The sequence below is a fragment of the Ictalurus punctatus genome, unplaced genomic scaffold (assembly GCF_001660625.3).
Source record: "Ictalurus punctatus breed USDA103 unplaced genomic scaffold, Coco_2.0 tig00004240, whole genome shotgun sequence".
Lineage (NCBI taxonomy): Eukaryota > Metazoa > Chordata > Actinopteri > Siluriformes > Ictaluridae > Ictalurus > Ictalurus punctatus.
This window is the reverse complement of record NW_026521099.1, coordinates 27641-91120: the sequence shown is the minus strand read 5'-3', so window position 1 is coordinate 91120 and position 63480 is coordinate 27641. Positions and strand designations below refer to the sequence as shown.

General features: G+C 41.0%; 1 protein-coding gene and 1 long non-coding RNA gene across 28 annotated transcripts; both read right to left on the bottom strand.

Annotated features, from left to right (window-relative positions):
- Positions 1-8846: 8846 nt before the first annotated feature.
- Positions 8847-34949, bottom strand: LOC128631122 (TBC1 domain family member 10A-like). Of its 17 annotated transcripts, none has more exons than XR_008395276.1 (13): positions 34849-34949; positions 34619-34753; positions 33688-33741; positions 33469-33584; positions 30409-30487; positions 30208-30308; positions 29388-30098; positions 28945-29104; positions 23844-23993; positions 19313-20123; positions 18859-18910; positions 17667-18731; positions 15660-16688 (listed from the first exon to the last, which is right to left on the bottom strand). XR_008395276.1 is itself a non-coding variant. In XM_053679236.1 (8 exons), exons 6-8 carry the CDS (start codon positions 12286-12288, stop codon positions 11089-11091), a joined length of 855 nt encoding a protein of 284 aa, XP_053535211.1. In that variant the 5' UTR covers positions 12289-12344; positions 17667-18731; positions 18859-18910; positions 19313-20123; positions 23844-23993; positions 28425-28937; the 3' UTR covers positions 8847-11088. The 17 variants fall into 17 exon arrangements, 4 of the variants coding, with proteins under 4 accessions (XP_053535211.1, XP_053535210.1, XP_053535212.1 ...); XR_008395277.1 differs by lacking the exon at positions 15660-16688 and adding an exon at positions 16696-17189; XR_008395275.1 differs by lacking the exon at positions 15660-16688 and adding an exon at positions 17196-17399.
- A 792-nt stretch (positions 34950-35741) lies between these two features.
- LOC128631123 (uncharacterized) lies at positions 35742-52210 on the bottom strand. 11 transcript variants are annotated; one of them, XR_008395282.1, is made up of 6 exons: positions 47071-47410; positions 42983-43045; positions 42126-42339; positions 37690-39032; positions 36270-37566; positions 35742-36129 (listed from the first exon to the last, which is right to left on the bottom strand). It is a non-coding gene; the product is annotated as an uncharacterized LOC128631123 (long non-coding RNA). The 11 variants fall into 11 exon arrangements; XR_008395285.1 differs by lacking the exon at positions 35742-36129 and having other exon boundaries at positions 36154-37566; positions 37690-37836; positions 38724-39032; positions 47071-47424; XR_008395283.1 differs by lacking the exon at positions 35742-36129 and having other exon boundaries at positions 36154-37566; positions 37690-38788; positions 38984-39032; positions 47071-47419.
- Between the last annotated feature and the right edge of the window lie 11270 nt (positions 52211-63480).

The window sequence follows — 63480 nt, the reverse complement described above, 5'->3', positions numbered from 1 at the left end:
CAGCAATTTGGTTTCGATTTGAAAAGGAGAATCCTAATTAACTTCCTATTTCAGCAGCAGTCACACCACTATATTTCCAGATACTGTATAATAGTATAATATCTCCTCTTGCTCAACCGCATGTATACCAGTCTACATACCGTAGAGCAGTGTTTTCAACCACTGTGCGTGGCACACTAGTGTGTCGTGAGAGAGCGTCAGGCGTGCCTTGAGAAAATTGTCCAATTTCACGTAGTCTTAAATTCTTATTTTTATTAAAAATTTATTCACTTATTATCTGCAAATAATAAGCCACGGTTGAGGTGTCTGTGCTGTAATATAGTGACTGAGAGTAATGTAAATATTCGTCTAGGTGGCAGTAGGTAATTGCCTCCTACCTTCTTAGAGACATGAGAATGTAGTGACGCAGCAACAGGTCGTCGACCTAGGTGGCAGCTGATGAGGAGAAGTTTTTAAAAAGGAAAACATGCAAACTCCAAACTGGGCCCCTGGACAGATTGGACCCAGGTGAAGGGCTCTAGTATGAGTGGTGGTAAAAGAAAGAAAGATGGTGAGCTCCCGAGCAAAAGTTATCTTTCGTTAGTTAGAAGTTTTTACGTTCACCAGCGATGAGATGACCCCGGACTCCATTATGTTTGGTGGTGGCGAGAAGCTGTCCAATAGCGCCATGGTGCCAAGCAAGCTTAAAACGCTATCTCCAAGCGAAACACCCGTCGCTTCAAAAACAAGACGATGGACTATATTTGTTGCCTGCGTGAAAACACCGAAACAGGCAACATTAATGAGAAAAACCACAAAGGTAAATTAGAAAGCCCTCAAAGTAGTTGCTGAACTTGTAGCTAATGAAAAAAGTCCCACACTGTGGCAGAGACGTTAATACTACCTGCCTGCAAAGACACTGTCAACAAGATGCTCGGCCCTGACGCAGTTAAAGACGCATATCTAAACTCCCGCTTGCAGATAACACAATCGCCAGACTATTGATGACATGTCTACAGACATCGAAAGCCATGTTTTGGAAAGATACGCATCAGTAGGAAATTTGTGTTGCAAATTGATGAGTCTACGGATATTCTCAGCTCTTGGCCAATGTGCGTTTTTGTGGATGGAGATGCCATTAGAGAAAACTTCCTATTTTGTAAGGCACTGCAGAAAAAAACAACAGGAGAGGAAAATTTTTTGGGTCACATCAGAATATCTTGACCAGGGAGGAACTACGTGGGAAAATTGCACAAGTGTTTGCACTGATGGAGCTGCAGCCATGGTCGGGCACACCTAAGGCTTCATTAGCAGAGTGAAGGAAAGAAACCCAGATCTTATTGTTACACAAGTTTTCTGCACCGTTGACACCTTCGTTGCAAAGACTTTACCAGCAGAACTAGTTCCTGTGGTGGATGATGTTGTGCACATAGGGAACTTTGTAAAGACACGACCTTTGAAAAAGTCGTATATTTGCACAACTTTATGTGAGGAAATGTGAGCGAAGCATAAAGCCTTATTGCTCCATACGGAGATCCCGATGGTTGTAGCATGACAAGTTGCTGGCCCGTGTGTATGAGCTTAAATTGTTAAAAGTTGGAGGAACTTAAAGTGTTTCTGACAAATGAGAGGTCTGATTACTCAATCTGTTTGCAAGTGATGAGTGGTGTGCAAAGCTGGCATACCTGGCAGATATATTTCATCATCTGAATGAACCGAACACACGGATGCAAGGCCGAAATGAGAACTGCTTTACAAGCATGGATAAATAAATGGATTCCATTTAAAGGTGCACCTCTGGCAAAACATGTGGCAAAGTGCCAACCTTGAGATGTTCCCACTCACACAGAGGAACGGCAAGATCACCCTGCTGCACTGTGCGAGGTAATAGGTAAACATCTGAAAACTCTTGAGGAGAAGTTGTCATTTTATTTCTATTCAGCCTCCACTGAATGCCTTGACTGCTATTGGAAAGGACATGACTTTACAGGAGCAGGAGGAACTAACTGAACTGAAACAAGATCGTGGTTAAAGCTAAGATTTGCTGAACTTCCTTTGGACAGTTTTTGGTTGATGCTCCCAAGGAGTTCCCCATTCCGCCAACAAAGTTTTGACATTGCTCCCTTTTCCACAACATATGTGTGTGAGCTGAGCTTTTCAAGCCTAACTGCTATAAAACTAAAAACAGAGAGAGACTGAGAGCTGTTGAAGAGCTTCGTGTATGCCTTTCTTCAAATTCCTGCCAGATATCGGCTTGTGTTCATCTAAACAGGCCCAGGTTTCACACTGAGTGAGTATAAATAAATTGAGAAACTATATTGTAATTATATATACTGTATTAGGCTACAGAATGTCATTCTGTAACATTTCTGGTTGGTGGTGTGGCCACAAGATTTTTCCAATGTAAAAAATGTGCCATGGCTCAAAAAAGATTGAAAAACACTGTGTTACACTACACAATTTAAGAAGCTACACTTACTTCTGCTTCCATTTTAACACTTTTCAGTTTTGGAGCAATAATAACAGCAACAACAACAAACAACAAAAAAGTGTTGGAACAAAATAAATCTTATTTTCCATTCCAGGTTGCAGGTATTCGCGGGTGCATTGCAACACTGTTCCACACACAGATAACTCTTTTGAATGGTTAAATGACTAAAATCAGAAAGCGCCACCAGCATATCTGACAAAGATGACTCATGAACCAATTCTTTAATCACTAGCTGAAAACGACGTATTGAATTTACACAAACGCCAAATAACAAATACAAAATTCTACTTTCTCATGAATATGTATATAGTGCATTGCTTAATCAGCAGTTTTTCTTAGAAAGACAAGATATTTAAATCGAATGAATTTAATGAAACCACACATCAAGCTGTCTTTTCTAACAGAACATTAAATTTAGCATTAGCTCCCAGTTCCAGAAAGTTCTAGCCAGACATTCAGGGGGAAAGAATCAGAACAAAATGTAAAATAAAAAAAGTAGTGAAAGATGAAAGTGAAGGAATAAACGAGGGTTTGTGTCTTAAAAGTTGTGTCTTAAATGTTGAGTAATTAAAAACTAAAAAAAAAGCTGTGAGATTCAGCGTTTGTCACAACGATGCCAAACGCTCTCCCGACTATTCTTTGGGATTGTTCCCAAACTGAGAAATCAAGGTTCTTCAGTCATGCTTCCCCCACAATCAAGCTTTGGAGTTGACTCCATATTCACAACGACTATAGAGTCGACTCCAAAGCTTGATTCCTTTGAATCGACTCTATTCTCATTACCTGGTATCTACGAATTGACACCAGGTATTAGGAATCGCCCTGTTAATCATGATAATGATCCTATGTACTTAATACTGTGGGTCGTTCCCCTAACCTTTAATTCGAGATTTGTGCTGAATCGATTCTTGGAACAGACTCACTCAGTGTTGCAATCGATTTCAGAATATTAGCAAGGGTTTGAATCGTTATCATTTCCCCTGCTTCCATTTGTAGGAAGCTGCCTTAATCACGATGAACCCAGGCTACGCAGGCAGGACCGAGCTCCGGGACAACCTGGAGGCTGCTTCAGATCCGTCTCCATGATTGTGCCCGACCACGCCGTCATCGCAGAGGTGTGCTCGGGTGCCGTCATTCATTACGTTATGTAATGAACGCAATAACGGATGTATTCTGGCGTGTTACAGAACCGTTTCACGTTGTCTTTTTTGCTGTAGGTGGACTTGTGAGCTGAGGGCTTCAAGTCCAGTGAGACTCTGGCGAAGAAGATGATTCAGCTGTATAAGCTGTGCAGCAAGCAGCTTTCCCGGCAGGACCACTACGACTTCAGCATGAGAGTCGTCAACTCTGTTATCGTCATGGCCGGGTATGTCCGTCTACGAACAGGGTGAACATATTAGGTTAGATTAGATTCATACGCTGTTTTTTCTAAATTGTTAATTAAAACTATCTATAAATGTAACAGATGTCTTGCTGGAATAAATCGAGCGTGTGTGTGTGTGTGTTCCAGGTCTCTGATGCGAGAGAACCCACACCTGAGTGAGAATGTGGTGTTGATTAGAGCGCTACGATACTCCAACCTGCCCAAGTTACTCAAGGATGATGCAGAACTTAAAATAAAATAAATTGATAAATAGTAAAGAACGCCAAAGCTTACATATGGAGTATCAAAGGTCATTATCACAGGATCACTGGAATCAGGCACTAGGAGGAAATTCCAGGACAAATTAGGAAATACAATTAACTGACATTTGCAAATTCTTTGCAACTAAAAGCTGTAATTATATACTATATAACTTTTTTTAAAGCATTTAAAGTATATAACATTAGCACCTTGTAATGTTATACCAGATGAAAAGTAAAGAATCCTGGAACATCTGAACATCCATAATCTGAAAATCTTGAACCTAGTGTCAATCGAGTCAATCCAATCCTTCTTGTGTGCGTTTAGCGGTATTCTGTCGGACCTCTTTCCTGGTGTGGGCGTCCCCGAGCATGACTACGGCGCGCTTCAGTCGAACATCGAGGCAGCTCTATGCGCCCGCTCCCTGCAGCCCGTCTCCAGCATGACCGCCAAGGTGATCCAGCTGTACGAGACCACGCTGGTGCACCAGGGCGTCTTGCTGGGGGCCCTACAAGAGGCGGTAAGACCACAGCGTACCGTGCCCTCGCTGACGCACTGCGCACCCTCCACGAGACAGAGGGCTGCGAGGTGAATCCCTTCTACAAGCCCATCGAGACCGACGTGCTCAACCCACAGTCAGTAAGTTTGGACGAGCTGTATGGTGAAGACGACCCTCTCACACTGGAGTGTAGTGCCATCAAACCGTCCCTCGGCAGTGACATCGCCGACACGCACAAGTGGGTGGTGAGTGACGTACCTGTGGACGTGCCTGTGGATTGAGAAAATCACCGCCGTGTTGGACAACAACAAGACACTCTGTCTGGCTAACGGTGAAAGGATCAAGCTCACACCTTCTACACACATGTTATTCGAGGTGTTACCCATCAGACACAGATAGCATCGGTCCTAAAAACCATCACAAACAAGCACAAGCATGTCATTTCCAAGAAGATTTTTTTTTTTTTTTTACATTAAACATGTTCCTGATGGAAAGGTCACACACAAACGTATCTTTAAGACTTCACTCTTTCACACGCCTATAATGAGCGATAAACGCATTCGAAGCATGTTATAAAGCCTCCGTAATGCATTACGCATAGTATTTAAATAAATATTATTATAATAACATGCATACACTACATGCACTACACTTATGCATTATGAATTCTTAACGTATTGTTAACACGTCTTTACTGTGAGCGGGATGATGACCAGACGCAGGCAGGCTCCCGGGTACTCATATCCGTAGACGTACTGATACAGAGCCATTCTGGCCACGCACTTATCCAGATCCACGTCCCAGTATTAGCACAGCTGCTTCTGCCACTCAAAGTTACTGCTCGAGTCCACCTACGTGAACACATACACAAAGACATGTGATATATATACGATCTCATTGTATACGAATTGGGCATTCTCACTGATGATATAGCGTGGATAGTTTATAATGAGTGTGTTCATACTGTATAAACCTGGGAACTGATTTGCATATGCACTGCTGTTAGAGCTGCAGTTATTTTTAAAAGATTTATTAACAGCTTCTGACCAATCAGATCTGACCACATCCATGATTCCCTTCGCTCTGAAGAGAAGGTGTGTAGCTGTCTGTACCCTTTCATTGACGAGCTCCGTGACGATGTCTCTGGCGTGGACATCCACAGTAATGAGAGCTGTGATGATGCTCTGATGTATTTTGGGTAAGTTACCCTGAAACAGAGTGGCCAACACATTCAGCCTCTGTATAAACACACACACACACACACGCACAGAGTAATACCCGTACATTACCACATATTACACCATTCACCATTATGTCATGTAATCAGAGAAGGAAATCTGAACTACAGTTCCCAGCAGCCACTGCATCACAATCACATGACCACCTGCACCTGGATCACATTCCTGTAAGCACTTGTGTATTTAGCCACAGTTTTCACTGCACTCTTTGTCTCACGTTTGTCTTTCTTTACCTTTGTCCCTGGTGCTGTGTTTTTCTCTTTGTTTTATGTTTAGTCTTTGCCACAGTATTTTGCCCCAATGTCAGTGTCTTTTGTATTTTGTTTAGTTCTTTATAAAACTTGAAAAAAATCTGCACTTGTATCCATCTCAATCTCCATATCGTGACACAAAAATATAAATATAATATAATATTATATATAAAATGTGTGTGGGGGTATATATTAATAGAGAGAAAGGCATTTCTTCTCAGGGGAGAGGGGAGTAATCAATAGGAAGAAGGATCTGAGAGGGAACATGGACAAAATTAATGGAACTTTTTCCTGGTTCTGCCCTAAATTTGGGCCAGATTAAATTTCATCTGTACAAGTTGGACAATAGGGATGGGGAACATAGATCCAGTACCTTTAAACCCAATTAAAACTTCTATTCCAACCATTAAAACCATTTTTTATCTTGAAATCTAGGAGCTTACCCAAACAATAAACTCTAATCACCTAATTTTTAACCAATAAAAACTCCTTTTTCCAATGTTGAAACTTAGGGGCCAACCCTAACCCTGAACTTAACCATCAGAAACAAATATGTTCTCTAAACTGATCCTCCAACCCCCAATAGTTAACCTCACCTAGAACGTCTTACATTTAGACAGATTTTTTTTTAAAGTCTTTAATTTATTTATTCATTTTCATATGGTTCATTTACATGTGATTCATTTACGTTGATTCATTTTCATGTGATTCATTTTCATGAGATTCATGAAAATTATTTTTTTTTAAAGTGGCAGAATTCATTTTTAACACAATATATAGATTAAAAAAATGATATAATTTATTTTCCATTTTTTTATACAACTGATATTTTCTCATAGAATGTTAAATACATATAGAGGAATATATACAGAATGAAGGACAAGGTTTTGTGCCTGTGCCACCTCCCACACCAATGAGTGTTGGGTTGAGTCATCCCCTAACCTAACCCTGCCTGAGCCTTTTTATTAAAGGTGTTTAATTTAGTTTGATGTGGTTTAGTTTGTTAGAATGTGAATTTATCCGTTATATGTAGGCTAGCTAACTGCGTAGTTAACTAACGTTAGTCAGCTGACAAGAAAAATATCAGACTTTTCCTCATCCCCTGCCTGTCCAAACCCTGCCTCCTCTACATCAGATGCCCACGATGTTGAGACCAACTCGACCAGTGAAAGTTCCCAAGTGACATTTGAGTCATCCCAGCCCGTTTCAATCGGTGTGCAATCTTTTACAGATGATGACAGCCAAGCGCAGCGAGTTGAGTCTTCTCCCGTCCCTGCGGCTCTCATCCCGACAAGACAGTTTAAATCAGCTTGGCTACAAGAGTTCGCCTGGTTACGTTATGACAAAGGGAAAATGTACTGCACCTTTTGTGCTAAAGCAGGACAAGATTTTTTTATTGCTGGTAAAACAGAGTTCATTACCAGTTCGAGTCATTTTAAAAAAGAAACCGTAAAGAAGCATGGAGACAGTACAAAACATGAGACCGCCAGGGATTGTGTCATTGCTAGGTCTGCCCCTCGTGCCACCCCAATCGTGAAAGCAGTGCAACGTGCTAGTGATAAAGTCACTGAAAAAGAGATGAGGGAATTGAAAATAAAATTCAATGCAGCCTACATGACTCTGAGCCTGAATAAGTAGGAATTGAATAAAAAAGTGGAAAAAAAGAAACAAATGACTGCACATTTAAGTATTTACGATAATATGATTCAAGATGGGGGCAGCACTGCTACTGTTGGGCCCTTGAGCAAGCCCCTTAACCCTCTCTACTCCAGGGGCGCTGTATCATGGCTGACCCTGTGCTCTGACCCCAACTTCCTAACAACCTGGGATATGCAAAGAAAAGAATTTCATTGTGCTGTAATGTATATGTGATCAATAAAGACTCATTATTATTATTATTATTATTATTATTATTATTATTATTATAATATGACGTACTGAACATTGCACATATTGCACACTGTGTCTACTACTTTTATCTACTATCCACAGTCCAAAGGCTGTGGAGCTGGAAGGCTACGTGTGGGAATGACAAAAGATTTTTAAAAATAAAATAAAAAATGTATCAATACATGAAATTAGATTACACAATGTAGTTGAGGTTTACATGAATAAGCAGAAATGTAATCATGCTTATCTTTCCTATAGCACAAATGAAAAGCCCTCTCTAGAAGAGCAGATTTGTCAAATGAAACTTTTTACTTCTTATCCACTGCTACAGTAAACTAAAGAGTAGATATTCAAATTACACTGCTAAATATGACTAGCGGTAGCTACGTGTACTAGTGCAAAATAGTCCATCAAATGTATTAGCAGGTGTAGCCTATACACGAGTCCACTATTGGTCATATCACTATTGAGAACATGCCCCAAATTCATTGCTTTAGTAGAATTTAATGGTAAGTGAAATGATAATCACATTGTAATGTCCTTAGTATTTGTTCAGTCTACAGGTCCTCTAACACTCTGTTAAATGAATAAATGTAAATGTACTATGACGTAAATTTTGTTTTAAATCAATTAATTCAGAAATTACACACAATGTTAAGTTGATGTAATTATCAACATTATTATGTCAACACAACTCATCAAAATAATGTGTACAACTTTAAATATTTAATTAATTCAATAAATTAGAATTTTTATCTTGCAACCACACATTAAATTTAGATTGTGGGGGTTTGTTTTGTATAGCTCCTCTGTTAGAAAATACACAATGGTTGAATGTGAACATAAATGAGCAGAATGTAAGCTTGTGAAATAAATTAAACTTTATTGATTGCACTTTTGAGAAATTGGCATGACTTTGAATGAAAATTTACTGAAATAAATACTCTAAAACATTGATATACCCGAAGAAATGTTCCAAAAAAAAAAAAAGTTTTTACATACCTTCTAAATAGGTCCCTTTAGGAGGTAAACGTTTTAAAGACGGTGTTTTATAAGAAACGCGCGTATTACATGCCTTCTAAACCTAACCATTTAGGATGATAAAATAAAAATTTCTACAGTCCTTCAAGGCTGTATGATGTCGTTGTTCTCTTTTACTGAAAGAAAGCTCAAAACCATCGGTGTTATTTGTTGTGGAGACTGAAGTGACAATATGCCTGAAGAAAATGAAAATATGTATTACATATCCTACCTTCTAACCAGGTTAATTTAAGGGTGAAAAACCTTTTTTAAAGACGGTGTTTTAAAAGAGTCGTGCATTTTGTTTAAACTATAAACGAGATTTCAGAAAATGGTCCGCCAACGAGGATACTTACACAGAACTGTCGCTAAATACATAAGCTTTCGTCTATGCTTTGACATCCCGTGTCCCAGCAGTACATTTATGACCTCTGGTGACCATGTGGGTGTGCGGGGGTGTGTGTGTGTGAGAGAGAGACACACAGGTGTTCTTTTGGGGGTTTTGCTGACCAGAATTCTTACAAATGTGTTTGTTAACGAATTAAAGGGAGTCGTGTGTCTCAGTGTTAAAATAATGGTTAAGACGTTGTGGTTAAAACACAGAAGAAACTCTGCAACTATCTGCTACAATGTCTGCTCCGAGAAATCCTAATACCCTTAGAAGATTGCTGTGTATTCACCAACAAGAGGACCTGTTGAAATGAGAGAGGACCTGACTTTTGCTACAAAAAAAAAATAAAAAAACCAAGAGGATAGATTGACAAATTATTAATGAAGGTAATGTAAAGACGTTGTTGTTTAACCCTGAGCAGGGCGTCAACAACTCCAAAGATCCTGTCTTAAGTCCGAGGGTTTAGTTAGGAGGTAGAAAAACATTTAAAGACGGTGTTTTAAAAGAAACAAGTGTTTCATCCTTAATGGTAAAAAAGAAAAATGGTTGTACTCCAATATGAAATAAAACGGCGGAGACACACTGAGTACACTTCTGTTCCACAGTCTATAAGAATCCCAAAACTTCATGTAGTGTGGAAAAATATATACACCCTCTGTGACCCTGTTACTTAAGGTTTAAACATTATTATTTTGTGATGGCAGCAAGACAAAATGGTTGTGCATTTTGTATGTGGTGATTTTAGAATTAGGCCCCAAATGTCAATTATGATTTGTGTATGGCTTCGTCAGGCAAAGATCACGATGGTATGGAAAGAGTATACAAGAGTAATTGGGGTGATCTAATGCTTAGGACTTGTACAGTACTTCAACTCGGGAACGTCCCACCATGGCGTTCAGAGAGGCGTTATCTAAGGTACACGTATATATAATATAGATCAGATCTATATTAGAAGGCGGTGTGGTATAAAGTGAATCAGCAATAAAGTTCTCAGCTTGAGTTGTTTTGTTTGCGTGTAAAGTATACAGACAGAGGATATTTCACTGAGGTTATGTTAATGAAAAGGCTGTGCCTATTGTACAGGATTGTTGTGATTGTCGTGCAGCTCTTGTAAGATGCGGTAAGGAAATTTGTGAAATACAAACACAAAGAAGTGGTGGTTGCTTCGGATTAAGAAGAAAAAAATCTGCCAAATTGATACGAGTGTAATATAAACAAATGTTTGTGATGCCTGTGAAAGTCTTTCAAAAGTGAATCTGTAGGTAGTTTCCCTTCTGAAGACTGGAGCGAGTAAACAGTCCTCAGCAACTGCAGAGTTTTTGTGGAGTGTGTGTACATTTTTGGACCAAGTGTGGTCCTCTCTCAGATTGTTTGCAGTTCCTCCGGTGTAAACTATAACACGTATAGTTTATAACAAGTATAGTTTACACACGTTAAAGACTTAACGATCCTTGCTATTCAGTAGACGTGTGCCAATAATCAATTCCTCAACGTATCACACTGTTTAACACGCACAACAAAAAAAAAAAAAATCAATGAGTGTTCTTTTTGTACTCGGGAGCAGCAGGCGAGTCGTGGGTGGCAGGTGCGTTGTGCGTTAGCAGAGGGCTTGAGTGTGTAGATGGATCCAAAATGGTGGCTGAGTTTTCTGTATTATTAGGGAGCTCATCATGGTCAGGTTGTCCGGATTGGACAGGAGCACATTTCAGCAGGTGAGGACGCCACGCTGAAGGTGATCCGTGTACAGGAGCAGTAAGGAGGGATAGATGTTGCAGAGGGATAGATTCCGCCAGTTTCTTATCGATGGAGGAATTCGAGGACGCTGCACGAGTCGCTCTGTAGAAGTGCTCGTCTCTTTGACCTGATTTTCCTGCATTGTAGGGAGCCGTGGTGGATGTGATGGTGTATTTGGAAGTACAAGATTGAGATTTTCCTGGTTCAGAAGCTGTATGTCCAATATCTGACTAGGTTTAGACTCGCCAGGTAGCGCATAGGGGTTCGGAATGAGGGCTTGGTTTTTCTTCAGGCTCCCTCTCTTCTTCCTGAGGTTCGGCTCGGACTTCTCCTCAGGGACCGATGGGTACTGGACCATAATGGTGGGTTTCTGGCGGAGGTCTTGGTGTGTATGAGGCTCGGTGGCCATGATGGTGCGAGCACTGTGCATTCTCTGAGGGAGTTTGGGGCCGGGCTCGCCGTGCTCCTTCTTCCAGCGCTTCAGCTGCGTGCGTTGCTCACGTTCCACGTCCTGTGCCGATACCTGCAACTCCAGAACCTACAGCAAAAATCAGTCACAAAAATGAACTGGAATAGAATGTCATTCTACTGTACTTAATGTGTTAGAATGGGCTTCATTACAACGTCATGTAAAAGACGATGATAAATATTTATGAACGCTAATTTTGTAGAAATACGAAGGTGATGATGGATAAAACATGCTTGATCACCATGGCATGGACTCGCATAGTTACAGTAATGACAGGAAATGTTACAGTAGTGAGAGACCCATCATCATCATCCTCCTCCTCCTTCTCTCTGTTGTGTTACCTGGAGCACGAAGAAGCCCTCCTGCATGTATCTAGGCTCAATCGCTCTGAGGACCTCCATGGTCTCATACTGACCCGGACAGGCCTTGAGCTTATCCCGAGTACCCAGCATGGACGTCAACACCACCAAACCCACACAGAATATCATTTTCACTCCTACACAAAGAAAGAATGAGAGAGAGAATCAACACAGAAAGAAAAGAAGGACAAGTGTGTGTTTGTGTCTGACCGTCACACAGGAACATGTCCCACACTCTGAGGACCGAGGCCCAGGGCAGAGTTCTGGAGAAGGCGCACATGAACCACTCCATCATGTAGAGCACCGGCTCGATCTTGTGCTTGTCCAGGTGCCGATACGCCATAGAACACACTCGCTTCACAGCGCATGCAGGATCTCTCCGTCCAGCTGAACCGCCTCCTGCACACATAACGGTTCACAATAAGCGATATAACTTGCTGTTAATAACACAAAACAACTGTTCTCCTACACAGAGAAGCCCTGTTTCTAATAATACACTGTGCAGTGCAGAAATCTGGGAGGAAGAAATAAAACACGTAAAATTACAAAACAAAACTACAGCTCACACTAAAATACATAAACACACACTCACAATAATATAGAACATTAAACCTTAAAGAAAACACTAAGCAAAACTGCCTCATGAACACAGCAACACATACACACAAACACAAGATGGCGGTGTTGAGTCGCCTCGTACAGCGGAGCAGGGTGGGGTTTGTAGCTCCGATATATAATTTCTAACAGAGCTTATGACCTGTGTGGCGTTACAAAACTAGATTACCGAGTGCGAATGTTTCCTCTACAACTTCAGACTGAACTGAACTACATTCGCTTCAGTCAGATTTCAGTTTTTCACTTTTTCACGCCTGCAATCCACGGATACACAACTATAGCCGTTTTAAAAACGTGCATTCAGTCCGGTTTCTCGTTTCTACTGTACTTCTATATTCCAATTTATTTAACTAGGCCTGTAAAAAGAAAAAAAAAACCCAAACACATGGCAAATGGTACTTCTCAGCTTAATTTGATTGGTGAACAAATACAGTGATCTCAGTTGATCCTAAATGTTTCTTTCCCAACAAAATAGAAGGTTTAACAAATAAAAAAATGTAATTTCTCAGGAAGTTATTCAGTGAAGTAACAATGAACTATTTTGGCCCTTCAAAGCTATTCAGTGATGAATGTAGCCACCCTTCTTTTCAATAACCGCCGTGAGCCTTCCATTGAATGTCAGTTTCTTGATCTGTTCATGATCCATTTTAGCTGAATGGAGCATTGTCCTGCATAAAGATCATGGTCTTCTTGAACGTTGCTGACTTCTTCCTGTACCATTGTTGAAGAAAGGATCTTCTACAAACTGGAGATTTGGGAGTTCATTTTCAGTCCATCTTTAACCAGACGGAAAAGGTCCATCTGCTCCATCTATAGTCACTCTTATTTCATTGGTCCATGAAACCTATAAGGAACGGTCTTCAGGTATTTCTTGGCCCAGTCATGATGCTTCAGCTTGTAAGTCTTATGCAGTGGCGGTTGTATTTCAGCCTTCCTTACTGTAGCCATGTCTCTGAGCACTTGCCACCTTGTATTTCTGGACACTCGTGGAAGGTTGCAGTTCTGAAACATGGTGGCAGTGCTGGCTAATGGGTTCTCTCACGTTTTATTCTTCTTAGTCTTTTGCAGTCAACTAGCGCCTTTTCTTCTCCGCGTTTTTTTGCCTCCTGTCGAGTATTCATCACAAAGCATTTTTGTTGGGAGGTCACACCTCCATAATTTTGCGATCGTCAGTGTGCTGCAGCCCCCTGATAGGCATTTTACAATTTCTGACCTTTTTTTTTTTGACCCATTTTCCTGAATTGGAGAAGCTAATAATTATGCAAACCTTATATAGGATGTTAGTCACTTTAAGGTGTAGTGTTTATATGTGGTGTTCTCCCAACAGGTTATTTTGTAGACCTTGATTTTGTTTGATAACGAGCTTTGCTTTCATTGGTTGGCTTAAAGGAGGGCGGGGTCACGAGTACTCTACTTTTTTCCCCTTCTTCGCACTCTTTTTGATTATACTGTTCTATCTGCTTTTCATGCACAAGTATGTCCCTGTACTATTAAGGGGAAAAAGTGCATGTGCAAGGAGATGTACTACAAATATAATCTAGAATATAAACTTACATTTTTAACCAGACAACACCACAGGCTGTCAAAATGGCTGACATGGCCAGTTTTATCCATGTTGGGCAGAAGGATAGACTGTTATCGTAACCATAGTGCAAAGTGTGAATGAGCGAGCAAAAAAACACTGATAAGACCGATTTGAAAACTTTCCAGGCTGATATTCTAATGAGCACGCTTGACCTTTGTTGATGTGAGACTCTCAGCCTGCTATGGTACTATTTGATGATATCTTTTCATGTGACAACACTGAAGAAATGACACTGTGCTACAATGTAAAGTAGTGAGTGTACAGCTTGTGGAACAGTGTAAATTTGCTGTCCCCTCAAAATAACTCAACACACAGCCATTAATGTCTAAACCGTTGGCAACAAAAGTGAGTACACCCCTAAGTGAAAATGTCATTTTACAGTTCAACAAACTCTCCTCCAGCCCCCCAACGCTGAGCCGCCCACAGAAGACAACGTGGTGTAACCTGTGATACATCTCCCAGCCTGAAGAGGGAGCACTGCTCAATGCATACATGCTCTCAGTGGGGGGTGGGGGAGGGACATCTGCTTTGTGACTAAGTCAAACTTTCTGTGAATATTTAACCATTTGTCCTCATTCTCACTAATACGACTGTTTACAATATTATTCATATGAAGATGGAAACTGTGCAGAGGTTTAATGTGTTTCTAATTGAAAGTACAAACTCTGAGACAAACTATTCATGCATTAGTGCTGCTCCAGCTTTTTAGTGTCCATCACACTTTTGTGTGAAAGCATTGCTGTGTGCACCGTTAATCCAGAGTCTGTGATTAGATTATCCACATCATGTTCAAATAAATATTTCTGTAGGAAACGCTTTAGAGCAGGGAAGCCTTACTGTGGTCCTGTAAGATTACAGTCCAGTACAGTTTGGGAATTTTCCTGAATCACACCCGATTTAAGTCCTCGGGTCATTAGGTAGGAGTGTTAGATGAGAAATCATCACACTGTGCATGATCACAGGAATTCAGGACCAGAGCCAGGCTCCCCTGATTTATAAATTAATTGTTGATGACCTTAAAGTAATTCCCAGTGAAGATTTATCATCTTTTTACAAGCATCCTTTTCACATGTAAGAAAAATAGAAATCACAGTGATTTGTACATTTGTGCTCTGCATTTCTTTCAGAGACGTGGGACTGAATTGTTGTGTATATAGGCAGTTTTTTTGTGCTCTGAAATTGACCGGACTTTTGAGAAGATAGCTGCTCATGGTTTAATTCACTTTTAAAAAGGGACTGACAATATGAAGTGAGCGTACGTGTATCAAAAGGTGGTTGTGTTGAAGAAACCTTGTTGACCGATCTTTGCTAACTTGCTCTGTCTGTGTGTGTGTGTTTACTGGTACAATAGTGGTAGTAGATTTGCAGAGCCGAGCTTGCAGTAAGGAAGACGCTGAAGTGTACTTGTTTGGAAGATGTGGAAACTCAAGTCTTACATGTTAGCACAAACATGTCTTTTTCCTTTATTAGGGAATTTGTACTTTTGGACATTTTTGAAAGATATGCTTGTGAAATGTGCTTTGCGTGTTATTCATGTTCAACTGGTTGTACTGGGCTTAGATTTGTGTCTTTTTGAATCATTTACGCTCTATGGCACCTTTTACGGTTTTGCTGTATGGGCTGTGTTCCAATTGATCTGTGTTTGATCATTTCCTCCCTTCGCTCAAACATTGTGTTTGAGAAGGCCTTCTTAGTTGAACGGTTGTTTTCCTCAGCTTTGGATTTAGCTGTAGGGCCCAGAGGTTTTTGGAGTTTGAAGAGGAGGCGATAAAAGATTTGGAACACAGCCCTGTTTTCCTTTCCGAGGTTCCCCGGCTTTTTTCCGTCACCCGTCACCTCCTAACCGAGCTCAATTCTGCTGCAGTTTTTTAGCCACAAGCTGCTGGTGCTTGACTTCTGAGGCCTTATCCTGTTAAGCGGCCGCACTATGGCAAAAAGGAGAGTTCAGTATGCCGACTGTATGAGCTTCAGTTGAATGTGTTGTGGTCGAACTCTTGGTAGGACAGTCCAGTATATTACAGACGAACACAGACGAAAACATCCACAAGGCTTCTACTAAATATTGTTGAATGTCCGCTCGTATGCGACTCTCCAACAGTGTCACGTCCTATCGAGAGTTTCAGTCGATGTTTATAATCTAACACAATGGGATTTTTTTTTACTCTGGTGTAATTTTCTTGACCATTTTAACGCAGCATCTCTGGTGTTACTTTCGTCAAAAATGTAGAACACCAGAGACGAGGCAATGACGACGTGATCTCGTTCCTTCGTGTGTTTTTGCCTCAGATTCTGGCGACTGTTCAGACTCGGTTTGCAGCGAAATTTCAAATCCACAAATGCCTTGAACAACATACATTTTCAACAATCCGTTTAAATCGACTGGTCCATTTCCGCTGCACGGTGGATTTGAAGGGTGCACTGTGATCAGTGTGGCGACGTCTGGGAATCGAGTTTCTGAAAAGGCCACGAGTTGGAGGTTACATTTAGTTTCTAAGGACATCTGGGCTCTTGGTGTCTTTTGGATAGGAACTGCAAAACTTTTTCTATAAGGGTGAAAACAGATGCATGCTTAGATTCTTTATCTGTAGACAGTTTATCTTGCTTACTACATTGACATATGAAGTTTGGACGGGTTCTGTAGAAAGAGATTAACATTAAGGGGGAAAAAAACTATGTAAAAATAAAATACTGAAAGTGAATTTGTCCTGGATTGTTTTATTTATTATTTTCCATTGGGATGTCAAAAGCTTCTTCAACTTGGCCACAAATCTAACAAAGTCAGGTACATTGTCAAGTATTGCCCCAAAATACCTCTATGGTAGATAGATGTGCTCACTGATCACTTGTACATGTGCTCATTCATACAATTATCCAATCAGCCAATCATATGGCAACACCACAGTGTACAACATCAAGCAGGATCAGATGAAGAGCTTCAGTCAATATTCACATCAAACACCAGAATGTAATCCAGTGATTTTATCCGTGGCATGGTTGTAGATTCTAAATGGTCTGGTTTGAGTATTCCAGAAACTTCGGCTCTCCTAGGATTTCCACACACACACACACACACACACACACTTGTGTGAAAAACATCCGGTAAGTGACAGTTCTCGGGGTGGAAACACGTTGTTGGCGAAAGGAGAATGGCCAGACTGGGTCAAGTTAATAGGACGGCCATGGTAACATCAAATAAGCTCTCTTTACATACATGGTGAGCAGAAAAGCATCTCAGGATGCACAGCATGCCAAACCTTGAGAACAGTAGAAAACCTCATTGATCCAAGATCCATTTTTAAGTATTAAAGATTTATAAAATGTGACACTAGGTTACTTCTCTATAGTTAAAAAAATTGCAAACAGGAATGTGTGTGTGTGTGTGTGTGTGTGCCCGCTTCATACTCATCCACTCCCTACTTGTGCCTGAGTGTATTCATTGAGTAAAGACAGTGTGTGCTCTTAAATGTATGTATGTGTGTGTGTGCGCGTGTGTATTTAGACGGCAGTGTGAAGTGGTGTACCACTATGTGAGGAGGGAGAAGTATGCTCTGAGGATGAGGAGATGGAGCAGGATGACGTGGCCTCTCTCTGGAGCTCCTCCACGTTCTTCACGCAAAAACAATAACTCTCAAATTCTGATGGAGCGGCGTCTACATAAGAAATCAACAAAGCACACAAACATCAGTTTCGTTCTGGGACACCGATTTTCTAAATCATTCCATTCGCTTTCTATTTATTTATGTAGCATTATTAAAAGATCAATCATCAAGCCGGTGTAACCTTAATCTTTATCGCTAGCTGCTCCTGAAGTGTTTTGGAAATCGTTTCAGCCACGTCATGTTCACTCACCGTCCACTTTATTAGGAACACCTGTACGTTCATGTAGTTTTCTAACCAGCCAATCATGAAATATACAGGAATATAGAGGAATCACAAGAAAACTACATTTCAACACACTTAAAAAAAAATAATCTCACAATGTTGGATTTGAGTTTGTAATGCAGTGAGCACAACCAAGGAGTGCATTTTAAAAAGAAAACTACAATGTTGTTGAAGACTGAAACCTGTACCTACAAACTAGAACTGAAAATGGAACCACTGAAGGGTCAACAGTGTCAGAGATCCTCGTGTGTCCAGTTCCACTGTGTACGGCACTTTTTATGCTTACCGACCCATTACTCCAGCTTTTGTGTTTTTTTTAGCTTTGTGCTGATAGAAATGGTTTTGTTTTTTTAAAGCAAACTTGGTGTTAAAACCCAGAAACATCTAGAAATAAAAAGAGACATTCATCATGTGTCTGAAGTGACACTGTTCAGTTATACAAGTAACTGGGTATTTTGGTATATATTGGAAACACTATTTTTGAGCATTTCCCCAGAATTTCATAGAGTGTGGTTTGCAGTATAAGCACCTGTGGTCTCATGCGTGGGTTCCAGCGCACATAATAACCCACCCAGAGCTCCAGATGTGTGACACTGGCCAGTGGATACAGCACCTGGTTTTTACAGTCCACATAGAACGGGTTAGTGAAGTCCTCCGGCTGACTGTTAACGTAGGACCACAGTGACCGTTTTACCCTGTACTTCCTAAAAACAAAAGAGAGAGAGAGACAGAGAGAGAAGTCATAAGACACTTAGACAAATTCATTTCCATTCAGAAAAATCAGACAGGCTGGAAAGCCTCCGCCCATTAGTGGAGAAACGTGGAGCGTACCTTTTCCATTCTCTCCTGCTCACTGCTGTAGAGGAATGTACCAAACAGGCAGCTGTAGGGGCGATCCAGGATGGGGATGAGAAAAAGCTCTTTGAACTCAGTGTATAGTAAGATGCTTAAATGTGGATCTGCACAATAGTGCCTGAACAGATAATCAGTCTTTTGTTCAGTACGGAAATTATATTTAATTCTTACAATTAGAGTCCTCTTCAAAAGTATTGGAACATCAAGGCCAATTCACTTGCTTTTGCTGTATACTGAAGACATTTGGGTTTGAGATAAAAGACGAATATGAGACGATAGATCAGAATTTCAGCTTTCATTTCCTCATATTTACATCTAGACGTGTTACACAGCTTAAAATATGGCAGCTTTTTTGAAGCCATCCTATTCATTAACTGTTCAAAAATACTGGAACGAGTGACTGATGGTTTTTCTTGCTGGCCAGGTGTACCTCGTTAAATGGACTTTAAAGAATGAATAGCTCTGAATGTCTTCTCTTGGTTTGAGCCCTGGGTTTCACCTGTGGAGACAGCATTTGTTGTTAAAAAGAATAAACCGACATGAAGACCAGAGACCTGTCTATGGGAGAAAAGCAAGCCATTTTGAAGCTGCGAAAAGAGGAAAAACCGGTCTGAACCATTGCACAAACATGGGGCATAGCCAAAGAACAATTTGGAATGTCCTGGAAAAGAGAGTTAGTTCTCATTATGATCTCTTACTTTATAACATTAAAATAAAACAATAGTTCCCTCACAAGCCTCTCTTTTTTCCCCCTAACTCTTGAAATTAATAAGACTTGCAATGTTACTGAGAAACTGGAAAGTGCAATGTCCTCTCTGCCGTGACACTGGAGACTACTTCCATAAAACTTCCATAAATAGATAACTTGTAAATCTTAACTAGATCACAATGATCATACGTCTTTTTCTTTAAGTGACATGTTTATAATATGTTTACGATTAAGCTTAGAATATGTATTGCGTACGCCATACTAGACCCTGTGAAAGAGCTGTTACTATAGGAACGAGAACGAGCACATCACTATAAAGCTGTAATTTCCCTTGCAGCTGGAATCAGAATCTTGCTGTTCCAGAAATGTCTCCAACGCCTTCTGACCAATCAGATTGGAGAATTCAACAGTGTTGTGGTGTAAAGCATCAGTAGCTGACCTGTCTCATCATCTGCCACACACAGTCGATGAACTGCACAAAGAGAGGGGATCGTTCCGAGTTGGCGTGATTCTCATCTCCAAGGCCGACACGCTGAGAAACACACACAGAGAGAAAGATGGGGTTAAATATACATGCGTTCACGCACCCACACACAGCCACGCCCTCACTGCTCATACGCACCGAGGTCAGCTTGTGTCCGAAGCTGATCCACTCCTTCTCGATCAGTACCTGGAACTTGTGTCCGAAGCTGAATCTAACTGATATCTGATATTAAATTATTGTGAATTATCTATATTTTACACTTTATTACCCCATATCTATCTAATATATATATATATAATATCTAATATATATATATATATATATATATATATATATATATGGTAAATCGTGCACATCGGAGCAACTTCATCCCGACCATTGCCTGCCTTCAGGGGTGCTAAGGAGCTCCTCGACCATGCCCATGCCCAATGTAAGTTACATTTTCACTGGTGCTGGCGCGTCTACCGAGTTTTGGGAGTTTTCAGCCATGTTTAGGCCCTTAAAAACGACAAGAATGCAATAAACACCAGAAAATCAATAGGGCCCTGCACCTCCGGTGCATGCACCCTCCGGTGGTCACCGGAAGCGCTGCACCTTCGGTGGACTGCCCCAATAATAAACAGCAGATCCAATAGGGCTTTGCAGCAGCGGTGCTCGGGTCCTAAAAAGCAGAATAAAGCACCAACAGAAGACACAGAAGCACAAAAGCAGGTAAGGATAATTACAGAAATGGTTACATTACAGAGATCCCCACAATGTGATCCATGACCACAGTAACATGACAAGAAGCTTCACCTCAGACCAGTCACCAATTGTTGTAGGAAGGTGAAAGTGGCTGCCTTAAAATATTTTTACCTCAAAGTGATTTGTAGCGCGCGTGCACACACACACACACACACGGTGGAAAGGGTGTAGCAAAAATCATGCAACTATTGTGGGAAAAAGAGGGGGAAAAACCCTGATACTTTGTACCTGATGCATCATCTTTTATAATTGTGATTAATGGTCCGTTAGAGAAGAAAAAATTCAGTTCCATTCTTTGATTACTTATTTGGCATACAGTGAATATTCACACTTTAAGGCCATGTGGAACAATTTCCAAAATGCATTTAAATGGGGTAAATTGTGTACATTGAACCGAGAGTACTAGACATGTTTGCTAAAAGCAACACAAAGGCTTTATTCACACTGCTGGAATTTTATATTGTGTGTTTAGATTTTTTCTTTTAGATAGACTGTTCAACTGCAAATTTGTTCTGGTGAATGACAGGCATTCAAAATCTTTCTGCAGAACTCTGTTGAATATTCTGTACATCAGAGATTCATCTGAACTTCAACAAAACATTTCACATTTATAGAGTTCTGTCTACGGTCATCAAGTAATCACATTTATAAGTTTATTTATTACCTCTCCCCTCTGTTGGCTCAAATATAGCCTATTACCCAAAAACACTTAAAATTCAACATAGAAGCCAACACTCACATCTACCTCTGAGCCCAGTTGGAGATAGAAAAAAAAGACACCAGCCGTGAGTGAGAAGAAGCAAGGGTCCAGATTTATTGTTCCGTTCCACCACACGAGATCCACACCGATGAGAATTCTCAGAAGTGATGAGCTTAAGCTCCTGCATATCCTCCATACTGTCCTGCATATCCTACTATTCTGTTTTTTTATAGAGAGTTTCTCTATTACTATAAGATTATTAAAGTTATTCATGTGTGTATGTTGTGTCTACTTGCCCGCCCTTGACTGTACGAGCGTGTGTGTGTGTGTGTATTAGCACTCCTCAGCTCAGCTCGTATACCTCTTTTTGACTTTTTTGACTACTACTGCTCTTAAAGATCTTTAAAGTGTAATTCCAATTTGTCAATGTCCGCCTAATCCCGCTTCTATGTGTCTAGGTGCCCATCTTTTCTTCTTCTCCCCTTTGCTGGATGCTAGGTCTCCCTTATGTTTATTTTATGACATTTTTTATCCACAACACCTCCGTGATGGATATTTACACCCCCCGTTGCCTCAGCAGAGGAAAAACCATCATTGAGGACAGCTCTCACCCTGGCTCTGATCTGTTGCCCTCAGGGAGACGTTACAGGTGCATCAGAACAAGGACTAATAGATTCAAGAATAGTTTTTTCCCCAAAAGCTATAATCATTCTAAACACACATGTACTGATTTCACAGTATAGGTATATAGTGTCTCAGAACTGTGCATTTTATAGTACCCCCCACTTAACCATAGTTAAGAGCCAAATCTCCACCATTCTGAAAGCATAAAGTACGTATTCATGTGTAAACAAACGTGTTTTATCTATGGAAAATAAATGAACATTAGAACAGATTTACTTGTCTCTGACTGTAGAAAGCAGGCCATATTAAACTGGGTTAAATATACAAATCCACACAGTTCACCAGTCCAATAGAATCTGTACAACACGTTAGCAATACTTCTGCTCTGTTTAGACCCAGAAAATATAAAATACTTACTTTAGTATGAAATTTCTGTCGAGTGTCTACCATGGGGTCGGGATTTACGGTCTGTGAACACGTGCTGATTACACGTGCAGGAAAAGCAACCCACACGTGCAACCCTGACCGAGTGAGAACGACTCAAACGATTCAAGAAGAGGATTCTGAATCGGTTCATTTAAAGAATCATTACCAAAGCCGCTTATCTTACTTCGATGGTTTGATAACAACAGCCCGTCTTACAGAGTGCTGCAGGAATGAGTCGTGAAACCCAGAAACGAGTCAGCGTATTAGCACTTCCGTCAATGGGGTTTTGGGTTAAATGCCGGAAATAAGGTCTGTGGTGAACACAAGCTCAAGATGTTTTCACGTTTATCTCGACACACAGCCTAGTGAGAGACTTTTTATTATTTTAAGGTACATTTCCTGAAGAAAATGTGAGTGGTGCTTGCCGTGGCAAAATTCAGATCGGGTGCCAATACTTTTGAGAACTGCCCGTGAAGGGCGCCAATAGTTTTGAGAGCCGGACGCATAGGGCGCCAATAGATTTGACAGCCGGACGCATAGGGCGCCAACAGATTTGAGAGCTGGCCGCCAAAAGATTTGAGAGGCGGCCGCGCAGGGCGACAATACTTTTGAGAGGCGGAGATCTAAAAATAGTAGTGCTACACAAGCTTGGTCACAGTCGTGTTGATTAAGGAAAGCTACAAGGTTACAGATGTGAGGTTCTGACCTTTACGGTACAGTGAGGATGAGCAGAACATCTACACAGCATGGAACTGTGAATAGACTCAGTGTCTGTGGACTCGTGTACACACAGTTTGGTGAGATTATGCTACAGGAACAGTCAAAATACACCATGGCCTTGAATGTTTTGGCCCCGTGGTAAACACTGAACAATCACAACTACTCTGTTGAGAGCGAGAAATGACCTCACAGAGTGCTGCGTGTTGACGTCCATTTTATATAGTTACTGTTTCTGATAGAAAATCGATCTCCCTTGCGCTCTCAATACTGCACTGTAACAGTGTGGGACAGAGACCCAAACAGCAAGGTGAAAATGATCTCTCTGCAAAACATGCGTAAAAGTCGTTTAAACAGATTACACAGGGTCTCTTTCTCCTGCAAGGGGTATGTCAACTTCAGACCAGAACTATATACCCACCCAGCTACCAACGCACACACACGCGCGCACACACACTAATTCAGCCACTTAAAAACAGCAAGGACTTTTATAAACAATTAAAAATAGACTATAATATGAACATTTTAACAAATTAATAATAGCGCAAAAAACACACCAGTTAAAACACTGTAAATACCCTCCTTTATCAAAAGTCTGCTCTTGCGCCCACACTCTCGATCTGATGCCAGCTGGAGCCGCCTCTTCATGGTCCCCTCGACCTCCATCTCTGCAGCTTTAGCCGTGAAGAGGTTTCTATGAACTGCAGCTTTGGAATAAAGCAACACATATCGTACAGTCATTATGAATCTTAAGCATTAATTACACTTATACCACGGTCAGTGTGAATACTGGATTCTGATTGGCTGGAAGGTGTGCATTATACAGTGAGGGAAAAAAGTATTTGATCCCCTGCTGATTTTGTACGTTTGCCCGCTGACAAAGAAATGATCAGTCTATAATTTTAATGGTAGTTGTATTTGAACAGTGAGAGACAGAATAACAAAAGAAATCCAGAAAAACGCATGTCAAAAATTAAAAAATAAAAGACACCTGGGAGCCAGAAATCTTTCTGATTGAGAGGGGGTCAAATACTTTTACCTCATTAAAATGCAAATTAATTTATAACATTTTTGACGTGCGTTTTTCTGGATTTTTTTGTTGTTATTCTGTCTCTCACTGTTCAAATAAATCTACCATTAAAGTTATAGACGGATCATTTCTTTGTCAGTGGGCAAACGTACAAAATCAGCAGGGGATCAAATACTTTTTTCCCCCTCACTGTAACTGTTTATTGCACAGGTAATTCCAGCCAGTTTGATCACCGTGATCATTCCTAAATCTTATCACACTACTTTATCTCTGTGTCTGATTTACTTCAGACAAAATTCCAGATCTGACCACCTAACTTATGGAAATTAAAGTTTATTTTAAACTACTTTTTTCTTTCCAGTTTCATTTTTATTGAACATTTCTCCTGAACACGTCTACATGTCAACTGAACATCACCTTTTCTCTTCTCTCCTCCCCTCCCTTTCCCAAGGAAAACAAATTGAGCAACACACAGCAGTAAACATTCACAGGTTTTTCTTCTTTTTTCACTAACAAAGGAAAACAAAATTAAAAATGCAGAAAACCCGCCCCCCGCCTCATCATGGATACCCAATAACTGTCGCTGGTTATAAAGATATTGTAAAATCCAACAACAGGCACAAAAATTTAAGTGGGAAGTGTCTAACTCCATAAAGTATACAATAAAGGGATGCCCTTTATAAAAAAAACTTGTCCGTACAACCATTCATCCTATATGTTATTTTCTCGAGTTTCAGAAAAAACATCACGCCCTTTAGCCGCTGGGAGATAGATGGGTATTTAGCAGACTTCCACTGCAACAGTAGGGAACGTCTTGCTATAAGGGATGTGAAAGCAAAAACATCCTTTTGTATCAATCTCAATGGAACTGAGGCATCAGGAATCCCAAATACAGCAATCAATGGACAAGGCTTTAAATCTACCCTGAGAATAGTGGACATGATGGTAAAAAAACAGTCCAAAAACCATGGAGATCAGGGCAGAAGAAAAACCTATGGCCAAGATGACAGGGAGAGCCATGGCATTTATCACACTTGTCCTCTACGTCCGGATACATCACAGAAAGTCTCGACTTGGACAGATGGACTCTGTGTAAAACTTTGAACTGGATGAGTCCAAGACGAGCACAGGAAGTGGTAGACTGTACCCTCCCTATAGCACGTTCCCAACACCCCTCTCTGATGTGGATTGTTTGAAAACAAGCTTTCCCAAGCCTGTTCAGGAGGCGCAGAGGGGAAATCAGGAAAACATCTAGAAACGAAATTCCGAATTTGAAAATACCGAAAAAAAATGAGTCACAGGGAGGTCATAAGTGTATGCCAGATTGGCAAAGCTATCGAACACACCTTCGTGATACAGATTTCTAACTTCTTCAATACCCTTGTCATCCCACACTGAGAATGTGGAGTCCAAACACGATGGAGGAAATAGGTGGTTGTTGACTAAAGGACACAAAGAGGATGCACCTACAAATTTAAAGCGCCGTCTAAACTGATACTAAGTCCTAAGTCCTAAGTGTTGAGGACAACTAGATTACCAGTATATAGGGAGAGTTTTGTAGGTAGAGAGGAATAAAGTAAAGCAGGTAAAGAGGATTCCCTACACGACAATAGTTCCAATTTAGACCAAGAAGATCCAGGAGATTTAACCCAGTAGCAGAGTTTATGGATGTGCGCAGCCCAGTAATAGAATTGAAAATTGGGTAATGCAAGTCCTCCACTAAGTCTACATTTCTGCAATAATTTACTAACCCTTGGTGGCTTCCCTCCCCAAATAAAAGTACTAATTATCTTATCCAATGAATCGAAGAATGATTTTGGCAGAGAAAGAGGCACTTGCTGGAACAAGAAAAGAAACTTCGGTAATATATTCATTTTGACGACATTGATCCTGACAATTAGAGAAAGGGGTAAGTTACCCAAATCTGAATGTTAGATTTAACCTTTGAGATAAGGGGAGTGAAGTTAGCTGATGAAAGATTAGATAGAGAACGTGTCACGTTGATACCTAGGTATTTAAACCCTTACTGACTAAATCGAAACGGTAAATCTGACTGTTGGAGAGAAAATGCTGCAGTATTGACAGGAAAACAGTCGCTTTTATCCAAATTTAATTTATAACCAGAGACAACACCAAAGGACTCCAGAACAGCCAAGACAGCTGGCATAGAGGCAACAGGATCGGTTACATACAATAACAAATCATCAGCATATAGCGACAATTTGTATTCTACACCGTATCGAACTATTCCTTTAAACAAGAGAGAAGATCTTAATGCGATAGACAGAGGTTCGATAGCGACAGCAAAAAGCAGAGGGGATAAAGGACAACCTTGACGAGATCGTTTGTCTGAACCCTGGCATTAGGGGTTGAGTAAAGGAGGCTAATCCAAGAAATAAACTCATCCCCAAATCCGAACTTCCTCAAGACTGCAAACAAATACTCCCACTCAACCCTATCAAATGCTTTTTTCAGCATCTAATGAAATCACAATCTCAGGAAGCACTGCCGAATGCTTTGAATAAATTATATTAAAGAGCGTACGGGTATTGAAAAACATCTGACGTCCCTTTATAAAACCCTTCTGCTCTTCACATATAATATAAGGGAGTACGTTCTCTAAACGAGATGCCATTACTTTCACCAACACCTTTACATCTGCATTAAGCAGAGACAGCGGCCTATAAGAACCACAGGAGGTTGGATCCTTACCCTCCTTAAGAAGCAGAGCTATCGTGGCTTGTGTCAGAGTCAGAGGCAAAGACACATTCCAAGGATTCGTTGAACACAGATAAAAGCAATGGAGCTAATTTTCCAATAAACATTTTAAAAAATTCAACTGGAAACCCGTCCGGGCCAGGAGCTTTGTTAGATTGCATAGTTTTAACTGAATTCAAATTTCTTGAAGAGAGTGGGGAGTCCAGTTGCATGGCAGTATTCGAATCACTAACAGGGTTACAAAGGTCTTGAAGAAATGCATTCACTTTAGTATCGTCTGCAGGAAATTCAGATTTATAAGGTGAAGAGTAAAACCATTTAAAAGTAGCATTAATTTCCATGGGCTCTGTAGTGACGATATTATGAGTGTTTTTAACACTAGGTATGAGACGGGAAGCGGCCTGTCGCCGTAGCTGACGTGCCAGTAAACGACTCGGCTCGTCGCCATGTTCATAATATGAACCAGGAGTACGTAACAACAAGCGCTCCGCCTCTTTAGTCGAAATAAGATTGAATTCTGCCTGTAAGTCGATTCGCTGTTTAAGAAGTTCTGGAGAGGGGTTCAACGCACATCTTTGATCGAGACTACTGATCGCAGATGTAAGTTCATTAACCCTAGCAGTGCGCTTTTAATTACAGAGAGTGGAGTAAGAAATAATCTGCCCTCTGATATAGGATTTAAGTGTCTCCCATAACAATGAATAAGAGGTGGAGTCATTCTGACTGAAGAAAAGAAAGTCATCCATAGAAGTAGAAATGAACTCACAGAATTCACTGTCTGCTAAAAGAAGAGAATTAAATCTCCAAGGCGGTGGGCTACGTTTATAAATAGAAAGATGAATATCTAATTCATGATCGCATGGTCAGAAATTACAATACCCAAATAGTCAGAAGAAACTACACAAGAATCAAGAGTGCTGTCTATAAAAAATAATCAATCCTCGAATAGGATTTCAATAGGATAGCACCTGGGAGAAGAAAGAAAACTTTTTAAGAGCAGAGTTACGGGATCTCCAGGGATCAACGAGACCGTTCTGACCCATAAAATCGGAAAATGTTTTAGACATAGCAGATTGATTCAGAGTACGGGGATTAGACCGATCAAAGTTTTGGTGAATTACACAGTTTAAATCTCCACCGAAAATCTACAGGTGAGTATTTAAAAAGGGAGATTGCTCAACAATCTATTAGCAAATTCCACATCATCAAAGTTTGGAGCGTGTACATTTACCAACAACACCTGTCTTTGCATCAGAGTACCAGCAACTATAATATATCTACCGTTCACATCAGCAACAACGTTAGTGGAGGAAAACTGTGACCTTTTGTCAATTAAAATAGCGACCCCTCTTGCTTTCGAATTAAAGTTCGAGTGGAAGACTTGACTCACCCAAGGGCAGAGTAACCTTTGATGATCTTTAATACTTTAAGACGTAGGTGCGTCTCCTGTAAAAATACTATATTGAAGTTTAAATGTTTCAAATGTATAAAATCCTTAGATGTCTTGACAGGATTACCCATACCTCTGACGTTCCAACTAATAAATCTTAAAGGCGTGCCTGTCCCAGCTATGCTGGGATCCATATGACTACTAACCATTTAAATAAAGTAAACCAGAGAAATATAAATAGCCAATTAGAGCCGAAGTGGGACCTCCCAAAGTTTATTTTAAACTTCTAATCAAAGTTTGCACTTCTAAACCAATGACAGCTTTAACGTTATTAATTGTGGAAAGACCATGGTATAGGCGGGGTAATCCATGGCTAGGTGTGCATTAAACGATTTGAACGAGTGGTTCTTTTCCTCCACATCATGCATTAAAATCGTTTAATGCACATCTAGCCGTGGATTACCCCTTACATATCATCTGAGAGAGACAGCTAATTCTGTATGTAAACAGATATACTTACCAATCACGACCTCTCCGAGTTGGAGAGCGGACAGTGAAGTCTTTCCATTGACTCCCCTCCAATTGAGATTCTTTGCCAGGGAGTTAGCAATCACCCTCTTCAATATGCGCCAGGTGCAGTCACGCACATACACCCCGTCAATAAGCGCCAACCAGTTTACCTGAAACCGATTTAAAAAATAATATACACTAGTATAAAAACAAATAATTAATAAGCATGTATTGCCTCGTCAACTGTGTCAGTGCTTCTCACTACTCCTGCAGTTACCCTGCCCTGTGTGTTTTCCATCTCTACTAAAGAGTAGGTCATAACTGTTCCCTAATATCAAAGTGGTGTTCAGTGTTGTGCTTTGAGTACGAGTGTGTCACCTTGAGAAAACAGAAATGCTCTCAGTAGCTGTGTAATTGTGCAAGTAGTTGTTAACAAAAAGGAAAAAAACTCACCAGATTTTGCTTGTAATCTGGGCTCTGTTGCATCCTTTGCTCCAGACTACGCAGTTGAGGAAGGTCTTGCAGGGGCAGTAAATCTTCATCAATATCCAAAGGCTGCACCTGGACCTCTTGTTAGTGCACACACACACACACACACACACACATACACACACACACACACACACACACACACAGGAGCCACAGCTTCTTTTTTATTTGTGCACTGAAAGTGAAAGAGGCGGAACAGACACCTCGGTGATATTGACGATAAAGACAGGGTTAGACGGAAGATTCTCCAACTCAATGGAGCTGCTCAGAACCCCGACAGGGCTCACTGACTGATTCTGAAAATCCACATTCACCCTGAGAGAGACACACACACACAGTGAGTGAGAGAGACACAGAGAGAGAGACCTGTAACAGAACAGCACTAATGTACAGAACATCATCTAAACTGTCACTGTCTAGGAGATGTGGTCACATGACTACTCTCACTTAAAATGTAACCATGACTCATCTGATGATGCTCGCTGCAGAGTGTGTGTGTACCGTGTATATCTGAGGTGTGAGATACACTACCCCCCTGCCCAAGTCTCCACCTCTCCAGCGGGTTAAACGTTGAGATGGAGAGGAAGTCTCTGCTGCGTGAGGAGGAGAGACAGAGAGACCTCTGGGAGAACGCCAGAACCTCTCATTGACGAGCGGTAGAACTCTACATAGGCCCTGATACACACAGACCCACAATACATGTTTATAGAAAATCACAATTAAACACACACACACACACACACACACACACACACACACACACACACAGTGGTGTCACACACACCTGGAGCTGTCAAAGGAGATGGATTTGATTTAACCACAGTGTCTGAAGAGAGACTGGAGCTGTTTATAGTAGAGGAATGCAAATGGAGGGAGATTACACACCTGAGAGAGAGAGGGAGGGAGAGAGAGAAATATTATTATTAATAATAATAATAATAATAATAATAATAATCCCCTAGTTAAATGGAAGCTGACTGAATACCACTATGGTGGTCCTGGGGTCGTTTCCATAGAGTTCCCTGGAGGAAGCAGTTCGGATAAAATGCGCCTGCAATCGCCACCTGAACAACGGAAACATCACTGATACTTAATAATAATTATTATTTATTTTCTGCAGGAGTAAGTTACACTTCTTGGACTTTGTCGTCATGGTGACAATTTTAAACTCTGCATTTGCAATTTTACTTTGGATGCTTGTGCTTCTAAGGCTGCGAATTATGACTAATATTTATATTTACTGTACATCAGGGGTGCCCACACTTTTTTGACTTGCGAGCTACTTTTAACATGACCAGTCAAAGAGATCTACCTACACTAAAAATGCTAAACATATTTATTTATATACTGCGTATACTTTATATATATATATATATATATATATATATATATATATATATATATATATATATATATACACACACATACATACATACAATATATGTTCATGTACCTTGCATAACTGCATGAACCCTTATGGCGCGATACAATTCAGTACATTTTTGGTCATTACCTTACTCTGATGACTTGCACTGAATAGAATCAGCCAGGGTTGCATAGTCCGGACAGTAGCTGCTGGTAGCCAGCCTCAAGCAGGCCTCCAAATGATGATCAGTCATTGTGGAACGGTATTTGGACTTAATGATCTTCATGAGGGAAAAGGCTGACTCACATAAATAAGTAGAGCCAAATAATGCAGTCAAGGAGGTGGCACATTTCCTCATGTTTGGGTACTTTTCCCCTGTGAGTAAGTTCCAGAACTGTCCATGAGCCCTGGACTTCAGCTGAATGTCAGTCTGTAGTTTCAAAAAATCTCATCCTCCACTTCAGACGAGTTCAGGTGAAACAGCGCTGCAATTTTCAATGCGAGTGAATCAACCTCAACATTGTCCCTAAACGGGTAGCACATGAATGTGGCGAATGCCTCCAATAAAGCAAAGTCTTGAAAGCGTCTGTCAAACTCTGACCGACAGCTGTCAATCTGCTCCGTGTAGCGTGCAATGTTAAACTGCGCACAAGCCTTCCGCTGCGTCTCCAGATCTGACGCGAGGTTTTGGAAGTTCCCAAAAACATGGTGCTGCAGCTTTGAAAACAGAAGTTGCATTTTCCGTTTAAAGGCATTAACTGCCTTTAATTTTTGTCTTTTCCTTGCAGCTCCAAATTAAGTTGGTCAGATCGGTTAAAAATGCTCGGTTAAAAAAAGTCCAGCAACCACTGATCATCATTGACCTGGGTGTATTCTGCATGTTTAACAGCAAAAAGAAACTCGCTTATCTCCGGACAGAGCTCTCGAAATCTCTGCAGGAATTTACCCCTACTAAGCCGTCTCACGTCAGTGTGTAGCAGGAGCTGATTGGTCGTAGTCTGCCTTCTCCAGATGCGCACGGAACAGCCGTCTTTGAAGTGAACGAGCACGTATAGAACAGGCGATCTTTGTTTCAACATCCATGATCTCTTTCACGTTTAGCATTCTTGTGCATAAGGCTTGTTGGTGTATTATGCAGTTGTTGGCTCAAATTTAGCCTATTACCCAAAAACATTTAAAACTCAACTTAAAAGCCAATAAATACTCACATCTACCTCTGAGACCAGTTGGAGATGGAAAAAATACACCAGCCGTGAGTGAGAAGAAGCAAGGGTCCAGCTTTATTGTTCCATTCCACCACACGAGATCCACACCGATGAGAATTCTCAGAAGTGATCCCCCTACCCTGAGCTTAAGCTCCAGTATTTATACTGTATTTACACACTAGATAACCCATATGTTTCCAGAAAAGGCCTATTTCACTTACACATAGAATCAGAACCCAGGCATTTCTAATAACCCAGAAAATAAAAACCCAGCGTTTTGAATTACATAGAGAATCAGAAACCAGGATTCTCATTTACCTAGGTGGTCAGAAACCAGGATTCTCAATTACCTAGGTAAATAAAATGACGTAGACAAGACGACTAAACAACCGGGAGGGACCTTGGTCTTATCGTTATCTCGGGAGGGGCCGGTTTGACCCAGCCACCCTTATAACTGGCTCCTCATGGTTCTTTCTTAAAATTAAGGCCTTCCTTGCGAGCCAAGAACCCTCACCATTTGAGTCATGAGTAAGTTTACATTTTCCTGTATTTCTAGTTTATAATTTATTTTCATATTTGCACTATATTTCTTATTTTATATATATATTTATACTACTTGAAAAGCGGTTTACTGTACTTCCAACTTCTTAATATCATTACAGTTCTACTGTCCTGCATATCCTACTATTCTGTCTTTTTATAGTTTCTCTATTACTATAAGATATTATTAAAGTTATTCATGTGTGTGTATGAGAGCGAGAGAGTGTGTGTGTATGTTGTGTCTACTTGCCCGCCCTTGACTGTACGAGCGTGTGTGTGTGTGTGTGTATTAGCACTCCTCAGCTCAGCTCGTATACCTCTTTTTGGCTTTTTTTGACTACTACTGCTCTTAAAGATCTTTAAAGTGTAATTCCATTCCGTCAATGTCCGCCTAATCCCGCTTCTATGTGTCTAGGTGCCCGTTTTTTTCTTCTTTTTGCTGGATGCTAGGTCTCCCTTATGTTTATTTTATGACATTTTTTATCCACAACACAGTGGTAGTTAAAGAAGTCAGGGAAAGCATCGTCTTCCCTGCACTTGGCAATGAATCCATTTGCACTGCTCAACCATTGACTGATATCAATTTGCACACTGGAGCTGGGTTTTGTCAATGAAGTCTTTAAAAGACTGAAAAATGTCCTCTCCCCACGATTTCGCTTGCTAGCCTTTAGCACTGGCGCGCTTGATAGCACACGTGTGGTGAGAGAAAAGACGAGATCTCAGACTGGCTGCCCTGTACGTCAACTAACTACGTCAACTAGTGATCTACCTGCACTTCCTTTGCGATCGACCAGTCGATCGCGATTGACATATTGGGCACCCCTGCTGTATATATTTTGACCTGAAGAAAAAAGCCTCTTTATACACATATGCTGTTAAACTACACCTGCTCTACTCGTGTGTGTGTGTGTGTGTGTGTGTGTGTGTGTGTTACCTGCACTATGAATTTCTGTGCGTGCGTGCTGGTGTAGTCAGAGGGAAAAGTTTCGCTGATGTGCATGTTGAATTGTGACACTCAATTCTTTAGATCCTCAAACAACTCGGCCACCTCTAATACACACACACCAGAAATGATAGTTAGGGATCTGTGTCGAGAAGTGTGTGTATAGATGTGTGCGAGTGAGTGAGTGAGTGAGTGAGTGAGAGTCATAACCTCTTGTATCCGTTTGATCTGAATGCAGTTCTCTTTGCCCCACTCCAGTTCATCCTAAAACACACACACACACACACACACACACACATCAGTACCACTTTATTTATTTCTATAATCCAACACGTTATAATTCAACATAACTGTCACGATCTCCTGCCTCCCATACGCCGTGTACCGGTTTAATCTATTTCCTTATTTGGTCAGTGCTTTCTGTTCTTATTTCGATGTCCTCTCTCTGACTGGTTCCTATTTCTTAAATTGTGCACTCTATCTGTACACTACACACTTGACCATCTAACACCTGGATATTTGAAGAGCACACACACACACACAACCTGCGTGAAGTTGGCCCCCCCACCAACACAAAACATGCAGAATAGTTTGTGCTGGTTTGTGCCGTAAAAATTTTCGTTTGTGCTGCTTCAGTTCCGGAGATATTAAAAGAATATTTATAGGTCATTCTGGGGTCACTCGAACCCCCCCATGCTCCAAATTCACCCCAAATGGTCTCAATAATAATAATAATAATAATAATAATAATAATAATAATTCAAAAGAAGAGAACTATAGCGCCTTAACCCACACTGCGCATGCGCGAAGCCGGATGACTCAGCCATTAAACTAGTAAAAGAGCTCTAATTAGCCAGTGAAGCTAAATGTCGTTCTGCCACGTCCACTTATAAAAGTAAATCATGCAGTATTCTCAGACTGGGCAGTTATTGACAGAGTGAATTCATCGTTTTAAATAGAATCAAAAATAACATCGACCTATTTGCTAATCACATTTCGAATAGCTTGCTCATTAATTACACTGCGCATGCGTGGACTGGACTGCCTCCTCAAAAGCTAGCACCGCTAGTATATTTGTATAATATTAACATTAATACTGAACCAGAGTGAATAAAAACAGTTTTAAAATGTTATTTCTCACTTCTCCTCCTCTTGTTCTTCTTCTCCGTGCGGGTGTGAGTTATATTTGGTCGGTTCCTCGGTGATTCGGTCATTAGTGAACCGAGCTCCGAGAGTGAATCAGTGCGCCGTCACCGCCTGCTTCATACTGATACACCTGAAACACAGGTGTTAACACTGTTAACTACACACATACACACAATACAGCAAAAAACAGAACGGGTTCGGTTACACAGAACCAAATAAACTCACTTTAGTTTGGGTCCAAACGGGCCAGAACTAACACTAACACCGCTTTCTGCTCCTACCTTCGACTTCTCGCGCTCGTGGTGACGTCACCAACGTAACGGACGTTGACGTAAATTTGAATCTTTGAGGAGAAAATAAAATAAAATAAACCCAAATATTATTTCATAAAAAGCTTCATTATTCTCTTCTTCTTAAACACGATAGAGGATAAGATATACAAATACATAAAAAAACAGCTTTATCATTATTTTAAATCAAATCCACTTTAAAAGTGCTCCTAATTACATTTTAATTAAAAATATACTTCATCTTACTCTTATTTAATTAAATTTTTTAAATTAATATTTAATTCATCGATGATTGTAGACGTTTTGAGGTTTCACGTTCTTTGTGCTTTATTATCATAAATATACACTTTGTTTAAACTTTTGAGTTTGGACACAAAATGTAAACATTCCTCATGAATCCAGAACATTCATTTGTTTATTATTTAGAAAGTAATAATTAAACAGCTGAATAAAATGATCAGATTAATCACTTGCAACATTTAGGATATGAATTTCTTGTATTGAGAGAGGTTTTTAATTATACACAGATATAAATAGATGTTGTTTATTTGTAGTTTTCATATTTGACTCAGTACATTACACCACATTTATTTAATCAACTATTTATCAAGTTTTTTCAATATTGAACTGAATGATTGTTCAATATCAATAAAAATCTTCAAATAATCTATCAACACCATCAATACATCTAATAAGTAAATTAAAAATCTACATTTATCCAGCTGATCTATTGACTGGTTTATTGAAAGTTTTACAGCTTCGGCAGGTAAAGAAGCCATGGCTTTAATCTGATCTTCTGATTTCTAATGATAATTAAATGACAAAATACAGAATTAAAGAATATCTTTATTTAAATTCAAAATCACGAATCATTTAAAAATATGGACTAGAAGTCATTTCTACAAGTGTTCATACAGACAGAAAGACCAGAGATGAAACGGATTTAACAGATACAGGACAATTAGGACAAGGAAAGTGAGAGAACTAGAATTATCATTTTTTTTTATTATTTTTTTTTTAAAATTACAACTGTGTTCAAGATCACAGCAAAAAGACAGTAGAGGAAACAAAGGGAAAAAATATTTCACATTTCCTGTTTAAATTCAACAGTAAAATCTCATGAACTGAAGACATCGTGACTTTTTGAAACCGGTCGTTACATTTTTGAGTCAAACGGAGCAGGTAGTGATGAAGAAGCTGCCTCGAAAGATCATTTCTTCTCCTCGAAGAGTAAAAAAAAAAAAAAAAAAAAAAAAAAAAAAAAAAAAAAAAACCATGAAATCCTAAATGCATGAAAAATAATCTATGTACATTTTATGTCTAATTACAGTGAACCCTACGGAGAGTGAAGCTCACAGAGGCAAAGTGTTCACGCTACAGCAAATTTCACCGGTTGACGCTAAACTCGCTCACTTAGAAGGTGCGTTTCTCTGTCCCGGGATATTCCTAGCACTGTGTGAAAGCTCCTGAGATGTCCAGCATGGAGACGTGTGTGTGTATGTTGATGTGTACACAGTACCAATGGTCAGGATGTACTGTTGTGTCCGAGTTTCTCGTTCTCCTGAAAAACACACGTGCGCGCGCACGCACACACACACACACACACACACACACACACACACACACACACACACACACACACACACACACACACACACACACACACACACACACACACACACACACACACACACACACAATGGAATTGTAAAGCAAAACATTGGAATATATATCTTAATCACATCTCATAGTCCTTTTATAGAGTCTGAATCAGTTTGACTGATTCATTTCGAGTTTATTCAGAGTCGAATCACTTTCTAGTGAGAATCAAATACTCATCTCAGTCTAGTTCGTTTGGAAGTGTGCGACTCTCACTAGAAAATTATTCGACTCCGAATCGTCTCGAAACGAATCAAAACCGATTCAGACTGGACAAATGGACTAATAGAAGAGAAAGAGCAACAGGAAAGAGGACAGCCTTCCTGCTGAAAGCAAACCGGATCAGAATCTTACATTAGATTATTTTCTATATTTTTATTTTAAATCAGTTGTGTTGTTTTTCTTCTTTCTGCACTCGATTGAGGAAACACAGCAATGATAAATAAATAAATAAATTTATCTGTCCAGCTTCCTCCTCTTCGTCCCCCAGAATGACGTGTGGGTGACGGATTGACGGATTTAAAAAAAGATGTCTGGGCAAACTGTGACCTCCTAGAGTTAAAAGTGAGCATCCAAGGAAATTTAATGTGTTAACTGCACTACATTCTGCAGTCACAGCACCAGAAAAAATATGTCCATCTACTGTACATGTTAACACACAAAAAAAGCTTTTGAGTATTAGTTACCCTGTCTTACTGTACAAGGCACCTGCAAATAATAAAGCAAGTAAATAAAAGTTCATCTATCATTTCACTTCCACTAATCAGTCTTTTGACCAGTCTAAAAATAAAAAGACTAAAAAGAAACAGACTTAGCAAGAAGAACTGAAGATATGTGGATGATGATGTCTCAGTTCCACCGCAGCTTCAACAGCCCTGGATCTTCTCCTTTAAAGCTTGGAGAAGGGCACGTCTTTCGGACTCTTCTTTTCCAGGGCTGCCTGCGCTGACTTCATAAGATCCTGTGTCTGCAACATGTTCATGTTCCAAGTAGCCTGGAGACGCAGAGGAGATATCTCAGATTTCGACCGCTCTACTTTGTGTTTGTGGCCATACTGTGTGTGCATGGGTCTACCTTGAGGCTAAAAATGCTTTTCATGTCTTAAGCAGGTTCTTACCATGTAGTCTAGGCTCTCAGTCACACTGTGGTCTCAGGAGTAGAGGAGGTTGATTTTGGTTCCTTGGACAGCGACGCGACTCCGGCCTGCAATCTCACCTGCTATTTCCAGAGCTCCAGCAATCATGGACTATCAGGGAACACACGACTGCAGAGATGAAGAACAGAACACACACTTGCCTTCATTTATACTAAATAATAAAGCTACATGAAAAAAATACATGGTACAACCCAAAGTCACATTCTTCTGTTATCATTCCATATCTTCCATGTGTCAGTCCAGAATTTCACCTTTTTGTGATCACAGAAATTAACGCAAAATCAAGAAACTCCACAATATTCAGAGGAGCTTCCACTTTTTCAAAGTCACTGCAAATTTGGGCCAAAACATGTCATGACACGTCATCACCACAACAGGCCTTCAGCACAGGTTACTCTACTTCCTGAAAAAGTGCAGACCCGGATACAAGTTACGTTCACATTCATGGGACAATTCACATTCACAGTTCCATTGTAACTGAACTCGGACCACCTTCTACAGGTAGTCTCGGGTTCGGTACCGCAGTGCACTTCCCAGTCCACATTACGACGGTCACATTACCAACTTTTCATGCAAACTGCTCTGTGTTGGACTAAACATCCAGTGGGAAAGCCCACTAGAAGAGCTACACTGCAGAATTTTTCTGTCTAAAAATGAACAAATTTCAGGTTTTGTAGCTCTTCTTTGATAAATGACAAGATGGTAATATCATAAAATAGTTCATCATAAAACTTTGTATTAAAACCAGACATCTGATGCTCACAGTGGTTTATTTAATCTTCAACAAACTGCAAATGTAAATAATTGTTCAGAGTGTGCCCCCTTGTGGTCAACTCTTTCATAGGGGCTTGTACGAGTCAGAACAATCAGCCCATTCTTATCTTCTCATCACTTACTATCTCTATATATGATCACATGGACAAAAATAGCTTGTTTACAGATCTTGGTGTAAACATGTAAGCAAGCAATGTATGGCAAGTTAATGTTCCTCATACCTTCACCTGAAACCAGGCATCCTGTGTGCACAGACGAATATCACAGGCTGTGATTAGATCCACTCCTGCGAAAGAAGAAATCAGATCCACAAAAAAAAAAAAACTTAGTAATTCAGTCTCCTGCAGCTAAAAGCCCCAGTAAAAGATAACTCTCTGATGGTTAAAGCGTTGCAGGAAAAGTGACAGCAAACAATATGGATGGAACTTCCCAGAGTTGTGGTGAGTGTATGAGATGATGGTACTTAACACTCCCAACAGACCTGCTTCCACACAAACGCCATGCACTTCCACCACCACGGGCTTTGGGCACTGCAGACACATCAAACACAAAGTTCAGTTTATATACCACAATGTATTACTCTAATAGGTTATTGATTGTACAAATACTACATGCATGTAGAACCCCTACATGCTTTGTGTTTAATTTATGTAAGGAATAAACATACGGTTATAGGAAAACAGTCAACGATCCAATGAAGTGGAGTGACCGTTATCACCCTAAGGTAGAACTGCACATTCTGAAGTGTTTTATTCCCCTTACACCACAGCAAGTTGTCAACAAGCGCATTTCGTTATTAATTAAAGAAGATCATGTCATACACATTAATCTATTTTAAAGGCTGATCGACAGTGGATCTTACAGATGCCGATAACCAAGTCAGGTAGCACCTACTAATAACCGATTACTACTGAATGGAAATATAACACTCAGTGGAAAAATTAAGTTCACTTTATTACAAAAATAAACAGTACTGACCGTACCATGAAAATGTACTGCACTTTTTCTAATGAAATATATATATATATATATATATATATATATATATATATATATATATATATATATATATCATCAGACTTTTAATCTGAGGGTCCAGGGTTCAAGTCCCTGTTTGGGTGTTGTAGTACCCTCCATATCTTCTGAGAGGACCAGTGAAACCATCTAAGGTGCCTCTTTCCAGCATGTTTTGTTCAGCAAGCAAAATGGGCAAACTAAGGGTAAACATTCAGCAGGTTGTCAAGTTACTAATGGTTACCAGGTGAGAGTGTTGCTACCTAAGCTTTGTTACCTTTTAGCATGAAGTTGACAAAGACATGGGTGGTCATCATAGAGATTGGAGTCCATATAACAGCATCCTTATTAGACTGCGCAGAAAATCATGGGTCTGTGTGAAAAAGAGCACACTGAATGACCCCGACATGATTTGAACCTTCTGATCTGGAGTCAGACGCACTTCCGTTGCGCCACGAGGCCCTTCCCTGAACATTAAGGGAGATTTTCAAGATCAAATGGTAGATCTCACCCCAGTGCGTGAGAGTGAAGCGCGGACAACTTATACCTGAAGCGCAACTCAGGGACTCAACTGCCTATGCGATAGAACCATGGTTCAGCCTTCTTCTGGGTAACTTCACACATTTACCATTTGTACGAGGCCTTTGTGTCATTATACGTGTCAGACGATGGGCAATCAGTGGCAAAGGTGGCGTAAACCTGCTTTTTGCGAGGCATACAGAGCCAAGATTACACGTCAGTTTGTGGTGTGGAATTAACGTGTTTGTTAGAAATTTTGGTCTCCTTGTGCAGAAAAGCCAAGTTTAATTAAAAATGCTGATGCTATTCTACTTGTTCTCATACCATGACACGAAGGCATTCCTTGAACCAAGACAAGCCTCCAGAGTGAGCCTTACGAATAAGAGTTATGCTGGTAACGATTTCCAAGCGACATGCTGGTCAAAAGTGTGCTAGTTGTAAACAAAAATACGAACAAGGTCGTTAAACAGAAAGCACTGGGGTTAAGTTGATCTCAACTTAGAAACTGGCCAACATAATAGATAGGACCAAAGTTCAACATTCTCTTGGTTAACGTCACCATTTTACAGGTTTCACAAGAACCTTGTCTCTTTGTATGTCTCAGACTGCAGGCAGTCAGTGGGTAAAGAAGTATGAAGGACAGAGCCGTGGTTGAACCCTGTTGGTTTGTATCCTTGAATAGTGGTGCTGAGCTGTGTTAATAGTTTGTAGAAAGCCATGAGAACCAGATGGGATTTATGTCTGTGAGAACCGTTGAACTAGAGCGTCCACAGGCCTGACCTACAAGCTCGAGGGTAAAGTGCGCTCTCTCTCCTCGAGCCCAGATAGCTCAGTCGGTAGAGCGTCAGACTTTTAATCTGAGGGTCCAGGGTTCAAGTCCCTGTTTGCGTGTTGTAGTACCCTCCAGATCCTCTGAGAGGTCCAGTGAAACCATCTAAGGTGCCTCTTTCCAGCATGTTTTGTTCAGCAAGCAAAATGGGCAAACTAAGGGTAAACATTCAGCAGGTTGTCAAGTTACTAATGGTTACTAGGTGAGAGTGTTGCTACCTAAGCTTTGTTACCTTTTAGCATGAAGTTGACAAAGACAAGGGTGGTCATCATAGAGATTGGAGTCCATATAACAGCATCCTTATTAGACTGCGCAGAAAATCATGGGTCTGTGTGAAAAAGAGCACATTGAATGACCCCGACATGATTTGAACCTTCTGATCTGGAGTCAGACGCACTTCCGTTGCGCCACGAGGTCCCAGCTCGAAGCCTATAGCGCATCATGGTGCAAGGCATACTTGTTCATCGGCGTGGCCATCAAGACGCATTGGAACTCGGAGACAGGTGGTGGGCTGTGACTGTTGCGACTAGTGTCTGACATCTGGGCAAGAGCTCTTTCAGAGGACAAGGCACGAGCCCTTTAAAGGCATAACCTGGCTGGTTTCCCTTCCCTGGACATTAAGGGAGATTTTCAAGATCAAATGGTAGATCTCACCCCAGTGCATTGAATGACCCCGACATGATTTGAACACGCAACCGTTGCTCGCTCGCTCTCTCTCTCTCTCTCTATCTATTTTATATATATATATAAAAACAAACACACACACTATGAATAAATATTAAAGTAAATAAAAAGATGTACAGTATTTCACAATAAAGTGAGAACTCCCCTCACATTTTTGTAAATATTTGATGATATCTTTTCATGTGACAACACTGAAGAAATGACACTTTGCTACAGTGTAAAGTAGTGAGTGTACAGCTTGTGTAACAGTGTAAATTTGCTGTCCCCTCAAAATAACTCAACACACAATGTCTAAACCGCTAGCAACAAAAGTGAGTACACCCCCAAGTAAAAATGTCCAAATCGGGCCCAATTAACCATTTTCCCTCCCCGGTGTCATGTGACTTGTTAGTGTTACAAGGTCTCAGGTGTGAATGGGGAGCAGGTGTGTAAAATTTGGTGTCATCACTCTCACACTCCCTCATACTGGTCACTGGAAGTTCGACATGGCACCTCAAGGCAAAGAACTCTCTGAGGATGTGAAAAAAAAAAGAATTCTTGCTCTACATAAAAATGGCCTAGGCTTTAAGAAGATTACCAAGACCCTGACACTGAGCTGCAGCACGGTGGCCCAGACCATACAGCGGTTTAACAGGACAGGTTGCACTCAGAACAGGCCTCGCCATGGTCGACCAAAGAAGAAGTTGATTGCACGTGCTCAGCGTCATATCCAGAGGTTGTCTTTGGGAAATAGTGCTGCCAGCATTGCTGCAAAGGTTGAAGGGGTGGGGGGTCAGCCTGGGCTTTGGACACTGCAGACACAAACACAAAATCAAGTTTATATACGACAATGTATTACTCGAATAGGTTATTGATTGTGCAAATACTATATGCATGTAGAACCCCTACATGCTTTGCGTTTAATATGTATTATGTAAGGAATAAACATGCGGTTAAACGAGCTTCATTTTGGTAAAATTCAAACATTCAACATTCAAAGATGGGGGGGGGGGGGGGGGGGGGCTACAGAAATCATTTGTTGCCTCAGCTGGTAAATACAGTAGCAAATGTACCAGGTCATAAATTGGCTAACGTATTGGAGAGACAATCCAAAGTGTTCAAAGAAGAGTTGGGTCCACTACTGGAGAGAGAACTCCAGAGGCTGGTGGAAGACAAGATCATTGAACCAATGCAGTTTGCAGAGTGGGCAGCTCCCATTGTTCCAGTCAGAAAACTGATGGTTCTACCCCAATTTGTAGGGATTATAAATTCGCAGTAAATCCAGCTCTAGTGTGGAACAGTATCCAATTCCCAAGGTAGAAGATTTATTTGCTCAGTCGGCAGGAGGAAAGAATTTCCCAACTGGACATGACCCATGCGCATCAGAAGATAATACTGTACAAAAATTCCAATAAGTATGTTACAATCAACATGCACAAGGGATTATGTACTTACAACAGGCCACCATTTGGAGTTGCTTCAAGTCCAGTGATCTTCCAGCACACAATAGAAGGGATTCTGCAAGACATCAAACGCGTCACAGTTTATCTGGATTGCATTCTAGTCTCAGGGGCTAATGAACATCTGCAGAACTTGGATGAGGTACTAAGTAGGATAGAAAAGAGTGGACTGAGGCAAAGAAGGAGCAAGTGCGAGTCCTTGGGAGAAGTAGAGATATTTTTAGGTCACAAAATTAATGCCATAGGATTACAGTCGAAAGACAGGTCCTATATTATGTTTGAGACAGCTGGCATTGTAGCCGTGAAATCAGCTAACATTATGCTCCATGTAATGTTTGCGATATCCAGTTATTTGTTAAACGCTAACGCATTGCAGTGTTATAAACTACCTCCTAATGGACCACCATGCATCTCCATTCAGCCCGTGTCCTGTCAGCTAAATGTAGCATAATGTCACTAATAATTATTCACATGTTCATGCTTTTAATAAATCTTTTTATCCTGACACCGTATCAGTGAATTTAAACTAATGCCTGCATTCAGAGTATAAGGGGTGTGTGTGTGTTCAGGAGTGCACCTTAGCACTTATTAGTCATGGTCAGACAGTGTTTGAACTAAAATATATCTCTATATCTCTCTCTCTCTCTCTCTCTCCCCCAGTATCAGCCAGAGGAGGATGCCCTCCAGGAGTTTTTAATTTTATAGGTTTTTTTTTTAATTCTCTGGGTTTTTAAAAAAAATAATAAAAATCACACCATGGTACTGAGCATGTGTACTTTTGGTGGTATCGTTACCAACGACTAGATTTTTGGTATCATGACATCCCTAATATGTAAGGAAATAGGATGAACTCTGCATACAGGGAAGCTTAGTTTTATGGGGACTCGCGTAGTGGTTCCACCTCCGCGGCGTGCGGCTCTTCTAAGACATCTACACGAAACCCATCCAGGAATTACCAGGATGAAAGGCCTGGTGCGTAGCTATATGTGGTTGCCACACTTGGATGCAGAGCTGGAAGCATTGGTCAAATCGTGTGCAGTCTATCAGGAAAACAGAAACGCTCCGGCAAACGCGCCACTGCATGCGTGAGAGATACCAGAGCAACCATGGAGAAGGATTCACATTGATTACGGTGCACCGTGGATGGGTAGAATGTTCTTGATCGTGGTAGAAGCATTCTCAAAATGGATAGAGGCTTATCTGTTAATCAAGTCTACATCCACAGTTACCATTCAGTGCTTAAGACAAACCTTTAGCCAACACAGGATACCAGAAGTAGTGATGTCAGACCATAGCAGTTTTTTTGTTTTTTTTACCAGTGCTGAATTCCAAGAGTTTATGGAAAGAAACGGAATTAAACACAAGCACAGCACCCTACCATGCATCTTCCAGTGGTCTGGCTGAAAGGGCCGTTCAAACATTCAAAACCCTGATGAAAAGAGTGCTGGAGAGTCCATTGAAAAAGCTAGGCAAAGTGCTGTTCAGTTACCGAACGACGCCACAGTCGACCACTGGCAAATCAGCCGCTAATCAGCTGTGTGGAAGGAAACTGGTCTACACAGGGTCTCATTGAGATACAAATAATTGAGAAAAATGGTACCATGACCAACATGCAAAGGAAAGATATCTCGTGGTGGGTGACCCAGTGTATACTAGGAACTTCAGCTCTGGACCTACTTTTATTCCAGGAACAGTTCAGAAAAAGACTGGTCCTGTATGGTGCACAGTAGCATTGGGAAGTGGGCAAGTAGTGCACTGACATATTGATCAGGTGAGAGATGGGCACAATGCAACATCCGTAGCACCAGAGTTGTAAGACACTTCACGGCCAGATGTTGCCATTCCAGCGCATTCTACAAAAGACTCAGGTTCTTCATTCTCTGAGGAAAGTCACAAACAAAAACTGGGAGGAACTTCTGAAGTGGCTGCATCAGAAACTTTCCTTGGGATGGAAAACCCCGAGTTGAGAAGGTCTACACGTACTAAATCTCCAAGCTATCTGAAAGATTATAATTAGTGTAGTGGTGAGTTCCCCAAACGCAGGGCAAGAATGAACCCAGGAACTGAACTGAATCTCAAGAGAAAGTGGGGCATGCAATAAGACAATGGCCCAAAACAAAGAATGGTTAAAGAACAATAAAGTTATTGGTTTGAATGGCCAAAACTGAAGTCCAAGCCTATGTGCAGGACTAATAAACAGTTACTGGAAATGATTAGTTGCAGTTCTTGCTGCACAAGGGGGTCAGATCAGATACTGAAGGCAAAAGGTTCACATACTTTTGCCACTCCCAGATATGTAATATTGGATTATTTTCTGCAATAAATAAATGACCAAGTATAACATGTGTCACGTTTGTTTAAATGGGTTCTCTGAGTAGTTTTAGGACTTGTCTGAAAATCTTGTTATTTATGTAGAAATATAGGAAACTCTAAAGGGTTCACAAACTTTCAAGCACCACTGTAGCTGTGATGTGCAGCAAAAGGTTGTTGAGCTTCACAAAATGGGAAGTGTCTATAAGAAAATAGCACAAGCATCGAAAATGCTCATTTCCACCATCAGGACAATAATTAAGAAGTTCCAGTCAACCGGAAATGTTATGAATTAACCTGGAATTGGACGCGTGTCTATATCGTCTCAACACACTGAAGAGGACGGTTCGAGTGGACAAAACATCTCCAAGGATCACAGCTGGAGAATTGCAGGAGTTAGTTGTGTCTTGGGGTCAGAAAGTCTCCAAAACTACAATATGAAGTCACCTACATCACCACAAGTTGTTGGAAGGGTTTCAAGAAAAAAGCCTCTACTCTCATCCAAAAACACACTCAGGTGTCTTCAGTTGGCCAGACACTACTGGAACTTCAAATGGGATCGGGTTCTATGGTCAGATGAAACCAAAATAGAGCTTTTTGGTAATAAACACCAGAGGTGGTTTTGAAGCACACAGATAGGTAGCCATATGGAAAAGTACCTCATGCCCACGGTTAAATATGGTGGTGGATCTTTAATGTTTTGGGAATGTTTTTCTGCCAGAGGACCTGGACATATTGTTAGGATACATGGATATTAAATAAAAACCTGACTGCCTCTGCCAGAAAGATTAAAATGTGCCGTGGTTGGATCTTCCAGCAGGACAGTGATCCAAAACATACATCAAAATCAACGCAAAAAACGGTTTACTGACCACAAAATCATCAAGTCATTTAACACTAATGATCAGTATTGAAAATATTAACATGGATATCTGAGTCTGCTAATAAAATTAACTTCTACTTGCAGACAAATTTTGTAGTGTTTAGGACATTTAACACCCTTCCGTCCAAAAGAAACCAAAAGGGGGTACAAACTTTTACACTCCACTGTATTTGGTTGAAATTGCGCTTATAGAACAACTGAACAGCAACGTTTCCATACAGGTTTTAGTGAAGTGTTTAACAATAGCAACTTGACTTGAAATGGATGATGTTTCATTAGCGTGGCCTGTGCCCAAATCCTGCACGACTGCGTATCTAGGTACACTACACACGGTCTGAACGAATGGAGTCTCTACCGCACCTAGTGCACTAGAGATAGACATTCCATACAAGGTGATTTGGGACGGAGCCAGTGCACAGAAACCGTTTCCCTGCGAGAGGCGCAGGTGAAGCTGGAGCTGTGTGACTGATTTGTGCACCTGTGACTACAGAACTATCTCAAGTCTCCACACGGAGAGCTGTTCAAGAGAAAAACACTCCTAAAGAACAAATCACTGCGTCAGCGAGACATCAACCCTTTAACTAGACGTTCATCCCAATTCCACACAAATACCGCGGAACTACTTAGGGCTGAGAGACAGTTCAAAAAGCACTGAAAATAAAGTCACTCGGTAAACAGTTGCTCTCTGCGTCACCCAGACAGCGAGGCGGATAAACTACAAGTTCCCGAGAAGCGTCAGATTTACTAAACTAACTAGTTCACCGTTTATCCGGCGCTAAATAAACTCCCACCGAGTTAACTCAGGTTAGTACTTTATACGAAAACAGCCGCAGAGCTAACAAGCTAGCAGCTTAGTGAATAAATAAGGCCAAACGCGTTCACCTACCCACCTACAGTCGGGTGTGAAGTCTACAAGTTGCTCAGTGCTGCGTTTTCTCTCCACTCCTGTAGTTCTCCGTCATTAAATGCGGTTCAGAGACGGCTTCCATTACACCAATCACCAGTCGTCAGTGAGTAACCCGCTCGCCATGTACAACCTGCTACCTTTAACAGACAGACGCGGTTAGTCACGCCCATGGACGCCAGAGAGGATAATATGATTGGTTCGAACGTGCGTGGTGGGTGGAGCCACGAGAGAGCGCTCTACATAGAGTTTAAATCTATTACTTCATCCCCAGTGAAATCCTCTTATACAGAGACTAAGGGTCCATAGAGTAGGATTCAGTCATTATCTACATCATTTAATTCGCTTGAGTGACACCTGTTTATAATAGTTTCACATAAAATCACAAATATTATAGCTTAAAAATGCAACTCATACAAATTTTTTTTGAAAATAAATTATATATTTTGTAAATGTATAAAATAAAACTTGTGTCCTATGTGGTGGTGTAGTGGCTAGCACAAGGACAGATTTAGTGATTTGTCGGATCCTAGACAAAATATAGGGATGGGGCCCTCATTTCAGTGTTTTAACATCAATATTTAAAATTTCAGCTTATGTTATTTAGCATTAACAGCAATAATCAGGCGTGTACGGGGCCTAAAAGTGGCCCTGGACTTTCTGGCCCCGAGTGGACCACCACACCCGGTCCACAATACGCCACTCATGAAGTAAGCATTCTGATGGCATTTTAGAAAAAAAACACAATTAATTAGCAAAAAGTAAAAATAAAACTTTCTTAACCATAAGTTTATGCAGCGTTTTGGGGGCCCTTGCTAGCTCGGGGCCCAAGGCAATTGCTGCACGTACGTTATCATGTTTGCCTTGCACCTCCAGTTTTGGAGGTTCAATTCCTGCCTCTGCCCTGCATCGTAGTTCTCATCGTGCTTCAGGGGGTTTCATCCGGGTACTCTGGTTTCCTCCCACAGTCCAAAGACATGCGTTGTAGGCCGATTGGTATCTCTAAAAAATGTGTGCAATTGTGCCCTGCAATGGGTTGGCACCCTGTCCTGGGTGTCCCCCCACCTTGTGCCCTGAGTCCCCTGTGAGTCTTGACTCTGTGTAGGAAAAATGGGTGGATCTATGTGTCCTGCTCTAAAAAAAAAAAAAAAAAAAAAAGAACCTGTTTGAATATTAGTACTTGCAAACAAGCTAAAGTGTTGTGTGAAGTGTATTAAAGAAGACAGAGCACTTGTGAATTTTAGACTTGACTGAAAATCACTTACACACAAACAAACAAAAAACCTCAAAAGTGTAAACTCTGGGTTTAAGTATCTGTCCAGTGAAGTATTTAGCAGCGCATTTATCTCCATATCAGGTGTGTTATACCATTACACTGAGCAGACTGACCTATCATAACAATCAGCATATAGTCTCATATTCCATATTCTATTATATAATAGCAGTATTATTTAACTGAAAGTCAAAACTTTTGCTACTAAAACCATGCAGTAGAACTGCTCGATAGAAATAACATTGCTCATGTGACATCCTATTAAATGTAAATATTATGTATATGTACTTTGGCTAGTTGTTTTTTTCTCCATATGGTTATAATGTTCCCAAGACTAATACATCACAGGTATTCATAATGTATACATAAGATGGACTACCATAACAAAATGAGCATAAAGTTCAAGTCATGCACAGATGTTTATAATCGAATCATTTTCCTATATGTCACAAATGACCAAATAGTCTTCAGTAATTCCAGACAGCATGGAGAAAGTTAAATAAAGTGAAGTGAAGGATATAATGGATGCCTGAAGGGTTGCATAAAACAACTCAAAACTATGACTACACAATAAATTGATGGGATTTATGTGCATTAAATTGTGTTTTTATGAAACATCTTAAGAAACAGGGGAATAATGTCGACTGAGATTGATTACTTAAAGTGAAAAACAATAAGAATCATTTTATAATAAATAAATAATGTACAATGTAAAATAGATCAATTATTTACAATAACCTGATTGCATAAGTGTGCACACCCTTAAACACATTTAAATTTTATCACAGCATTTCATCTTTTTGGATAAGAGTAGATCAGTTTGGAGCGTCTTGATTTAGCAATATTTTGCCATTCTTCCTTGCAAAAGCATTCTAACTCCGTCAGATTGGCTGGACATCTCCTGTGCACAGCCCTCTCCGGGAAACCCCACAGATTTATGATTGGATTTAGGTCTGGACTCTGACTGGGCCATTCCAAAAGCTTGAACTTGTTTTGGTGAAGTCATTCGTTTGTTGATCTGGAGGTTTGCTTGGTCGTTAACATGCTGAAAGGTGAAATTTCTCTTCATCTTAAGTGTTGTAGCAGAAGCCTTAATGTTTTGTACCAAAATTGACTGATATTTGGAGTTATTCATTATTCCCTCCATCCTGATTAAAGCCCAGGTCCAGCTGAAGAAAAACCACTCCAAAGCTCAGTGCTTCCCTGTGGGGATGGTGCTCTTTTGGTGTTGCATTGTTTTTTTTTTTTTGCCAAACATGTTTTTTGGTTATAGCTAAAAAGTTAAATTTTGGTCTTGTCAGGTATCATAACATTATTCCACATGGTTTTGGGAGATAAAAAAGGAGTAATTTTAGATGTGTAATTCACAACCTTAAACTTTTCATTCAAAACGTTGCTAAATGTTTGAGATTTTTCTTTATTCTCTCGACCATATAAACCATAATACTTAAATACTTAAGAGACGACAACTGAATTTATTTGTGATATTTGTCTTTGTACGGAATGAATGAACACAGAATATTCCAGGTGAAACCATCAGGGTTGAACAGCATTAATAGGCACTAGATGGGACAGTGATGTGAAGTTTAAATAGACCCTGTAATGCAGCCTGGCTGGGGTTTTAAGGTCATGTAAAAATCCACTTAAAAATGATATTATATAGAACACGGATACATTCATGGCTCATTTGTTCACATTTAATCCGCACTGAATCATTTGTCAAGTACTGAATAGAAACCATATTCTGTTCATTAAAATTTACTCCAAGTACGTGCATACCATGTGTGTAAAAAGAAAATCAGTACCATCATGCCCTTCTTTAGAGATTTTATATTGATTAGTTTCACTTGTCCATTTGCTCTTACTATGTTAATATTTACGAGGGGCATCTACACACAAATTGTGTTTTTGCTTTGTGCAGGATAATAAAATACATCAAAAAGGCACTCGGGATAAACATTGTGTACATGGACTTTTTAATAATGCTGTAAAATGATTAGCAAAAGGAGACTTCATAATCTTGCTTACAAATCAGAATATATAACTTCAAATAATAATAAACACAGGAAGACATTTCTGTAACCCATCATTCACAACAGCCTTTAAATCTGTTTGCTGGTCCATCTGTAAGAGAAAAAATATTATACATGCATACAAAAATAAATTTCCAGCCCAGCTACACATTTGAGGTTTCATGCTAACTGCAGTTCTACCTGCTTTTTATAGTTACAGGTGTGAGTCACATTTCTTCTGTCATATTCTGCAGAGAGCATAATAAAGCACACCCTTCTTTTTCCCCCTGGTTTCACAGACAAGGCCTAAGCCTAGTCCCAGACTAAAATGTATGTCTGAGCTGTTTTAACTGAAAGCTACTTGCACGGACGGATCTTAAAACACGTCAGTGCCATTGTTTTATCTCAGGATGTGCACCAGAAATATTTTTTTCTAAAGACACGTTTATAAAAGCTACTGAAATGTCCTAATTTATTGAAGATCTAATCCTGGCTTAATGAAAACCCTGTCTGTGAAACTGGGCCTTTATCTTCTAGTGAAGGAGAAGAACATTCATTGAGCCTGTAATAAACTTTTAAACAATCTTTAAATAGTAAAAAATTAAGGACACTAATGTAGTAACCGCTGAAAGTATCATGGTGAATATAGTCACAAATAAGGTCAAATATTTCACAAGACCTTGAGCAGGGATAGTTGTGACTTTCACAATATAACATCCTCTACACAACACCAGCAACGATGAACTAAACCTGTTCTGAGACCAGGAGCTATGTTGAAAGAAGAGAGAGCAGCACCTTGCACAGGAAGAACCTCTCCTCCTACTCGTCAACCCCATCATACTTACACTTCTTGCAGCATAACTGGACTCACCTCTGTGTAGCACAAGTCAAACCACTGAACAGAAAAAGGTTGGTGGGTGGACTACAAGACACAGTCACACTTTATTTATAATAATAGAGTGTTTATTCAGAGTCGTACCATCACCTCTTGGGAGAGGGTGAAGATGGCTACCTGTGTTGGAGTGTGATGGAGAACAAGATCACTGCAGCACAAGCACCATGGCCAGAAACCCTTTTGACCTAAAAAAAAGAAAAAACATGTTTGGTAAATCATGAGGCTGTCTAACAGAAATTAAATCAATACATAAAAACATGACAAGCATTCTGGCTAGGTCAGCTGATGAAGGACAACATACCCCAGCCCACTTAGCTTCCACATGACAGCCAGGAAGTCTTTCTTGGTGGCCTCCAACACAGCCAAGCACTGCATGTGGAAAACAGCACCTCAGTAAGAATCTGAAAATAAAAGATCATCACCTGGGGCTCACAGAGGCCAGAAATGCTGCTTATGTAGAAAGTGTAAAAGCAACTCAACATCCAGGTCATAAACACACACTCAGCAGGAATATAGATTTATAATCTGCGGCTTTAAACAACGTTTGGGGGAAGGTGCACTTCCTAAACATGACCACACGATGGCAGTCAAGATCCATCCAGAACACCACGCAGCGCTGCTATTTTATTTATTTTATTTTATTAATCACCCTTTCTTCTTCTTCTTCTTCTTCTTCTTCTTATTATTATTATTATTATTATTATTATTGTAGTATTCATATTAGCATAAGATTAGGAAATAATTTCTAAAAACTCAGTCACACCTTCATGCTACCTCTGTGCATGATGTCAATGGTGCACTGCTCCTCTTTCTCCATAGATACAGGGAGCCTCGACTTTAAGCCTTTTTATTGCAAAAGCAGCTGCTACAATAATAATTATGTGTAGATGGAAAAAAAAGTATTAGGCTAAGCAAATGTTCTGAGTTTTTTTCTAGCAGTTTTTGACTTTTTATTTCAATTTGTGTAGCGCTTTTTACAATAGACATTGTCTCAAAGCAGCTTTACAGAAATATCAACATGGTATACAGATATTAAAGGTGCGAATTTATCCCAACTGAGCAAGCCACTGAGTGGCGACGGTGGCAAAGAAAAACTCCCTAAGATGTTTTAAGAGGAAGAAACCTTGAGAGGAACCCGACTCAGAAGGAACCCATCCTCATCTGGGTAACAACAGATAGTGTGAAAAAGTTCATTATGGATTCATATGAAGTCTGTATGGCCTTAGGAGCAGCCGTAGTCCCAGCAGTCTGGAATTAAAGAAGATTTGAGCTCCATCCAGAGGCAGAAAGGATCTGGATCTCTAGTATCTCCATAAATTCGTGGGGGGCTCGGTGAAAGGAGAGAGGGAGAAAAAAGATAATTATGACTGCGAATTAGTAGAACAGAATCTAGTCAGGGTAGGCTTGAGTAAACAAAATACGTTTTAAGCTTAGACTTAAACACTGAGACTGTGTATGAGTCCCGAACACTAATAGGAAGACTGTTCCATAACTGTGGGGCTCTATAAGAGAAAGCTCTTCCCCCTGCTGTAGCCTTCACTATTCGAGGTACCATCAGATAGCCTGCATCTTTTGATCTAAGTAGGCGTGGCGGATCATAGAAAACCAAAAGGTCCATTAGATATTGTGGCGCGAGACCATTTAGTGCTTTATAGGTCAATAAAAGTATTTTATAATCAGTGTGAGATTTCACTGGGAGCCAATGCAGTATTGATAATATCGGTGTGATATGGTCGTATTTTCTAGTTCTAGTTAGGACTCTAGTAGCTGCATTCTGGACTAACTGGAGTTTATTTATATTCCTACTGGAACATCCAGACAGTATGGCATTACAGTAATCTAATCTAGAGGTGACGAATGCATGAACTAGTATTTCCGCATCATGTAGTGACAATATGTTTCTTATTTTAGAAATGTTTCTGAGATGAAAGAAGGCTATCCTAGTAATATTATCTACATGAGCATCAAATGATAGGCTGGAGTCAATAATCACTCCAAGGTCTTTAACTGCTGTACATGATGAAACAGAAAGTCCATCCAGAGTAACCATGTGATCAGAAAGAATACTTCTAGCTACACGTGGGCCTAATAAAAGTATTTCTGTTTTATCAGAATTAAGTAGAAGGAAGTTAGTTAACATCCAACATCTAATGTCCTTTACACAATCCTCAACTTTACTAAGCTTCTGTCTGTCCTCTGGCTTCGCTGAAACATACAGCTGTGTATCATCAGCATAACAGTGGAAGCTAATTCCATGTTTACGAATAATTTGACCAAGGGGTAGCATATATAAAGTAAAGAGCAGTGGGCCTAAAACAGACATGTACATGTATTTCATCAACACTGCTACGAGCTTATTTTTTCCCCATAACAATAATATAGCCTTATTCTCTGTTTACTCTGTTATAGAAAGACTATAACTTTATTCCCAGTTCCTCTCCTTAATTTCAGTCACTTCCTCACTGAAACCTATAATCAGAATAACTCCAAAGCTCAGGACCCAAGTCTCTACTCTAAATCATGTGTCTAGAACACAGGCTCTGAACTCTTATCTAACACATTTGGTGTTTTATCTGCTCTAAAGCACCCACCTCAGCTCGTGCAGGCCGCTTAATTAGCTGATGACTTGAATCAGGTGAGTTTGGTGCAGGTTCTAATTGAACATCCTCAGGAGTGTAAAGAAGCCTCTCTCTAATATCTTTCTTACCGGTTCAACTCCAACTTCATCACCACCCTAAGAAAGCACTGCATGTTAGTAGTGTTCAGGGTCAGTATCTAAACTGATAATCTATTCACACACACTAGCACTACTGCACTTCACATCCAGTATTTCCTTCTCTAATGTAGTGGGTTCATAATAAAACTGCCATATTAAATCATGAGCACCAAAAGTCATGTTTATTCTCATCACTGCTCCTGTGTAGCTTAATATGTTCTGTAGAAGGCCTCGACTATTTCACTCGAGAATATCCACAAATAGGGAAGAAGATTACAGAGATAAATGTAATGTATACATTATTATATTAAAACAACGATTATCAAGGGAGAGAAAGAAAGTGAGTTCTAGACCTCTGATCTGTACATGACGTCATCAAAGATCTTATGGTTCACTGCTCCAATTTAACTGTGTGTGTGTGTGTTAGGGATGCACCGATGCCGATACCAGTACTCAGGTGTCGGCCCGATACTGTGTTCATGTACTCGTACTTGTAAAACTACCCCGATACAACCGCACCGACACCACTTTATGACAACGTGACATAGCCTAAACTCTCTTCACTTGAGTAGGCAGTCGGAAGAGGAGCAATGTCAGCAAATCGTCACACGCACGTAATGCGACACCGCTAGCTTTAGCCTCAGAGTCACCGACACTGACTTTCTTCAATTTACTTTCTGTCAGCGTTATCTTTTATTCCCAACATGACCTCAGTCCCCATCAGATGGAGGAGAAATCATCACGTGACTGAGGAAGAAAGTGTGTGTCCTCTAAGTCAGGGATTAAACACCTCTGAGAAGGTTTATAAACTTTATAAAGCGGAGTTTGTGGAGCACAGAAGCATGATAGTGATGCGGTCGCAAGCTGCTCAAAAGGTTTAGTTTAATTTAAGTTTGTCATTATATGCTGTATCTGCGCGCTTGCAGTGTAAATTCTGTCGGAAGTGATGTGTTAGTAACTGGTCACGCGCGTTGCTGGTCATGCGCGGCGTAGACGCGCTGATACAGAGTGTAGCGCGAGTAAGATCTGTAATGTCTAATTCACACATTATGATCAAAAGTAAAATCATGTCTAAAGACACCGAGATACAGAAACCACAAGTTGCAGTGAAAGTGAGTTTTTATTATTCATTTAGGACTGGACTTTAATTCTGTGCTTTTTGTGCATCCATAAAAAATAATAATGCTATCTATCTAACTATTTATAAATGTTTATATATATTTATCTTATATAGTTAGTTTACATTTATATTATATAAGTACTTATGCATTATTTTTTTTATGGATTCACAAAAAGCAGCGAATTAAACTACAGTCCTAAATTAATTAATTATATATATATATATATATATATATATGTGTGTGTGTGTGTGTGTGTGTGTGTGTGTGTGTGTGTGTGTATTGGGTTCTTTTCTGTTTTGGACAAACATCTGTGTAAAGTTTTAGTCTGAATTTATATTTGTAACACTCAGTTTGTGGATTTTATTTTAAATAAACAAAAGAAGGCACTGAAAGTTTGCCCCGCCCCCATCAGATTAATCGACAAAATAATTGACCAATTAATCGATTGTGAAAATAATTGTTAGTTGCAGCTCTAATAATAAGCTGTATCATGAAATTGTTTTTTTTTTTAAATAATAAAAACACCTTAATTCTTTTCAAAATAGAGTTGTCTTTGAGAAGAAGAATGGAGTGTAATATAGTGTGAATCATAAAAATTCTATTTCATTTCTATTTGTTTACAGAAAGACTTCAGCAATAAAAGCAGTATTTTGCTGTAGTTGTTAAGGGGCCGTTTATACCACAACGTTTTCAAATAAAAACCGAAAACTTCTGATGCGGTTTGGCTGTTTGTTTCCATGACGACGGCGTTCCGGGGTCTGAAAACTTTGGAAAACGGGTTTCAAAGGGCAAGTTTTTGAAAACGATGCCGTTATCATCTCCGGTAAATCATGTAAATTATTATCCAGAAAAACCACAGCTCCTCCGTTTACTTGTATTTGTTTACAGCGCGGTCTTTCCCTCATCAATATGGCGGACACATACAGTTGGTACGTGGTTAAAGAGAGTGTCGTGTTTATACAATAAACCAGTATGTTTATTAGAAACTACTGTCTGCAATATATAAGTATATCATATCAAAGTCCATATAACATGGCTATCATACTTAAAGCGACTTATTAACCCTAGAATGCATGAACCAAAAAGCCTACACAAATGCATAAAGTGGGTCGAAAATGAACCATACTGGATTGGATGGTTTTCTTAATTAATTTGGTGTCCTATTTAAAATAATTATTTGATATAATGTATGATACACAAATGCCTGCAGTCCAGACCTTTCACCAATTGAAAACATTTGGTGCTTCCTGAAATGAAAAATACGACAAAGAAGACTGAGGACTGTTGAGCAGCTAGGATTCTGTATCAGACACAAATGAGACAACCTTCCTCTCCCAAAACTCTAGCAACTGGTCTGCTCAGTTCCCAGACTTACACAGACTGTTGTTAAAAGAAGAGGGGATACCACACAGTGGTAAACATGGTCCTGTCCCAACTTTTTTTAGATGTGTTGCTGCCATCATATTCAAAATGACCTTATTTTTATGACCTTATTTATTTTCCCTTAAAATGGTACATTTCCTCAGTTTAAACATTTGATGTATTCTATGTTCTTTTGTGAATAAAATATGGGTTTATGAGATTTGCAAATCATTGCATTATGTTTTTATTTACATTTTACACAGCGTCACAATTTTTTTAGAATTGGGGTTGTAGAAAACAAGGCTTGGATGCTAGAAATGCACTATAAGATTTTACAAAGAAACAGAGGGGTATACATAGACAAACTAAACAAGAGCTAAAGAGTGATAATCATATGACTTGCTCAGTATCTTTCTGTGTTTTTCTTTCCAGCTGTAGTGCTTTTGAATGCTGTTATGGTGGAAAGTATAAGGAAGGGATTTGATTATCCAGTGTGGCTTGGGGAGATTGACACTTGTATACAATCTTTTTAGAATCTGTCTCAGTCTGGCTCATATACAGAAAAAAATAAAATATTTGGTTATTTGATTCAAACAGAAGCAGATGTTTGTCTACTATATGGAACTGAACTTTCAAAACAAAATCATAGGAAGCTTAACAACCCAAAGTTTAATCATTTATACTCTGCAACCTACAATTCCAAGCAAAGAATTTCATCGTACTGGATTATGTGTTACGTTATGTGTTTACAGTACTTTTCTGGAAGCCCGGGTCTAGAATGTGAAACATATCTGAAATATATTTTACAAAACATAATTTGTTACTTAACTCATTTAAATGTGGCAACCCCAAAAAATGCTGGGTGGTGTTGGCTCGAATTTAGCCTATTACCCAAAAACATTTAAAACTCAACTTAGAAGCCAATACTCACATGTACCTCTGAGCCCAGTTGGAGATAGAAAAAACACACCAGCCGTGAGTGAGAAGAAGCAAGGGTCCAGCTTTATTGTTCCATTCCACCACACGAGATCCACACCGATGAGAATTCTCAGAAGTGATCCCCATACCCTGAGCTTAAGCTCCAGTATTTATACTGTATTTACACACTAGATAACCCATAGGTTTCCAGAAAAGGCCTATTTCACTTACCCATAGAATTGAAACCAGGGGTTTTACTTTACACACAAAATCAGAACCCTGGCATTTCCAACAACCCAGGAAACAAAAACCCAGGGTTTCTAGTTACCTAGGTTGCCAAAAACCAAGATTCCCATTTACCTAGGTTTTCAAAAACCAGGATTCTCTTTTACCTAGGTTTTCAAAAACCAGGATTCTCTTTTACCTAGGTTTTCAAAAACCAGGATTCCTATTTCCCTAGGTTAAAAAAATGACGTAAGCAAGACGACTAAACAACCGGGAGGGACCTTGGTCTTATCGTTATCTCGAGGGGGGGGGCAGCCACCCTTATAACTGGCTTTCTTCATGGTTCTCTAAAAATTAAGGCTTTCCTTGCGAGACGAGAATCTTCACCATCTGAATCATGAGTAAGTTATATTTTCCTATTTTTTTTCCCCTGTATTTCTCGTTTATAATTTATTTTCATATTTGCACTATATTTCTTAGTTTATATATATTTATACTACTTGAAAAGCGGTTTACTGTACTTCCAACTTCTTAATATCATTACAGTTCTACTGTCCTGCATATCCTACTATTCTGTTTTTTATAGAGTTTCTCTATCACTATAAGATATTATTAAAGTTATTCATGTGTGTTTATGTATGTTGTGTCTACTTGCCCGCCCTTGACTGCACGAGTGTGTGTGTGTGTGTTTTAGCACTCCTCAGCTCGTACACTTCTTTTTGACTTTTTTTTGACTATTACTGCTCTTAAATTGCTCGTAATTCCAATCTGTCAATGTCCGCCTAATCCCGCTTCTACGTGTCTAGGTGCCCGTTTTTCCTTCTTCTCCCTTATGTTTATTTTATGACATTTTTTATCCACAACATTTCCCCCTCTGAGGCTGTGAAGCCTCATACACTACCTTAATTAAGCGGATATCTGTGGAGGAACTGGTTCTGCCGCACCCCATGGCCGTCCCCCGCTATCTGTCGGAGGATTACTCTAACAAGGCCATAATCCCTGCGCCCGTCGTCCCCGTAATCCAATGGGTCCCTTACATTAACCACTTCTACGCAACACTGATCCGAACAGGAGCTGAGGAGGTTTTGTAGACCTGGTGGGAGACGTGCTAGTGTTGTGCGCCCTGGGGTCTCATAGTAGATTGGCAGCTGGAGAATGGGCCTTAGGACCCCCCTACATCCACTTTGCGCCGGACATGTGTAGATGTACCTAGCCATAACTCTTAACCCTTAACTTACTTCTCCTTTTAACTATGTATATATATATATCTCATTTCGAATTTAACTACCTTGATTATACGTTTGTTTGCCTACATCGATTATAAGATTAACTGAGTTCCCCTAATCATTTATTACTACTACTACTGCCATACGTATGAGTACACTACAGTAACTAACTACTTGATCTACACGTCCCTATCTTTCTCAACTAGGCCTGTCAGCCCACAGTTTTGTATTTGTCGGGACCTGCAGATTCTTGCTTCCCCTCAAAAACCAAACCCCAGTCTTTCGCAGTCAGGGGTGGGCGAAAAAACCTCTTACGAGGAAAAATTCCCACCCTGCCAGCACTATGTGCTCAGCAGCACCATTATACTTTTCTGTGCCTGATTGTGTCACACTTTTTTTTTGCCCATCACATTACATGTCATGTCACATATCACAGCATTTTATAACACTCGGCATAACAGTCTCTATCGGCAGCATCCCTCTGTATTCCAGTTGTCTTCGGCTCAAGCACTTTACGTACTGTAGAGAACCACCCTTTGGGGAGAGGTTAGGCTAGCACTTACACCCAGGGTATGGATCATCACATCTTCTTCTCACCCCTCAGGGTTCAGTAGATCTGCAACACAAATGAACATATAGAAAACACCAATAGGTCCCGTTTGTCACGGATAGGCCCATTACCTTGCCACTACCTTGTACAAACGGGTCCTTGCACCCCCTTTCCCATCAGTCCTGGCTCATGTCCCGTCTCATGTTCTCGTAGACGCTGGTGTTGCTGCTGTCACTGCTCATTGACCCCTGTCTGTCGCTGCTGTCGCTGCTCATTGTCTCCCGTCGCATGGTCTCAATCACCACCCCCCGTTGAGGCGGTAACGCCTCACCCTTAACAACATACTGGCCAGAAAAGGGGGCTGAGGACATCACCATCCGCCGTGCGCAGGGGATCACACAGCAGGCCACCAGAGCCATAAGGAGAAGGAGGACGAACAGGGACACTCCCAAGCGGGTCAGGGCAGCAGTCCAATCTCCAGAAAGAAACCAGGAGAGCCACGGCGGGAGGCGTAGACTGGACCCAAAGCCGGAGTTAGCCGCTTGCTCCGTTTGGAGGGCTTGTAGTTGGCCCAGGACCTTGGAGAGGGCTCCCTCAGAACCAGTGTGCAAAGGGATTGCAGCACAGCACTCGGGACCAATCATTGTACAGACACCTTCCTCCGGGGCCCGCATCTGGTCCAGGACAAAACGGTTCTGAGCAGCCATGAGGGAAGTGGCATGGAGCTGATCACGGACCAGTCCGAGAGCACTCAGCGAGTAGTTAATGAAGCGTTGCTCGTTGTACCACATGTAATTAATCCATGCCACGTTGCGGTTGATCTGCACGGCCGGGAGCAAAATAGACGCTACACCACTGCCAACGGCCTCCATGGCTCTGTAGCGAGCAGGAACGCCAACGGGGGTACCCCCAAAGTCAAGATGGACGGTCTCATCAGCAGCCCAGTCAGAATAGTTCGCTGCATCAGCGTCACGGACATACTGAGTCCATTGGGCCACGTCGCGGCGTGAACGGGACCGGCCGGATGACGGTCAGTCAGCCACCAACAAAACACGGGTCTTACCATCCAACCTAACCGGGGCGCAGCATCCCTGCCACTCCGCAGGCAAGGTCTGGCGTACACGTTGGCCCCCGCAAAACCAGAACACATCCGCAAGGGGAACAGTACCACCACTAAGATCAGGTAGGGGAATTACCACGTTGGGGGTGCATGGGGGTGAATCACAAACAGAGGGGGTTTCAATTTGCAAATCATTAGCGAACAGGGAGACATTACATCGGGCAGACACATTTCCCACAGGATATACGCCAACAGAGGAGCAGAGGCAGATGGGAAAGAACGAGGGCAGAGACGGTTGGACGCGGACAAAAGTTGACACTTGGGTGGTTACAGGGTGAAACAGGCATGAGGAGCTTGCATTGTGCATCCACGATGGGCCAAAATCAGCCGAAAGGGCCCCAAGGAGGCACACAGTAGGACACAAAAAATCAACAGAATAGGGGTTGGTGAGACATTCTGTGAGGTTCCCCATAGGCAGCATAAAATGGGGGGTGAGGCTACGATCATGACATACGAGACACGAGCGATCCGTCACAGATCGAGCAGTGTGGACCATCCATGCCATATACATGTTACTCTGCTCCTCCGTGAGCGAGGTGTTAGCGGTAGAGATTGAATAATATTGTAATTTCATTAACTTATGTGCGATCGGAGTTGACATCGGGGCAATGAGGAGGGGGTGGAGAGCCCGGGATGCGAAGGGTGACCCTGTACTATCATGGTAAGAACATGCCGTAGCCGAGCAAAGGAACGGTAGCCACAGGGGGCCAATCGTGGGCAGCTCGAAGGAGCACCTACTCGTCCGTGCCCTACCAGTAATTCTAAGATGTCCTACTTGAATCTCCACAGACCGAGCTGGGGAGAAAGTGAATGAGGCCAAATAGGGACTTCTCCCAATCAGGGACTCTTCATGGGCGAGTCTAAGGAGAGCTAACGCGCACATCGAGCTTCGGGAACCTATAGTGGAGCCAGGGGCCGTCCAGGATCGAACACGCCTAATACGAGGATAGAGGGTTGTGCGGGAAGTAGCAGTCGCTAGTGGGCGTAATGTATGATAGGAATCCAGGGCATTTCTTTTAAACATTGGGTCGTAGAAAAAGAAAAAGAGTGCTATTAGCCCTGCTGTAAAAATCAGTTTACCCACATACGTGCTACTATTCTGTGGAGCTTGTTCCACCGGTCCCCTCCGGAACCGGGGGTAGGGGAGTGCGCAAGGATTCATACGGAGACTGACGTTCAGGAGTAAGCTCGGGTAAGTTCAACTGTGCTGCTAGAGACTGTAGCGTATCTGAGTTGATTAGGCTCAGAGGCAAAGCGGTGTCGTCAAGGTCCTGTCAGAGAGTGGCAAATGTAGACAGAAAATCCTCCGTTGCTGGGGTTACAACTTCCTGTGGGCAGATAACTACACCCGTCACTTCTACTTGGGGCGTGAGAACGGTGAGGCTACTGGCATCAGACTGAGACAGTCTATCGAGTTTTTCCACAGCTCGCCGCTTATTCTGGGCTCGAGTGCCGTAGGCAGGGCTCAGGGATGCACCCGAATCACTGTCACTATCAGTGAACACCACTGCCCCAGTGGGCTTCCTTGTACTGTCTAGTCTTGAGGTCGATGGTTGTTCGTCGGTAGTGTCTTGCAGTAGCGGTCCCTTACCTGGTTCGGCGCTGCTGCAGTGGTTCAAGTGATACCAGTAATTCCTTCCCTCTACTTTCACAGCCGTGGGGGTTGCAGCGACCACGGTGAATGGTCCTTCCCGACGTCCCGCAAGGGGGCTCTTTCTCTTGAAAACACGAATGTATACCTGGTCCCCCGGTGCCACTAGGCGCACGTCCTCCCGTACCTCGCTCTCTCCATGGACTGCCTCACGAACCTGTGAATACAAATGTCTATGGATTTTGGTGAGGGTTCACACATAATCCTGCATTTCGTCCTCCAATTGTGCCAAAGACGGCCTGTGTATGGACCTCGGGTGAATGCCATAGGCATCGGGCGCCCAGTAAGCATTTCATGAGGAGTCAAGTGCGTCATACGATTGGTCTGAGAACGCATCTTCATCAAGGCCAGTGGTAAGGCCTGTACCCAGTTCAGGCGAGAGCTCTCGCATATTTTTGCCAGTTTATTAACTAGGGTACCGTTCACTCGTTCTACCATGCCCTGGGATTGAGGATGATACACACATCCTAGCTCATGATCTATCCCCAAGGCAGATGCCACATTGTCAATGACGTTATTCACAAAGTGGGTACCGTTGTCCGAACTCAGAAAATCTGGAATACCGAACCGGGGAATGACTTCGCGACATAAAAATTTAGCCGCGGTCCTTGCATCTTCCTTGGAAGTTGCAGTTGCTTCCACCCACCTGCTGAAGCGGTCTACTACTACTAGAATGTAGCGCTTCCCTTCTTTCCGGTTGTCTGCTCCCATGTCTACATAATCCATCATTATATGCCGGAATGGCCCTGTCGGCGGGGGAATATGTCCTAAAGGAGCAGTGAAGTTCTTTCGCACATTGTTCTTGATACACACTTCACATCTATTCAACGCATAGTCCACCATACTGGCCAGAAATGGGGACCACCATTCCTGACGGATTTTTCGGATAGTTTCGGTTCTATGGGCATGATCCAAGCCATGGGCTTCTTTGATCAAGAGCGGGAGGTAACTGGCTGGGGCTATACACAATCCTTCTATGCTGCGCCACAATCCAGTACCCGCCTCTTTTCTCGCCCCCCGTTTTATCCACGCCGATACTTCAGCCACACCTGCGGTGTTCTGCAGCTCCACCAAGTGGGCCACATTGTCTACCTGCGGATGCCGCATCGGACTTTCCCCAGGCTGAGTTAGGGCCATCATCTGCCCCGGCCCTACAGCAGCTTTCTTAGCTGCTTCATCCGCCAGTGAGTTCCCTTTAGTGATAAAGGAGTCATCGGTCCTATGTGCCCTGCATTTCACTACAGCTAATTTTGCGGGCAATGTCATAGCATATAGTAAATCTGAAATCGCTTCCCCGTGGGTCACGGCGGTCCCATCTGCCCGCTGG

Excerpts from the sequence above, each read along its gene's own strand:
- LOC128631122 (XM_053679236.1), bottom strand. The coding sequence starts at position 12,288 with ATGGCGTATCGGCACCTGGACAAGCACAAGATCGAGCCGGTGCTCTAC. Across the intron at positions 12,083-12,155 it reads GGACATGTTCCTGTGTGACG|GAGTGAAAATGATATTCTGT; the intron begins GTCAGACACAAA and ends TTCTTTGTGTAG. Across the intron at positions 11,656-11,927 it reads AGGGCTTCTTCGTGCTCCAG|GTTCTGGAGTTGCAGGTATC; the intron begins GTAACACAACAG and ends TTTTTGCTGTAG.